Consider the following 72,089-nt stretch of genomic DNA (forward strand, 5'->3'; position numbering starts at 1 on the left):
TACAGATTCTAGGAATTCCATTTTCAAATGAACATGCTTTGTAAGCTGCTATGCATAGGACTCTATTCCCTAGACAAATAAACGGAATTAAATATGACCTTGTTCTCATTCTGTTTACACTACAGTTTATTGTATTTGAACTAGCACAGCCTGGTTGTCAAAAAACCTAAACAGGAGAGTGCTCGGGATAGCATCAACCTCCCTTCTGTCAGTGAATTTTTTGTCCCCGATATTTAAAGAGCGTTTTCCAGGGCATCAGTGAACCCTTTGGTGTCTGGGAAGGAGTCATTTATTACCTGGAAATCCAGATTTATTTACCTCCCACAGATGATGGTTTTGCATTTAGGAAGTAGTGTAGGTCGTTCATCAAAAGATCTGACCAACATTACTTTCATTTTGCTTAAAAGATTTCTCATGATTATGTAAAACATCAACTTTGACACATTGATTAATCTGTAAGAAAGAGTCCTCTGTTGCCAGAGGGGAGGTGGGGAGGTGGATGGGTGAAATAGATAAAGGGGATTAAAAGGTACAAACTTACAGTTATAAAATAAATAAGTCACAGAGATTAAAAGTATAGCATAGGGTTCACATTATGCATGTATCTAATATCACTGAACTATACCAAGAATTATTTAAAATTATAAATTTTGTCATATATATTTTATTAAAATAAAAAAATTTAGTTCTGTAAAAAAAAAGTATAGCATAGGGAATATAGCAAATAATATTGTAAAAATAACACTGTATGGTGAGAGATGGTGACCACACTTATGATGGTGAGCACTGAGTAATGTATAGAACTGTCAAATCGCTATGTTGTACACCTGAAAGTAATATAACATTTGTATGTCAATTATATTTCAATAATAAAAGAAAAAAAAAAAAAGACAGAGTCCTCTGTAACTGCTAAGCTTCTATGGACTTCCCCAACTTCCAAATTGAAAAATTTATCATTATGTCTTAATTCACATACTACCTTATTCCCAAATAAATGTTTAAAAGATTACTAAATACGGTGAGTGAGCAATGAGAACAAGGCCATATGGAAAGCCATCCCCCAGCCCCCGAGGAAAACAAATGTATCTAATAAAATCCCATATATTTGTTAGAAATAAAATAGAAATGGAAAAGAAGGAAACATAATCAGTGACATAGTTCATTTTGTCTGTTTGATAAAAATGCACTAGCTGTTTAGAAGAAGCACTCTTCTTAGAACTGAGGCTAGAGAGAAATTCTTTGGGGGATCTTTTAAAAGACAGCACTGTGTAAGTGAACCATATTCTTGAAACATGCCCTCATGAAAGGCTTGGACTTCTTGGACTATGACAGAGTAACTTGCACCAGATCAAACTTCCTACCGAGAACTTTTATAAAATGGATGAAATGCAAAAACATCTGCTTGTTGGCATCAAAAGCAATTGGAGTGGCCACAGCAGGATCTTGGACAAAAAAAGATGTGTAAGGAAAGAAGCCAACATTTTGCCACATTCCCCCTAAAATGTTTGCTGATTTCTAAATTTCTCATGATGGGAAGCCAAGCATATGGCAGTATTTAAATCAGACTCAAATGTAGGTAAGCTTGGGCAAATACAAATCTTCAGGGCCAACCCCCTGAGTACGGCTCCTCTCAGCCTGACTGATGATGACCTGTGAACTAAAGGCACAAATTATCTGCTCCCACCCCCTCCACATACAATGTAGTACCAAGGTACTATAACTACAGTAGACACTGACATTCAAAAGTGACAGCCAGAGGCTCGGGGTGAGAGACACCCGGGGACAAGAGTACACAGCAGCCGCTGGTCCAAAGCAATTCTGAAATCCATTTGGGCGTATGTTGCCAGTGCCTCGATTACAGCTCAGTTGTGGGAGTTGTTTTCCAAGGCTCTTGGTTCCACCCTCTGGAATTTTGTCTCCTCCCTCATGGGTATTGATTCAAAACTTCCTTTTCCACAAGAAATGGCCCCTACCTACAGCTAAGTAACTGCCTTGGTCTGCTTCCTACCTATATAAGGTTAAAGACCCAAAGGTTCTTTTCATCTTGAACTACCTCCATCCTTTTTAGTCCAAGCTCACGATGCTCTATCAACACAATTCTCATTGGGCTTCCTATGAACAGTAGTGGGATTCACTCCACTAGACAAAAAGCCCACTCTCAGGTCTTTCTGATATAGACCCCAGTCTGTCTTGTGCTGAAAGTCAGGGTGCTGAAGAACAACACCCTTAAGATTCTCAGACAATTTTTGTCCGGTTCTAACAGTCACCCTTGTCCAGTTCTAACACACACCCTTGAGTCTTTGTGAAATCTTAACAATGTGTCTTACAGCTGCACCCTTGAGATAATCCTTATCCTGAGATCAGGTCTTGTATTAAGAGCCTTTGCAATAAGGGGAAGCTGGGAATAAGATATGGCTTTATTTTTACACTTAGTAAGCCCTGAATCCTTTATATTTTCTCTAATTTCTGCTTGAAACTAGAAAAGTTCCTCCTTAGCATCTCTTTCTCTTTCTTTCTCTTGTATAAAACTTTATCATACATGCCTAAAAATAACCAATTAGCACTTTCTTTTTTTCCAATTAGCACTTTTGACATTCTTTCTGGAAATCTCCTTATACCGGTTCACTATTTCATTAAGTACATTTTCTGGTGTCCACGTTACCTCAGGCAACAGTTTCCTATATTTTCTGCCACATTACACGGGTTGCCTTTCCTCTAGCCTCTTGTAATAGCCTCCTCACTGTCCTTCCCAGTCCATCGACAATTCCCGCGAGGATCTTCTAGTGTCCTCCTACATCCTGGTCCCAAGGCCAATGCCACACACTTTAAGGTTTTGTTTCAACCATACCCTACTTCAAGGTATTTCTTTCTTTTGCATGTATTTACAACCTAAAATGATTTATTCTCAGCACTCAGCCGTCCTAGTTCAGTGGATTGACTAATTCAGCTACACAGTTCTTGCTTGGGGTCTCCTACGGTTACAGTCAGACAGTGGTAGAGCTGCAGTCATCTGACAGCTTGACTGGCTAGATTTCCAATGGCTTATTCACTCTTATATCTGCATCCCACAGAGTCTCTTTCTCTCATTCTCGCCCTCTCTCCGATGGAAACTCACCTTCCAGCACCGTTTAGGGCCCTCCATGTGGCTCAACTGTCTTAGCGTGGTGGTCTCAGAGTACTTGCAAGATTCTCACAGGGAGCATCCCAAGAGTGAGTGTTCCAAGAGGCCAAGGGAACGGCAAGACTTATGATTCAGCTTCAGAAGCCAAATAGTGTCAGGCATGATCTATCTATCGGTCCGAAGTGAGTCACAGGGCTATCCTAGATTAAAGGGGAGGGACTGACACAAGGGCAAAATACCAGAGGCACGATTCATTAGAAGGACATCTTTGGAGACTAACTCATGGAGTAAAACCATTGAAAAACAAAGAGAAAACTGAGAAAAGCAGTCAAATAAAATATGACATATTACCTTCAAAGGAGCAACAATACAACTGACGCTGACTTTTCAAAAATGAAATGATGGCATCCAGAAGATAATGGGATTGCATTTATAAGGGCTGGAAGAAAATAACTGCCAGCCTGGAGTTGTATTTCTAACAAAAATGTCTTACAAAAATGAAAAACGTAAAAAGATATATTTTACAATAGCATCAAAGAACATCAGATTCCTGGAATTAAATCTAAAGAAATATGCGCAAGACTTCAACACTCAATAAGAGACATTCGAAAAGACTTACAGATTCAGAGCAATCAAACTGAAAATTCAAGTCAATACTTGATAAAATTCACTGATTCTTTTTATGGAAATGAAAAGAGCCAAAAATACACAGAGTAATCTAAAGAATACAGCTGGGGCCTTATTCAACTATGTATCAACTCCTATTATAAGTTCAGGGTGGTAATGATGCAGGAATACACAAACTGACCTATGGAACTTAAGAGAGACGTCAGAAACAGACCTGCACACACATGGTCACCTGGTTAATAACAATCGCAAAAATGCAAATTCAGTAGAAAAAAAATATTTATTTTTTCAATAAATGGTGCCAGATCCATTGGATGTCTATATGGGGAAAAATAATATGACTTGAGCCGTGTTGTTGACTGGATTGCTTTCCCCCAAATTTCTATATTGAAGTCCTAATCCCCAATGTGACTGTATTTGGAAACAGGGCCTTTAAGGAGATAATTAAGGTTAAATGAGGTGACAAGGGTGGGACCCTCATCCAATGGGATTAGTGTCTTTAGAAGAAGAGGAAGAGACACCAGGAGTGCACGTGCACAGAGAGAAGGCCCTGTGAGGACACAGCGAGGGATGCAGCCATCTGTAAGCCAGGGAGAGAGACCTCAGGAGAAAGCCAAGACTGGCTTGATCTCAGACTTGCAGCCTCCAGAACTGTGAAGGAATACATTTCTGTTGTTTAAGCCACCCGGTCTGTGGCATTTGTAATGGCAGCCCTGGCAGACTAATATGGATCTTGGTGCCACGTATCGGGGTGCTACTGAAACAAATACCGAAATATGTAGAAGCAGCTTTGGGAGTGGGTACTGGGTAGAGGCTGGAAAAGTTTTGAGGCATGACTTAGGAGAACCCTGGCGACTGTTGGTAGGAATGTGGACATTCACGGTAGTTCTGGCGAGGCCCCAGAGAGAAATGAGGGATATGTCACTGGACAATGGAGAAAAGGTGATCCCTGTCACAAAGTGGCAAAGGACTTGGCTGGGTCATGTTCTAGTGTCTTGTGTAAACTTAAGAGGATGGCATTGGATATTTAGCTGAGGAGTTTTCTAAGCCAAGTGCTGCAGGTGTGGCCTGGCATCCCCTTACTGCTTATGGTAAAATGTGACAGGACAGAGGGCCATTTAAGTAGATGGAAGGAATTGCTCACCAAAATGGAACAGTAAGTGAAGATTTGGGAAATTCTCATGCTATCCACATTTCAAAAAAGGAGAAAGCACATTCTGAAGAGGCCACCGAGGCTATGGCGGGACAAGTACCCTATCAGGAGCTTATCCACAGAGCTGAGCAGCCATTTCAGTAGAAGCCAGGACCAGAGAGGGGGTTATACCAGGAGAAACACTGCCGGCTTGTACTAAAGGGGACAGATTTCACAGAAAATGAAGGAATGTTTTCAGCCTCCTGGGATTTTACCGGATGGGACAATAGAGCAATTTGGCTGTAAACATGCATTATCCTTCAAGAAAACGGATGAATGGGCCCCAGGGGTGATTCAGAGGTGGGCAGACCTGCCACTGTCATCACAGGCTCAGAGGGCACCAAGCCAAGGGGACAAGGCTGTCTTCTCCTTGGCTTTGGAGGCCCAGGGTGCTGCACTTAGTGCCTCAGAGAGGAGCCTGCTACCCAGAACCTTGGAGGCCTGTGAGGGGGATGCTGCTGCCCCAGGGGACGCAGAGGGCAGAGCATCAAACCAAAGACGATTGTTGTCGAGCCCTAAGGTCTAATGGAATTTGCCTTGCTAGGTTTTGGACTTAATTTAGGACCCATTATCCCCTTCTTCTTATTAATTTCTCCCTTTTGGAATGGAAATGTGTCTACCTCATGCTTATCCCACCATTTATTTTGGAAGCACATAACTTGCCTGGTTTCACAGGTCCACAGCTATACAGGAATTTTGTCCCGGGATGAATCCTATCTCAAGACTCACCCACCCCTGATGTAGATGATATTTAGATGACACTTTGGACTTGGAGTGGATGCTGGAATGGGTTAAGACTTTTGGAGCTGTTGGGATGGAGTGAACGTATTCTGCATGTGAGAGGGACGTGAATTCAGTGTTAAATAAAATATTCATAGCTGCACTGTATGTAATCAACCAAAATTGGCAACTACCCAAATGTCTATCAATAGTAAAATGGGTAAATGAATGTTGGTATCTCCACACAACACAATACTATGCAGGATAGCATCCACTGTCTATAACTCCATGCAACGACACGTCACAAATGTAGCTGAGTAAAAGAAGTCAATCACAAAATAGCACATAACACAATTCCGTATACAGAAAATACAAAAATAGTCAAATGTAACCTATGATGTTAGGGGTCAGGAGAGTGGACAGCCTTTGATGAGACAGGAGGGGCTCCTGGAAGGTTGGTCACCTTCTGTTTCTTGGGCTGGGCACCGGTTACACAGGTGTAGTCCATTTATAAAAATTCACTGTGCTGTATTCTTATTATGTATGCACTTTTCTGTAAGTATTTAATACTTTGATAAACTTCTTAATCAAGAAGAAAAAATATGTTTTCAGATAAATTAAATACAGAGGATTCATGACCAGCAGATAAGAGTAAAAAAAAAAACATTATTATTATGAGCTCTTCAGGCAGAAGAAAATGGTCCCAGGTGAAAGTATAGAAATAAAAGAAAGTTTGAAGAATAACAGAAGATAAACAGGAATGTCAAGCAAAATAAGCATCAACTATATAAAACAATAAGAATATTATCTCATGAAGTATACAGTATATGCAGAATTAATATATGTAACAATAACACAAAAGATAACAAGGCAAACTGTTCTATATTCTTCCATTTCCCAGGAAATGATAAAAAGTATTAATTTATAATAGATTCAGTGTATATGTTGTAATCCCTAAGGCAAACACTAAAAGAACAATAAAATAACATAACCAAAGGCAAATAAATAAAAGGAGGAAAATGGAATAGTAATAAACTAAAAACTTGATTAGTTCAAAAGAAGGCATGAAAGAAGAAAAAGGAACAAAGGAAAGAAATAGTAAAATAATAGGACATAAGTACATGAAATAGCAATTTCATCAATATAAATGAACTAAATCATCTAAGACTAAAATTTTCAGACTAGATTTTAAGAAAACAAAACTACGCTGCTTATAACAGACATACTTGTAATGTATGGACACAAAAATATTGAAAGTAAAAAAAAGGAAAACAGATATGCTATACACACGCTCACCAAAAGAAATCTGTGTGCTCTACTAACGTCAAAGTAGAAAACGTTTTAAGAAAGAGCATAACACTACTGCACTGTACACTTAAAAATGGTTATGATGGTGGGGCGCCTTGGTGGCTCAGTCAGTTAAGCCCCTGCCTTCAGCTCAGGTCCTGATCCCAGAGTCCTGGGATCGAACCCCACATCGGGCTCCCAGCTCAGCGGGAGGCCTGCTTCTCCCTCTGCCCCTCCCCCTCCTCATGCTTTCACTCTCCCTCTCTCTCTCTGAAATAAATAAATAAAATATTTTTTTAAATGGTTATGATGGTAAATTTTGTGTTACGGGTTTTTTTTTTTTTACCCACAGTTAAAATTTGTAAAAATTTTAAACAGAGAAAGCAGCATTGCCAGAGATAAATCAGGATTTTGTGATAAATGGGTCAATCGACAGGAAAATAAAGTAATCCTAAATTTGCATTTACATAGCATAGCCTCAAAATACACAACTCAGAAACTGAAAGAATTAACAGGAGAAATAGACAAAAGCACCCTCAGGATAAACACAACTGAATTTCCTAACTCTGCCTCTTATAATGTTCTCCCCATGTGGCCTCTGGAATAAACCCAAAGCCTAGTTCTGTAAAAGCAAGTACATGGGAGGACAGTAATTAATTTCAGATATGCAGATCAATAGTGGCTTGGCTTGGTTTATAGATACTTTTTAGGGTATCTAGAAGAATGAACAGCCTGCATATCCATCAGATAACCAAAATCCTCTAAAAGGAGAGAAGTAAATCTTAAAATGAATCACATCCAGCTTGCCAGGAGCCTACTGACATAGAAGCCTTCTTTTTTGTTGCTGGGGGTTTTTTTGTTTTTTTATACCTGACCATTTGAAACACAACTGGCCATGATCCAAGAAGAGACCCTTAGTCACTGGGGGCATACTGCGTTTAGTAATATTTATGTGAGAAACTGTGGTTAGCAGCTCACAGTTGATGTGTAACTGTGTTCAATGATATATGTGTGAAGCACTTTGTTTAATGGTGCATGGTACATTCGCTACTGTGTTTATTGATGTATGTCGGAAACACTACCAGATCCAAAGAGTGTGACTATTGGCTTTATCAAAAAGGCAGAAAGGTGGGGCGCCTGGGTGGCTCAGTCGTTAAGCGTCTGCCTTCGGCTCGGGTCATGATCCCAGGGTCGTGGGATCGAGCCCCGCATCAGGCTCCCTGCTCGGCGGGGAGCCTGCTTCTCCCTCTCCCGCTCCCCCTGCTTGTGTTCCCTCTCTCGCTGTGTCTGTCAAATAAATAAATAAAATCTTTTAAAAAAAAAAAGGCAGAAAGGTGTAGTGAAAAACATTTGGGCTCCAATCAAACATACATGGATTAAAATCCCAATCTGACAATTTTATAACTTGGGGTAAATCACTTAACTTCACTAAGTATGTTTCCTGTCTTAAAACGGGGTAATAATGTCTCCTTTCAGGTATCTTCAAGGATTAGAGATAAGGAACATATAGCATCAAGTCTGAGCCTGGTGCACACACCCGTTCACCGCCCAAAGTCACTTCTCCTTGTGCAAGATCTCAATGTTTCCAAGTCAAGTTCATCCCATCCAAATTCAAGCACATCTGATTGACTCCTAACACAAACTCTGTAGGCCTTCAGAACAAGGTCTTCTCCACAGAAGTGAATTTATGTCTAAGTTTTTGCAACACCAACAATGGTCTTCAAACACACTGGTATTCAGAGAGGGGCTTAACTATAGAAGATGTTTATATTTTCCTTTATCCTTTGCTGAAGAAACAGAAAAGCTTGACTCTTCCTTTTACCCAGAATTAAAAGGAAAGAATGTAAACATTCCGCATGCTCCTATTGCTTTGAAGATAAAATATAGATATAACAGTGTGTTAACTCTACTTAAGTAGAATTTTCATTTATGTAACACTTTTCTCTGATAAGTCCTCTCATTATGTAATGAGCATTTCCTGAAAGTCTACTGGTGTCAAACAAGATGCTCCCTAAGGCCCTCTGTAGGGGAGGAAGGGAAAAGTTGCTCTGCCTTCATTTTAGGTTGGCTGCATAAATACCAGGCTTTTGATATTTCACCAGATCTTAAATATTAAAAGAAAAAGGTGAGGGAAGTATGAGTAAAATAGGATCATAGTACGTATTTTCTATTTCCCAAATCACCTAGCCCAGGACCCTACAAAACTAAGGATGAGAAACTATCTCAACCATAAGGGACTATCATGCCCAGGATCAGTGACAGTGGGAAATTCATCATCTTTCCAGGCCACTGTGCACTCGGGTGTTTCAAAGAGAGCTCACCAAACATAGAGCAGATGGCTCCAGAAGAGAACCCTTCTGACAGACAACGGGGCCCCAACTGTCCCCACGCTCAGTGGTCTCATTCCCCTCAGGGCAGAGCAGATGCTCAGCAAGAAGGAAAGTTTTATGAAGTGGGTTCCCAAGTTCAAACCAATGTGGACAAGCTTCAGGCCTGGCCCAATAGGCATTTTATGACTTTTTCTCATAAAGTAATCTTAGTAACTAAAATTACTAACCCCCAGTCTATGAAACTTTTTTTTTTCCATTAAATTCCTTCTTTGCTTTGCTTTAGAAAGCATGAGTTCTAGCTAAGGTAACTGTTTAAAAGAACAACAACAAAAACTAGATTCTTTTAGTTTTCCACATATTTATGGTTAAGTGAAGTCTATAAATGTGACTCTTGTAGTCAATAATCTTGAAGCTTTTTTAGCACACAAACTTGGATATCTAGCTCATTCATTTTCAAAGTTTTATCTTAGTCTTTCTGAGGAAATGTGGACAACTGGTGGTATAACATTATAACTATGACAGTGTGGGATCCCAGAAAATAAAAAAGAGTGGCCTTATGGAAGCAAGTCATATTAGGAGCAGAAAGGTAATACTTACATATACTCTCTATTCCAATTTACTCCCAGTCTCCAATATATATATATATATATATATATGTATATATATATATATATATATATATAAAAATTATTGGGAATATATATATATAATTGGGAACTACAGCTCCAAGCTTTGTACTGGTTGTTCAATTTTCTGGACCACTTGTCCAAAACACTGGTTTGGTCAAATCACAAAATAAGTCTGATTTATGTTTGACTTTCCTCACTCTCTTATCCTTGTTCCAACACCAGAAAAGTCTTAATGAGGAGAAACAAGTGAACCATATTCATGTGGCAGAGAAAGGGCATTGGGGGTGAGGAAGAGATTCAGACAATCCACAAAACTGAAATAAGTCCCAGAATATGAGTGAATGTAAATTATATATATACATTGAGCTAGGTGAAGACTGGGGCAATAAGATATAGATAGATATGGATAGATAGATAGATAGATAGATAGATAGATAGATAGATAGATATGGACACAGTATCACTGGAAGCATTATAAAGCTGCTCAGGTATATAACACACTATCTTGACATAAGTTATTGTGCGCTGAGCATTTTCAAAATACATTTTCATAGTTTCTTTGCTTCTAGAAGGTTTTGTTACCTTTAGGGAACATTATAAAAATAAGTCAGATGGCACTGTTATCACCAGAGGGAGGAGGGCAAAGGAATGCTGAGTACTTTAGGTGCTTTATATTTTTAAGACTTCTAATGTAAAATTAGAAAGCTAGTTGCCCTGACAAATAACTGAACTCTACATCTGAAACTAATGAATGTTGGCTAATTGAATTAAAATAAAATAAAATTTTAAAAAAGAAAGCTAGTTGCCCGAAGAGGAGAATACGTTAAAAAAGGGTTAAAGTTACCTTTAAGAATCACTAAACTACAAGCACAACCCCTGACCAGGCCACTAACTGTTTTTTAGAGTTTTATGTAAAACTCAAAATTGAATTTGCCAACAGACGTGGAAAATTAAATTCTCCTGAGAAAGTTGCAAGAGCCTACATTTTGCTACAGGAGAAATAGAACATTAATGAAAGTTGCACAATATCTATCTTTTTAAATCAAAATCTCAACAGGGCCCTGAACAGTAGCATGCCTCAAAGGAAGCACCACTGAGAGTAGAAGAAAAGCTCCCCTTTGTGCAAGACCTGCCACGTCTAGTAGGAACATGCATGATGGATGAGGGACGCTCAGCCAGAGAACAGAGCACATCTTTGAGTGGTTGGACATGCATTTAGATTGTTCATATGCTCCTGGTGACTTGAGCAAAGAAATTACCAAATGGGTTTTTAAGTACTTTGATTTCTAGACCTGTAGACCCAATAAAACGAAGAACTAATAAGCTAAAGGAAGGGCATTAAGGCAGGGAGTAACATGCATTGAACAGCCTGGCACTGAAGCTTCATCGCCAACTATTCTGTGACTTATGTAAGTAATTTAACCTTGACCTTCTTATGTGTAGAAGAAAGATAATAATGTTACCTGCTTTGCAGGATTGCAGTGTCACTGTACCCATGAAGAGCTAGGCTGACATTAGTTATCACTACACCATCATGCCTGATGCCAACACTTAATGAGGAAATGCTCTGGCATGTCCAGTGCAGGAATTGTGGTGTCATGTTGCCTGGGGAGGGACTAGAAGGCTGTCCCTTAGGAGGCCTCAGGAACTTGTGTTCATTGTCTTTGTGAATTTATTATAATACAGGGGCCAGTCCTCAGATAGGCAGACTCAGATCCCTGATTTTTTAGCACCATGAAAATAGATCTTTTCCTGAATAGCAGAATCATTTCAACCAACTTCATGGTACCTATGTATAAATCCAAAATCCCTCTCTTCAACAAATGGTGTTGGAAAAACTGGACAGCCACATACGAAAGAATGAAATTGGACCACTCTCTTTCACCATACACAAAACTAAACTGAAAATGGGTTAAAGACCTAAATAAAAATCCTAAAAGAGGGTACAGGCAGTAAGGTCTCTGACATCACCCATAGCAACATTTTTCTAGATATGTCTCCTGAGGCAAGGGAAATATGAAAGTAAAAATAAAGTATCGGGACTGCATCAAAATAAAGTTTCTGTGCAGCGAAGGAAACAATCAACAAATCTAAAAGGCAATGTACTGAATGGGAGAAGATATTTGCAAATGACTTCCAATAAAGGGTTAGTATCCAAAATATATAAAGAACTGATACAACTCAACACCCAAAAAATGAATTATCCAACTAAAAAATGGGCAGAAGACATAAACAGAGATTTCTCCAAAGAAGACATGGTCAACAGATGACCAACAGACACAGATGGCCAACAGAAACATGAAAAGGTGCTCAACATCACTGATGATCAGGGAAATGCAAATCAAAACCACAATGAGATATCACCTCACACATATCAGAAGGGCTAAAATCAAAAATACAAGAAACAACAAGTGTTGGTGCAGATGTAGAGAAAAAGGGACTCTTGTGCACTGTTGGTGGGAATGCAAACTGGTGCAGCCACTCTGGAAAACAGCATGGAGGTTCCTCAAAAAATTAACAATAGAACTACTATACAATCCAGTAATTCCACTACTGGGTATTTACCTAAAGAAATAGAGCTACCCTACGACCCAGCAATTGCATTACTAGGTATACAAAGATACAAATGTAGTGATCTGAAGGGGCACGTGCACCCCAATGTTTATAGCAGCAATGCCCACAATAGCCAAACTATGGAAAGAGCCTAGATGTCCATCAGCAGATGAATGGATAAAGAAGTGTGGTTATACACACACACACACACACACACACACACACAATGGAATATTATGCAGCCATCATAAAAATGAAATCTTGCCATTTGCAACAACATGGATGGAACTAGAGGGTATTATGCTAAGCGAAGTAAGTCAATCAGAGAAAGACAAGTATCATATGACCTCACTGATATGAGGAATTTGAGAAACAAGACAGAGGATCATGGGGGAAGGGAGGGAAAAATGAAACAAGACGAAACCAGAGAGGGAGACAAACCATAAGAGACTCTTAATCTCAGGAAACAAACTGAGGGCTGCTGGAGTGGTGGGGGGTGGGAGGGATGGGGTGGCTGGGTGATGGACACTGGGGAGGGTATGTGCTATGGTGAGCGCCGTGAGTTGTGTAAGACTGATGAATCACAGACCTGTACCCCTGAAACAAATAATACATTATTTGTTAATTAAAAAAATAAAAATACATTTTTAAAAAAGAACACGAAAACACTAATTCAAAAAGGTAGATGCACCCCTATGTTTATTGTAGCATTATTAACAACAGTTAAATTATGGAAGCTGCCCAAGTGTCCATCGATAGACGAATGGCTAAAGAAGATGTGATACACACATACACACACACACACACTGGAATATTACTCAGTCATAAAAAGAATAAAATTTGCCATTTGCAACAACATGGATAGAGCTAGAGAGTGAAATAAGTCAGGCAGAGAAAGACAAATACCATATGATCTCACTCATATGTGGAATTTAAGAAACAAAACAAATGAACAAAGGAAAAAAAGAGAGAGAGAGAGACAAACCAAGAAACATACTCTTAACTATAGAGAACAAACTGATGGTCACCAGAGGGGAGGTGGATGGGGGATGGGGGAAATAGGGGTTGGGGATTAAAGAGCACAGTTATCATGATTTAAAAAAAAAAATCCCAATTTAAGTAATTTACAGTGAAAATTCTAATTTGCACAGGAACAGAATGCATGCTTCTATTCTGTCCAGCCCATTTTCTCCCTGAAAACAGATCTACATGGAAAACCAAGTCATAGGCAGAAGGAGGAAGGTTGCTTATGGATAAGGACTCGGGTGAGTAGGTATTTGGCACATTTTAGGGGTCCCTCTCTCTAAAGGCCCTCAGGTGCATTCTGGCCTCAGGGCTATCTGAGAGGTAGGCTGGCCTGAGATCAGGGCTTGGGCTTATAGTCTCTGTGGATGTCCCTTCTCCATTTTAAGGAGTCAGACCATTGACACTGGGGTAGGGAATGCAGGAAGAAAGGTGGCAGGAGATAGAACTGAAAAGTAAGCCTGCATTAGAGCATATGCCTTTTATTTAAAACATCTACCAAACTACCTATGAATGTGAATGCCTTCTGGTCCTTAAGTGGGAGAAGTCCTATTGGATTTTCTGGCTTCAGGCTGGAAAGAAAATACCTTTCAGGTTGTGTCCTTTCAGGCTCTCTCCCATTATTTAGAAATGCCTCACTATCAATCATCTCCCCAGCTACAGTGGCCTGAGCTAAAAGCTGATCAATTACCATTTTATTACTTCACGCCACTTGTGGGATATTACAACAGCAGCATGGGCTGATAGTAACACACCAGGAGCAGCACAGGTGGTCTACAGGCTCGATTAAGTGGTGTATTAACATTCACCAAAGCAGGTAGAAGTGGGATACCAAGTTTTTGTGAGTTTTCCCAAGGATTCTTGAACTAAAGAACCAGTGCACTTACTATTAATGGACTCCCACATTTCCATTTAAATATCCTCACGTAAGTTCACTGCCGGCTTGAAATGTAGCCATAAGACAAAATGACCAACCAGTCAAACTTTACAAGAACTACTGTAAAAAGTGTTTTTACAGAAGGGTCTTCTTTTTTAAATCAGAGGCTCATACCATTGTCAAAAACACTGTAATCCCTAGGGGACTTTATTATTGTTCGCCTATTTGAAAAGTTAGTTTAAAAAATAATGGCCAACCAAAAGAGATGGAGAAAAAAAATACTGATCACACCAAACAGAAAGACAGAAAGAGGAACATTTAGGAATATTTGTAACAACAAACTACATCACTTTAAACAAGGCACAGGGAAATAAGAAATGTTTCTGTTGGTAATAAAAAATATATTTATTAAGTGATTTCTCTGTGCAAGGCATTGCTCTAAGCATTTTATATGTACTATCTCATTTAGCTATCCCCAAATTCCTATGAAGTAGGTACTAATAACCCCACCATAGGTGAGGAAACCAAAAACAAAGAGATTATGGTATTTCCTTTGAAAAAGAAGACATTATTTTGGCTGTTACGTCAGGCCATGCTTTAAATGAACAGCTGGATTCAAGTCCAGTGCAAGATTACTCATCCTGCTCTATGCCAGGTCAGAAGGCATCACAACTTGTCAAATTGTATATGAATCCTGTGCAACCACGGCAGCATGGGTTACTCTTTTGAAAAACCAAACACCGTGGAAGGCTATTCTATAACACATGGGCCAAGTCATTCCCCTAAAATGTGATGCTGCACTGTCAAGAGTTCAAGAAAGCTTGAGAGAATTCAGTTAGCCTGTGAAGTCAGTTTTCACCCGATCTTCCAGCACCCTATTACAAAAGGGCTCCTCTGCACCACATCCAACAATGAGGATCAATGGACATTAAATTAAGATAAGTGAGCGTCTGAAAGAGTGAGAGAACAAGCAGCTGGCTGAGGTTTTTTCTTCCACTATGGCTAAATATTTCATCTTCCTCCTGCAAGCGAAATGACTAGCCCACACCTAGTTAAACTGCACAGCGATTATACTGTGCTACCTTTAAAGAAGGACAGACATAGGGCCTCACCAGTCGTAAGCCACAGAAATCAATAGCAGACATCTACTCGATGAAATACAAATTGAGATTAGCTAGCTTCACTTTTTATTCAGCAAATTCAAGTCTGCAATCAATTCCCACGCACGTGTAGACTATGGAAATTGGTTTTAAATTGATTTGTTTCTTCCTTAGCTAATTATAGTATACAAGCAAATGAACAATCAATCGCTAACTCTACTCCTACCGTATACGTTTCAATGAGCAAAACAAGTCTGTCAAAGATAGATATTATTATGGTCTTTTCAAAGAGAACCTAAGCATTCCACATACACAGTAATACATCAGCTATTTAGTAATAATTTAAAAGACCGTCTTATTTGTTGAGCAAATATAAAACTTCCCCTGCTGTTATTAGTTAAGCTTATAGAAAGCTCTCAATTGATCAAGAGGCTGCTTAGAAAAATAGAGCTTATCAGAGTATCCAGCACATAGAGAGTTCTCGGTCAATGTCAGCTGTTAATGAGGTAGTGGGTATTGCACAATGGGGACCACTAGACTCAGAAAACCCAAGGTTCAAATCCTAGGTCCATCACCCTTTGACCCAGCAATCTGACTCCTTGTTATAAGGCCTTATTTCTGTTGAAATAAGTGTTTATGTGTACCAAAAATGTGTAAATTAATTTACCATTCACAAAAGCTAAAAACTTGGAATCACCCTAATGTCCCTCAACTGTAGAATGGATAAATAAACTGTGGCAAGTTCATAAATGAAATACCATACAGCAGTGAGAAGGAACCAACTACTGGTCCATGCAGTGTGGCTGTGTGTAATGGAAGCTCACAGACATAATGCTGAGTCAGGCAGCAACGAGGATATATGGTATGATTTTATTTATATGAAGTTCAAGGACAAGAAAAAGGAATAGATGGTCAAAGATGCTTCAGTAGTGGTTACTTTGAGAAGAGTTACTGCCTGGGAAGGTACACAAAGGAGTCTTCTGGGGACCTGGAAATGTTCTAGACTTTGATCTGGGTGGTGGTCACATGAGCATATGCATACACAATTTCATCCAGCTGTCAACCTAAAATTCAGGTACTTTAATGTTATATCACAATTCCTTCACTTACTATAGGACCTCAGACAAATTATCCTCTCTAAACCTCCATTTCCTCATCTATGAAATGGGGATGATAACATAACTACTTCCTAGGATGGTTACAAGGTATAAATACAGTAACTCACAAAAAGCATTTACCAAGGAGCCTTGTTTGCAATTAGTGTTTGATAAATGTAGCCAGTTATTATTTCTCCCTGAGAATGCAGTCATAAACAGGCAGGATTCCAGAGTTATAAATTGCTTGAGGAATCATAATTAAGGTAGAAGCAACCGTTACAAAAACATGTGAACCTGGTTTTAAGAAAAACAAATACATCTTATACTATGTTTATAAACTTGAGGGAAAGTTCTAGATTCTTGGCTTCTATAAACATTTCCCACAGAATTCACTTATAAAACAAATCACTCTAATGAAGTTGAAATATTATTCAACATAACCCAAAGGGTAGGTGTATATTTTATTTTTAAGGCACGTCTCATGTAAAACTGGGTACATTCTTGTTTGCTGCAGTCTCTCTGGGGGCTAGACCACCCATTCTGGAAAGTTGATGCTTAGAAAAGCATTCTGACTCTGAAGACACCAATGGACCTGGAAATCAATTTCCACAGCAGTGATTTTCTATGGGAGGCCAGTGACCAAAGGAGTTTAAAGTACTTACGAGCTTCTTGCCTGAGCATAGCTAAAGAATGAATTACTGGTCTTAAAAACTGCTGCATTATTTCGTGGGAGAGCTCAGGAGTATGAGTGGGTTGGTTTTATCACGAATATTGCTGCAAAACCTCTAAGGTTATAGGACTGAATATGAGGGCTATAAATTTGAGGTGCTAGCTAGAATAGCAGAAGAGCCTTCAGAAATTCCCCAGGCATGCAGAAAAGCTTGTACTATTGGGAATTCTTGTCTTGAGATATTTTTCAAGTATTTTATAATAAATAATACAATGTGTCAATCCATTTTGAAATACTTACATGAACCAATAAGAGACTTACTGTCTTTGACCTGGAAATGTAGAGTGTGGAGAAAAGAGAACACACAGTCCCCCTTATATGTGCTGAGCAAGGAGGGTAGGTCACTGGCTGCCCTCACCAGCCCCAGCCCATGGAGGTTGTCCTCTGGCCTGTCCCTTCTTCCAGATCAGTACTGTTCACTAGAATGGTGATGATGGAATGTTTTATAACTGCTCCGTCCAACACTGTAGCCACTAGCCATGTGTGGCTATTGAGCAACTGAGATGTGGCTAATGTGACCAAGGAACTGAATTTTTCATTGTATTGACTATTAATTCATTTAAATTTAAACACTTAAACATCCACATGTGGCTGGTGGCTATTGTGTTGGGAAGACAGTTCTTGCCCATTGGATCTTGATAAGCCAAGACGCTTCTCTTTGGGAAGACATTAGTGTCCTGCACTTGCAGACTCAATTCTTCCCGTAGTCTGAACTAATTTTAGAGAGAAGAAGACACAGTCCAGCTGCCGCCATCCCGTCACCCAGCTTGGCTGGCCCCAGGCGAGACCCAGCTGCTCACACAGCCTGTGTGAGCCACTGCAATCTGGGTCCAATCCCTTCTTTTGCCCCTGGTCTTCTATGCCAATTGCTACCTAGCCTCCTGTTCAGGGCTGGAGCAGAGTTCTGCTGGGAACACTAGTCCAGGGGGCTAAGGCCTTAAGACTCTCTCTAGCTCTTCCCACCGCTCCTCCTCTCACCTCCACCTCTGAATGAGCTACTCTTATGAATGGGTTGAGGGTGCCTGGGTGGCTTCGTCAGCTAAGCCTCTGCCTTCAGCCCAGGTCATGATCCCAGGGTCCTGGGCCCCTCCCTCCTGCTCATACTCTCTCTCTCTCAAATAAACAAATAATCTTAAAAAAAAAAAAATGAATGGGTTGTGTGATCAGGAGCGCAACATGACCAGCCACCTCCATTTGATTTTCACTCATTATCAGAACCTACCACCGCTCTACCCGTGAAACACCCAGCAACCCCGTCAGATGTCAGGCTAGAGAAATGATTCTGGGATCATTTCACCCCAGTGCTGCCTGAACTTTCTCCTTCACCCAATGCTCTTTCCTCTTTCTCCCCATTGGGCCTATGGTTACAGTTGGAGTCCAGATTCTTTTTTCTTTTTAGGATTTATTTATTTGACCGAGAAAGAGTGTGTGGGAGGGGGAGGGGCAGAGGAAGAAGGAGACAAGCAGACTCCCCACTGAGCACAGAGCCTCATGTGGGGCTCGATCCCATGACCCTGAGATCATGCCCCGAGCCAAAATCAAGAGTTGGATGCTTAACCGACTGAACCACCCAGGCGCCCCCCATTGGGGTCCGGATTCTTAATGCAGCCTAAAGTTATTCAAAGTTAAATTGTGTTCCCAGTAGAATTGCAAACACCCAAACATCAATGTGCAGCTAGATCAAATATTTTATTTAAATTCACAAGTGATCCTAGAATATAAAATAGATGTTCATTTATTATTCTTGTGGCAAAAATGGCTACATCTAAGACTTTTTGGTAAAATATCCTGGATTATATAAAATCATCACGTGCTCTGACATTGACTGTTGACATAATTTAGGGAAATGTCTATCAAAACCAGGAGGCTCATGTATGCAACTTGGTATAAATACTTGACAGAAACATAAATGTGTATATTCCCAAAATATAACTGTCCATATGAGTTGCAGCATTTCAGAATGAAGTGGCTCTTTCTGAATTATGTGAAGGTGATCCATCCACTGAAGGATGATTTAATTCATCATTCTGTCTGAGAAGGGGGGGAGGTGACATTGCTGGCCTGTAGTTCTGAACTCTGTCATATACACTTGGCAGCCCTTCACTTTGGGATTCACAGACTTGAAAATAACATCCTTTGAGTTCTGAGTGTACCAGTTGGAAATTCATATTTCTCAGCTGGGAAATGTGAGGGTAAAGGATACTTGAAGAAAGTGCAATCCTGTGCCTATTTTCATGAAGCGATGAAAGAGTCTTGCTGTTTGAGATTCCTCGATTAATCTTCCAGGATTCTTAAGTGTTTTTCATTCTGAATGATCTGAAGCAACTTGGAAATAAAATGGAAGAGTGTAAAATATTTAAAAAGTCAGAATGCTATGTGGCAATATACTTAAAAATGCAAACAACATTCAGTTGTTCAGGGACTAGCTTTTTAGCTGTTTATTTTTTTTTCCTTCCTTTGGATTTTCTGCCAATGACTTGTACCTCCACCTGCTGGTGCATTGATGAAATGAAATGGAAATAAAATTCAAGCAACAAAATTAAATAATTTGCTGGAATCTCTGATATAGCTTTGGTGAGAGAAATGGTAAAATTACAGTCTAAAATGAAATTTCTCAACAGATATTGGTAAGGATGCAGAGAAAGGGGAACCCTCTTGCACTGCTGGTGGGAATGCACACTGGTGCAGCCACTCGAGAACAGTATGGAGGTCGCTCAAAAAGTTCAAAATAGAACTACCCTACTATCCAGCAATTGTACTACTAGGTATTTACCCAAAGGATACAAACATACTGATTCAAGGGAATACATGCACCCCCAATGTTTATCGCAGCATTATCAACAATAGCCAAATTATGGAAACAGCCCAAATGTCCATCGACTAATGAATGGATAAAGATGGTGGTGTACATATACAATGGAATATTACTCAGCCAATAAAAAAGAATGAAATCTTGCCATTTGCATGAAATGGATGGAGCTAGAGAGTATTATGCTAAACAAAATAAGTTACTCAGAGAAAGACAAATGCCATATGATTTCACTCATATGTAGAATTTAAGAAACAAAACAGATAAACACGGGGAAAAGAGAGAGAGAGAGAGCAAACCATAAAGCAGACTCTTGACTAGAGAGAACAAACTGAGGGTTCCTGGAGGGGAGGTGGGCAGGGGGATAGGTTAAATGGGTGATGGGCATTAAGGAGGGCACTTGTGATGAGCACTGGGTGTTGTATGTAAGTGATGGATCACTAAATCCTACGTGTGAAACTAATATTATACTGTATGTTAAGTAACTGGAATTTACATAAAAACGGGGAAGAAAAGTAAATACATAAATAAAATGAAGGTTCAGAAGAATATCAGTGTGTTTATTAATCCATTTATTCTCTGTGTTAACTATTAAAAGTGAGATGAAAAAATGATAAAAATAATTTCACTAAACTTCTTAATTCCAGCTATCAACATCTAATTCAATTATCTTGCCATCACCCATGTGTCATCCTTTCAATAATCCCACAAAAAGTTTTACAAGAAAATGCAGCAGAGAACTGGAGCATAAACCAAACCATAAATCAGAACATCTCATTTAAAGTCAAAGACAGAAACATCCTCAGGAATGTAAATCGGTCCTAAACCTTTAGAAGACCCATAAAATAAGCGTTTAAAAACCCACTGAAAATGCACTACAGCAGAACATTAAAAGCATGAACTCTGGAGCCAGACTTCTGGAACTGAAAACCCACCTCAGCCCCTACAGCTGGGTGGTCTTGATCAAAACCCTCTTAACAACTCTTGCTTCAGTTTCCCCTTCTGTGAGATGTGATTAAATGATAGTACCTACTTAATAACATTATTGTAAGGATTAAGTGAGCTAATATCTGTGGAGCACCTAGCGCAGTTCTTGGTACATAGTAAGTGCTGTGTAAATACTTAATAAATAAAAAAATAAAATGTTGCCATTGAATATAGGTAAGAGGAAATGTTGTGATTATTATTACCACCTAACTATATCCCCCCAGATTGAATGCATCCCCTTGATCACCCTACTGTTTGCCATAGCAGCCCCCTGAGCTACCAACCGATTCAGAGAGCCTGCCCTATTATTATGAAGTTGAAACTGAGTTAAGACAAGAATAAGCTGGTCATTCTCTAAACAGAGACTAAACAGTAGGAGTCCCAGGAATTTGATCTCTTTTAGAAAAGGATAATTTAACATTAAATGATCTGAAAAGATAAACTTACTGCAAAATCTTCAAGTTTTGAGATGACACTAAAATCTTCTAGAAAGTAATGCAGCACAATGGAACTTCTAAAAAACACCAGCACAATTTTACCCTAATCTAAAATGCAATATGATAAGAAATAGTCATACACTTGTGATGTATAAGCTGGCTGGGGACTACACCTTTCATCATTCATTTATTCAGTCATTCATTTTTTTAGTACATATTTGATGCTTGATGATTGAACAGGGAACAAATGATAAATACATAAAGTAATGTCAGACAGTGATAAATGATATGAAGGAAAATAAAGCTGGAGGAAACAGCTTGAGGTATGGAAGGTATGGAAGGTATGGAAGATCTCTTTGAGAGGATAGACATTTGAACAAAGTCGTAAATGAAGGCAGAAGCAGACAATATGGATATCTCAAAAAAAAGCATACCAAGCAGAGAGAACAATAAGACCCTGAGGTCTGAGATGAAATATGTTTGGTTTATTTAAGAAACAGCAAGAGAGCCAATACAGTAATCTAAATTATCAAGGGGAAGAGTAATAAGAAATCATCTGGGAGAAGCAACCAGGGGCTTGCTTCTGGTTATATAGGTATATAGGTTATATAGATAATATAGGACTTTATGGGCCATGTGTGGCTTATTTACAAACATGGCCCCAAAAGTCTCTAGTAATTTTTCAATGTAGAGGAGGGGTCTTTCGTCCCCTCCCTTTGAATCTGGGTAGGCTTAAGACTGCTCGGACCAGTAGAACTTGAATGACTGTACCATTTCTGAGTCTGGTTCATAAAAGAGGATATGCCTTCTGTCTTATTTAGTGGAACATTCATGCTTGCAACCCTGAGCCCCCACGTGACTTTCCTAAGGCTGCCATGCCTAAAAGGGCACATGTAGCCCCCACTTCCCACCCCTTAGTGAGCAATCCTAGACTTCGAATAATCCTAATTCACAAGCCAGACATGCATCTAACTAAGCCTTCCAGATGATTCCAGCCCCCAACCATTACATCTTCTCAGCTAAGGCTTCAAACACTTTGGAGCAGAAACAAGGCATCCCTGCTATGTCCTGTCCAAAATGACCCATGGAATCCATGGGCATAATAAAGTAGTTGTCTTAAACTGCTGCATTGTGAGTCACATTTTGTCACAAAAGGCAGTAGTAACTGGGACACCATGATGAGGATTTTTTTGGGATTTCATTTTAAGCGAGAACTCTTTAGAGAGTTGAATTATGTGACCTGATTTGGAAAACAGACTGCAAGAGGGCAAGTATGGAAGCCGAGAGTCCCGTTTGGAGTTATCTAGGCAAGAGATGATAGTGTCTGGAGTAGGACAGCCGCAAAGAAGGTAGTGAGAAGAGCACTGATTGGGAACATATTTTCAAAGTAAATCCAATCAGATTTGCTGATGGATTGGAAGTTGAGTGTGGAAAGACACAAATCAAGAATGACCCAGGGATTTGGCCATGGCAGCAACTGAGTGAATAAAGTTGTCATTTACTGAGGTACAAACATTAGAGAAAGAATAGGTTTGTAGAATAGAAATCAAGAGTTCAGTTTTGAACATGTAGCATGTCTATTAGATACCCAAATGGAGATGTTGAGTAGGCAACTGGAAATATTAATTTGGAACTCAGGAGATAGGCCAGTTCTGCAGTGCTGTATCCAACTGTAAGGGTCTAATTTTAGGAAAGATATTTACAAACTAGAGGATATTCAGAAAGGGACCAGGATGCAGATGCTTCTAGAAGTCATCTTGTTTAAAAAAAAAAATGTTGAAGGAACTAAACACAGATTGGACAAAAATATCCATAAAGTGAAGAGATATTTGAATTACTAGGACATACCATCAGGACTCATCTTTGAGAGTAAGGTATCTTCTTTGAGGGACCAAAGATCTAGTGCCCACTTTCATGGAAACTAACACAAAGCTCCCATAATTGATTTTCCCCACAGAACTAGACACCATTACCGAGATTTCGACCTAAAACAAAACTCCCAAACATTATAGGAGGCTAGGTTGAATAGCGTGATGTTGTGTGGGTGCAAGATTCTCGAAACAAAGCACAGCCAAACAAAACCACATATTCATATGCTCCCAGCAAATGACATCCTAGTCTATAAAAAATTTACCTATTCATATGCTATCCACTTCTGAAATCCCCACGAATGGGAAGTTCTCCTTAGTGCTTGCAGTACAAAATTATTTTTGTATTACCAACCACAACATTCTGATTTTTTAGTGTTTTAATCTTTTTTGCATTAATAGAGGCAGCTTAATAGGTGATTAAGAAGAGGAAATCTATAGCTGGAATTACTGGGCTAAGATCTTAACTCCGATACTTGGGCAAGTTATTTAAACTCTGTGCCTTGGTCTCCTACCTCCTTGGATTTCTTACAGGGAATAAATAAGTCAGTAAGTGTACCGTATTTAAAATATGTAGGACCAGCTAAATAAGAAGTGGTCCAAAAAAACTGTTAGCTCTGTTCAGCAGCACTCAGCATACTCCCCTCTATGAATGCCCATTTGAAATCACTTGTTTAGTTTTTTAAAATTCAGTCAGCCATACAGAATTATGATGACTTTGTGAGGAAGAGCTTCAAAGTCGCAGGTCTGAACTTACCCTCTCGCTTTGTAATCACTGGGAAAGATGCTTTCTTGAAGCCCCCGCTCTACTGATGTCAGAACTGGTATCATTCAATTCACTGTCTCCTCTTCTGTTATCTTCACACTAAATTCATCTGGATTTGAATGTGTCCTAGAAGTGAAAAGGACAGACTCACTTTGTCATCCATAAAAATGTACAAAACATCAAACACATTGCTTAGAGAGAACGATTCATACTCTGAAATTACCTTGAACTCGCAGATTTATCCTCTCCACACAGGGATGGGGAATGGAGGGGACCTAGCCTGAATCCTATTTAAAAAGAGGGGTGAGAGTAGCAGTTAATATTTCACACTCAGATATCAAAACTGACGGAACAGGCACAATATCCCTCATGGGGAGTGCTTCATGAAGACAGCATTTAAACCCTGAGGGATGGAGATGTTCCAACTGGACCCACAAGGAAGTTACCAGGGGCAAAACCAGCCAAAACAGACCTGGGCCGCCATGAACACATGACAATCATGCCTCCTTCTGCCTTCATCTGGGAAGAAATTTTCCTCTCAAATAAAAAATAAATAAGTCCTGAAAAATTAGTCCTTTGAAGTCCCAAACCTGAGCAGGCGCTGAATTTTCATAACGCTCTCGGCACGAAAATCTACTAAAAGTTAATGAGGACACTAAGACTGCCAGGGTGGTCTACCTGGGCCGGCAGGATCCCGCTCCTCTCCCCAAGCAAGGAGCACAAGAACACCCCACTATCCCCGGACTGGGAAATCTCCGCAGCCTCACCCTCCTGGGCCTCTGCCTAAAAGGAAAGGGGCAGTGCCTTCGGGAAGAACCTCAGCTGGAAGCCCTCGGAGGCAGCCCCCACCGCTCTGCGACTTGGGCCAGCCTGGCCACTTGTCGCGTGGGACCAGCTCGGGCTATGCTCACAAAGCGTCTTCCTTCGAGTCCTAGCCCCGCCTTGGCTGGAACTTGGCAATGGCCACCAGCAGAAGGCCGCAGCCACTGGCCAAAACCCCCAACAACACGACCGGGAAGCCAGGCTGCCGCCCTGCTCCCTGCACTGTGCGCCGCCAGGAGGGTCCCCCTCTGCTCCCTCCTTTGGCAGCGACCGAGGCGGCGGCGGCAACAGCACCAGCACCAGCACCACTTTTCCGCCAGGTGGCGCCGAGTCCGTCGGCGCTAGGAGCAAAGCGGTGGTACAGGACAGGGCCGGCTGGCCTCCGTCCAGCACCACGACGACCGCCGTCAGCTGGCCGGTGAGCTGTGGGGACAGGTGGCGCTGAAGAGACAGCTCACCCGTCGGCGAAGTCGCTGCGGAGAAGTGTGTAAGTTAGCTCGGCGTTGGGGCCTTCGTCCGCAGTCGGATCACCATGCAGCCCAGGGGCGCGCCCTGGGGCAGAGGCAGCTGGGCTGAGCCACTGAAGAGTGGCAGTACGACCAGCCGAGGTACGTGGTCGTTCTGGTCCTCCACATGCTGCCACACCACGTCCCGGCGCCCGGGCGGCGGAGAGCCGCCGTCGAGTGCTTCCTGCCCCAGCGGCAGCTCGGCCAGTTCACCGCCGTCAAAGCACCGTTGTGCGCTCAGCTCCCCAGTGGTGGGGTCCACCGAGACGTAGGGCGCGACCCACTTCAGCCTCCAGCAGCCGGCAGGTGACCTGGCCGTTGCGGCCCGGGTCGGGGTCCCGGGCGGCCACCGTGGCCAAGTAGGCGCCGGGCGGGTTGTTCTCACGCACGGACACCTCGTAGACCGGCCGTGTGAAGACTGGCGCGTTGTCGTTCTCGTCACTCACGCGCGTAGCGGGGGCGCGCCGCGGTCCTCAGCCACCAGCGTCAGGTTGTACTCGGCGATGAGCTCGCGGTCCAGCGACGCCGCGGTCACCACCAGGTAGCTGCCCGCGTAGGCCGGCTGCAGCCGGAAGTGCTCCTGCGCGTAGAGGGCGCAGCGCACCTGCCCGTTGGCGCCCGAGTCTCTGTCCGAGGTGCTGACCAGCGCCACCAGGCTCTCGCGAGCCGCCACCTCTGGCACCAGAGACACGGCGCCGGCCTCTGGCGTCCCGGACCGGGTTGGAGGTCGCGTGTGCACCCGCGAAAGCGGTGGCGGCGAAGGGAGAGGCGGCAGGTGCGCCCGGGGCGGCCAGCGGGGTGATGGTGATGTCCGGAGCGTTGTCATTGACGTCGCGGATGCGCACGATGACCTTGCAGGTGGAGGCCCGGGGCCCTGGACCGCGGTCCTGGGCCCGCACGTCCAGCTCATAGGTGTCCTGGCGCTCGTAGTCCACCGGTCCTGCCAGGGTGAGGCGGCCCGAGCGCGGGTCCAGGCGGAAGAGGCGGCGCGCCTCGGGCGGGGTGCGGACCCCGAAGGCGAACACCACGTCGCCGTTGGGGCCCTCGTCGGGGTCGGCCGCGTCCAGGTCGAGCAGCAGCGAGCCCACGGGAGCGTCCTCCGCCAGCTCCACTTCGGCCACGGCGCCCTGCGGGAAGGCCGGGCTGTGGTCGTTGGCGTCCAGCACTCGCACGCTGAGGGCGGCCGTGGCGGAGCGCGGCGGGCGGCCGCCGTCCTGGGCCACCAGCTCCAGGCTGTAGGCGGCCTGGCTCTCGCGGTCCAGCTCCTGTAGCAGCACCAGGTCCGCGCACTGGGCGCCGTCCGCGCGCGTCTGCAGTTCCACGCGGAAGGGGCTGTGAGGCTCGGCCAGGCGCACGCTCTGCAGCCCGCTGGCCCCCACGTCCTCGTCCACAGGCGCCTCCAGCAGGATGCACGTGCCCACAGCTGCGCCCTCAGACACATCCACGGGGATCTAGGCCCGGGGGAAGCATTGCGCATGGTCGTTGATGTCCCTCACCTCCACCTCCACGTGCACCAGCCGGAACTGCTCCTGCGAGAAGCTGACCACGTCGAAGACCAGCACACACTGTGGTGCCTGGCCGTGCAGCTACTCGTGGTCCAAGCCCGCGTCCCTAACGGTCAGCTGCCCGTCGCCCTCGCACACCCCGAACAGTGAGCTATTGAACTTCATCAGGCAGAACTGGCGTGCTACCTCGAACTGGTAATCACACAGGACACAGCCAGACAGAACACCGATATCGGTGCCGTGGGCTTCCTCTCATAGGTGTGGAAATTGACAGTTTGGGTGCAAAACCCTGACACCAGCTGCAGCCACAGAACTTGCAAGAATTCCAGTCTGGCCCAGCATAACGTGTCAGCGGGAAATCTGAGCCTCCAGCAAGACATCTTTGTTCCTCAAAGAGAAAAAAGCCAATCAGAGGCTCTGCGCCCAGACTTCCAGCCTCTCATGCTCTCCTGAGTAGGCAATCAGGAGACACTTGCCCTCTAAATACATCTGATCACTAAACCCTCTCTGCTGTGTGATGGCTTTTCTGTGCTCCAGGCCTAAGCTTGCTTTTTCTGAACCCTATCGAAGAGGTTACACAGAGAAAAATGTGCAAATAAGCATCCATCCGGGCCAGTCTGCAGAGTCTCTGGGTCTTGGGTCTCGTTGTTCCCCTAAAAAGTTCACGGAAGACCCTGGAGAGATGAACAAGAGCCAGAGCAGTGCAGGGGGTCATTAAGATCCCTATAGATCTTACAAGAATGCATCCCCCCTTGCTTTTCCACTGTGCTTGATTTCCACTTTGATGGTAGGAGCAGGGAATCTGCAGCCTCTGTGTCCCTTCCTAAACACATTTACATATTCCTCAGAGAGAGAGATACAATTACTCTTCTCTGCCATTTTTAAACCAATGCTTATATGCATCTTTTGCCACCCACAGTTATCCATCTATGTTGGGGTATCATTTACTGTATTGAAAGATTCTGGGGGAACAGCTTCCCCAGAGTCAGGCAGTGTCTAATCAGGGAAGAACTGTTTTCCAAAGTAATCATTTCTAAATAGCTCTTCTGTAGCAAAGAAACCATTAATGATGAAATTTCAGCCCCTTCATCTCCTTTTATGTCAGTAATTACTTATATGTGAGTAATTAGTGTCAGGGAGGTTTGTCTACTGCAAACCACTGTAAGGGATAGTTAAGTGTAGGAAAAAGATTTAGGGAAATATGTATGCTGCAGTCAGTCTTGCTAGAAAATTGCTATACACCATTTATTTTTAAAAAGCCCTTGGCTGAAGAAAACCATGGGTGGCCTGATAGGCTGAAGGCTAAAGAAACATTAAACCATCTGTCTAAAGCACAAGAAATAGTCTTGTGTTAAGTTCTCTTTATGTGTGAAATGTTCTAAATGCTAAATGGTCCACATGTTAATGATGACATTGTTCCTCATGTCATGGAGTCATCATCAGTGCAGGGTTCTTTAACTAGTCATCTTGAATAAAATCAGTGAGCAGACTGAGTTATTAATATGCCCCAGCTATTCTTGGCTCCTCCATGATCTGTAATGTTATTGATTCCTGCAGGGACATGTCAGTAAATGACTATTTTTGCTTTCACTCTTAGGAGGGAGTTGCATCTATTTTAGCACCAGGATCTATGAATCCAGTTCTGAAACTGAGCCACCTTTGATGAGATAATTAATTTGCAGGGTTTTAATTCAGTGGAGCATTCAGCAATGACTCTAATTATAAGTACCAATAACTCAATGTCAGAGAAGTTTGCAGTAGGAAGCATGAATTGATTTGGGTTGGGTACTCTGAGATCCTAAAAGGAGAAAGTGCTTTATATTGTTTACTTTAGATTTGTCATTTTGCCTGATGAGGCATCAGTCTAAGGGAGGGAACAACTCTACTACAGTTTAGCTGGACCAGATTCCTTTGAAGCCTGTATCCTCACTGGCATAAAAGACAGTTAGCTTTCTTCCTGTGAAGTGGCTATCCTAAAGAAGGACCTGGTTATTCAGCCTCTGGATCTCAAGGAAAACAAGAGGATCTGACCCTTCCAACTTCTTAATTCCTAGTTGCCCCTTGACTGAAGCATGAAAACTGATTCAGCTGATGCCTTTTAAAAGGCACATGCTTCCATACACATTAGCCAGGAGAGGGACCCATTTAACCATAGTCTGAGTTTCATTTCTTCCTCTTCTCCCATATCTGGAGCAATCCTGGCCAGGCTTGGCTTCTGCCAGTCTTCAGCATTATTGTTGCTATTCATGACGAACAAAACTGCTCAGCATCCTGAAAATGAAGAATAGTCATGACTCTCTACAGAACATCAAAAGATCCAGATAAAATATGAAAAAGGCAAGCAATCAAACACATTACCTCTACAATGCTAAACATCTGGACGCTTATGTTTGGAAACATCCAGCTATGATGTTTAAATGCTTGATTGCATTTTTCCTCCAGCTATTTGGCAGCAAGTAGACCATCTACGATAAGGAATATGCTATATTGCTAGTGATTCATTATTAACATTAGCATTGTTTTCCTAGTAAACAACCACCTTATTAAACGCTGCTTTATGAATGAAAGACAGCTGGAGTTTCAGGAAAGAGACATTTTCTGAGGCAAAAATCAGTTCTGTGCCAGTAGAATGACAAGCTGAATAATATAGAAACTGTATGATCTGTCCCCCTGGGGACATGTCATCAGGAAACTGTGTTTGCAGCCCTGAGCTGCTGGTGCTCTCATGTTCCATTCTGTTGGCTCTGTTAGATAAAAATCTGTCTCAATATTAAAAGCATTGTGGCAGAAATTTGGTTTATGTTGCTTGTTTTCCCATTTGCCAGCATATTGCCAAACTAGAAGTCCATAAAGTGTAGTTTTAGTCTCTGTTGGTGTCCAACATAAAGCAAAACAAACAATGGGAGCAGAGGACTACCACCACCACAGGAAGGCCAAATTGTGAATAAAACAGCAATTTGGTCCTCTTGCTCAGTTTGGTTTTAAAAGGGGTGAGGTGGCAGGATTTGGTAAACTCCCTACAGTTGACTTTGTTTCTAATGAAAGCACCAGATACACTAGCATTCTCCCCACAATGCCAGGACACCAGATCTATAAAATAGTATTTGCTTTCGAAAAGATTTTCTGTTTTGTTGAGCACGCAACACCAGTGTGTCCCTTTACACACTAAAGCACACTGTACAGAAACATCATAAACACCAGGAAAAAAATTGGTCCTGTAATTCAGAATGGTGTCTGTGCCTTTGCATATTTCCTCTTTCCTATTACACAAAACTAATAATGTATGTGGGCGGGGGGGGGGGGCAGATGAAGGCACAGGAAATTCCCTAATGTGCAGATTTCACTAGACCATGGTGTCCATGCATCAGAGTAAGCATCAACTCTCACAGGATGTTGAACTAACACTGTCCTGGCCCAGAAACAGTTTTTGTGCCATTTAGAACAAATCACTCTATGTAATATACTGAGACCCATTTTCATTTCTCAACCGAACAAACATCCTATAGAGGAATGAGCAAAATATTATCAAGTGCAATGTTGCTGTCTTCAAGGAGTTAAGTTCCAAAAATTGAAGCTATTAAGACTGTTTGAAAGAAAACAAATCAATCTAACAGCTCTTTTTTTGCTTTTTAAATATCATTCCTTAAAAAAACTAAAATTAAACTTCGGCAGTATGAGCCCCCAAAACAGGGTAATTGTTTTAAGTTATCACATAAGAAGTACCATTATCTCATTCCTGTTACTCCATTGTGTAATCAATGTGTTATTATGCCTTGACCTTACAGTCATTGCTAAGAAACTTATCAGCAAATTGCTGGTCCTTTTTATGAAATGATTTCAGGAAAAATAATTCAGCCCTGAAGTCAACCAAAATACTGTCTACAAGCACAGAATAGGAACAAGATGATATTTTATCAACTATTTAAGTGCTTTAACCTAGAGAAAATCAGAGGGAACCACAATAGTGTATCAACACTAATCAAATTCCCCTTAACATAAAACAAGGATTTAAATGATATAATCTTTTCTTAGAAAAAAGTTTCCCATAGGATCATTACGTTAATAAAGATATCATCAAAACTATATAATCTTAAGATACTACATAAAACTCGTTTTTAAACTGCTGATTTTATTAGTCTAGCAGTATGAAGGACATTAAATCAATGAATAATGAAAAATAGCTTACATTTTTTGTCTCAGGGACGCCTCAAACCCCAAGTGAGCCAGTGAAATGGACTTTGGTACCTGACTTCAGTCATTGGCCCAAGGATCATACTTTGTATTTTTGCCACCGGATAGAGAGGAAACCTGCTCCCCGACCAGAGATTGTAGCAAAGCAAGAGAAGGATAAAAGAATAAAGCCTGAGAAGCAACTTTTTAATCTGTGCCTTATTCTATCTTCATCTTTCTTCCTCTTAGCTGATCCTCTCTATTCCTACTCTACACAGAAGCTCATGTCCCCCAGTAGTCAGAGTGTTTTCAGGGCCTTGATCAACAAATATTTGATCAAGTATTGGTGATATAATAAAGCTCACAGCCCTGTAGAAGAAACTGTTTAAATGTTAAAAAAAAAAAAAAATCAGGGACACCTGGGTGGCTCAGTCGACTAAGCGTCTGCCTTCGGCTTGGGTCATGGTCCCAGGGTCCTGGAATCAAGTTCTGCATCGGGCTCCCTGCTTAGCTGGGAGTTTGCTTCTCCCTCTCCCACTCCCCCTGCTTGTGTGCTCTCTCTGTCTCTCTCTCTGACAAATAAATAAATAAAATCTAAAAAAAAAAATGAGAGTTCAGAGGTCACAAGTGCCAAACGACTTGCAGAAAGTTGTATCAAGTGCAAACAAGAAGTGATCTCAGAGTCTCCAGGTAAAATCACAGGCAGCCAGAACTGCCAAGGACAGATAAAGCCTGGGAATGACCTGAACAAGCTGTGAAGGAGGACAGTCCCAGAGCCTTTTACAGAGACCTAGTAGAGTTGGTTAGAGTAGGTGATTTGAGGACACTACAGGGATGAGTTTGAATGGGTGGCATAGTTGAAGACCTTGTTGCTAAGCTAGAGTTCAGTATTTTTTTGGAAGGGGTAAAAATTATTGTTTTTATTAAACCTCAACTCTTGAATACATTTTTAAGTATAACTAACATACAGTGTCTATTAGTTTTAGGTATACAATGTAATGATTCAATAATTCTATACATTACTCAGTGCTCATCATGATTCGTGAACTTTTAATTTCCTTTATCAATTTCACCCAACCTCCCACCAACCTCCCCTCTGATAACCACTCGTTTGTTCTCTGTATTTAAGAATCTGATTTTTTCTTTCTTTCTTTCTCTTTCTTTCTTTCTTTCTTTCTTTCTTTCTTTCTTTCTTTCTGCCAGTTTCTTGTTTTTCTCTGTTCATTTGCTTTGTTTCTTAAATTCCCCATATGAGTGAAATCATGGTATTTGTCTTTCTCTGACTGACTTATTTCACTTAGCATTAGAACCCCTAGGTCCACACATGTTGTTGCAAATGTAAGATCTCATTCTTTTCTATGGCTGAGTAATATTCCATTGTATATATACCACTTCTTTATCCATTCATCTATCAGTGGATATTTGGGTTGCTTCTATATCTTGGATATTGTATCCAATGCTGCAATAAATGCTGCAATAAATATTGGGGTGCATATATCTTTTCAAATTAGTGTTTTCATTTTCTTTGGATAAATACCTAGTAGTGGAATTACTGAATCATATGGTAATTCTATTTTGAATTTTTTGAGGAACTTCCATACTGTTTTTCACAGTGGCTGCATCAGTTTATATTCCCACCAACAATGCACGAGGGTTCCTTTTCCTCCACATCTTCACCAACACTTATTTCTTGTATTTTTTATTTTAGCCATTCTGACAGGCGTGACATCTCACTGTGGTTTTGATTTGCATTTCCCTGATGATCAGTGATATCAAGCATCTTGTCATGTGTCTATTGGCCATTTTTATGTCTTCTTTGGAAAAATCTCTATACTCGGGTCCTCTGCTCACTTTTAATCAGATTATTTGGGTTTTTGGGGGGGTGCTGAATTATATAAGTTCTTTATATATTTTGGATATTAGCCCCTTATCAGATGTATCACTTGAAAATATCTTCTCCCATTCAGTAGGTTGCTTTGTCATTTTGTTAATGGTTTCCTTCACTGTGCAAAAGCTTTTTATTTTGGTGTAGTCCCACTAGTCTAATTTTGCTTTTGTTTTCCTTGCCTGAGGAGACATGAGAGTTTAAACACTTTTAAGGCAGCAGTAAGAAAGCATTGAGGGTTTGTGGAGCAAGGAGTTGGTGATGTGTATTCCATTATGACAAATAAGGGAGATGATTGCCTTCCCTCAACATTAGTAAAATCCTCAAAAAGGATTGTGTTTTAATTGAAGATTTAAACCATGATCCCACATGATGACTTACTTATCATAAATATTTGCCAAATAAACGACTGAGGCAGTATGGTTTACAACCTCCGCCCACCTAAAAACCCACCTGTAGCATAATGAATTAAAGGGAGACTAGAAGCAAGGAGAAGACCAGTCACAGGGCCCCTGCAATCCAGGTACAAGATGTTAAAGACCTGAACAATGAGTTGGAAGGGGCATAGGGTGAAAAACTGATAAACATTGCAAAGGAAGAATTGGTAGGACTTCCTGACAGATAAGCTCTAAAGGATGGAGAAGATGGAAAAAAAATAAATGATTCTAAAGTTATTGGATGGCTTAAAGAATGATTCTGCTTTCCCAGTATTCCCAAATACAGAAGTATAGTGTTCCCAAATAGGATTTCCCCAAGGCTCCTGCTACTTGCCAGCTGAATGGACCAATCACAGAAAACTTTCTCTCTATAAATCTCAATATTTTTAGGGAATAATGCCTACCTTGAGGGGTTGCTTTGAGGTTTAAGTGAGAAAATGTGGGAGAGCAAAAAGCCCAGTGCCTACCACTTTGTGGGTATTAAAAGACAACTGTATCCTTTGTTATATGCATTTGCCTATCATGTGATTTATTTGTTCAAAGGTATACTTCCTACCCCCATTATGAGCCTTTCCACCTATTAACCATGTCTTTATCAAATGTGAATCCCACTGTCCAGTACATTGCTTACCACATGAAAGGAGTTCATTAATATTTGTGGAATATTTGTGAGGGTCTCACCACCATATGCCACTTCTGCATAATTCTTAACCCTATTACATCATCTGAATTCTAAACTAGAAAACTTGCTAAAGCTTAGTATATGGAACTTGATATTATGTGAGACTTCTGCAATGAGACTCATTGAGTAATATGCAAGACTTGGTGCAGGCACATGTAACAAAACTGGTTTCCTGAGTCCATTTCAAAACTGACCTATCAGGGCATATATTTGTTGTTTTGCCTGCTCAGCAGCCAATTTTCTTTTGAGAAACCACCTCTTCACCAAATCGATCCATGTGAGAAACATATGATAGATGCCTCCACCCCTGGTGCTAGGATGGCCGCATGACCCAGGCTTAGCCAAAGTAAAATATTTCATCCTCCCAGTGATTTCTCCAGGTAGGTACATTTTTCCCAACCCAGGCCAACCAGGGCCGTTGGGCATCAGGTCCAGGATTATTTCTGCAATCACTTAGAAGGGGATATTTCTTTTTTTCTGTTAGAGTTGCTGAGCTAAAAATATATAAGCTGGGATGTGAACCACCAGGTTGGGAGTGCTTGCCTGAATATAAAGCCAACATTTTTCAAAGAAACGCTGAGATGGCACTGAGCACCTAGATGCAACCATGCCTGATCTCCCACTAAACTTTTCATTTAAGTGTAACAGCAAATCCCCCTTTTACGTTCAGGACAATTAGCAGCTGGATTTCTGTTACTTGTTCCATAAACAATCATAACAGATTCCAAAATTGAGAAAGGAATTGTTATTAATAGACTCTAAAAGTGTAATTAGCTGAGGTCTGTGGAGACCTACCATACTAAGAGGTTGACCTATGTTCTTGTTATGTATTTGCATAGCCACTGGTAAACTATTACTCATATTTTGGGATTCAGATGTGTCTATTAAAGCTAGAGAATAGGGTGTCAGGGATTGGAAGGGCTTGGCTACATTTATAAGAAAAGGATAGTCTCCGACTAAATATAGTCCCTCTGAGAGCAGAAAGAGAAGAAAATATAATGTCACTAAATAGTCTCTTTCTAACTGAGGTCAGTAATCTAAGAGGGCTGAAAGTTGGCAATCTTGGCAAGTTTTAAGGGTAGAGAAAACAAATTTGTCTCTACCAAACTAAAGTTAGTGCAAAAAAGAAAATAAGATTAAAAAACCATGGGCAAAAAGTAATGAGGAAGATAACGCCGAGGTCTCACAGAGCCTTGAGCCCTCCGATACCTCTCAGACTCCCTCTAAGTCTGGAATATCTAAGTTAAGAAAAATGACAGTCTCCCCACAATGAAAAGCCATTTAGAAGATGCAACCTGGGAATACAGGGGCCTACATTAGCTATGACTCTCACCCCAAGAAATTGTTTTGAATGGCCTTATAGAGGCCCAGGTGGAAGTCGTTCAAGCTGAGGGGTAAGGGCATGAACAGAGTATCTAGAGCAGTTGCCAGGAGATGGAGATCCCTAAACTGTGAGTAAATTTGAGCACTGTCTCCAGCTTTGATTGTGGAATTGATCAGATGCAAATAAACACTAAACTATTGCCCGGCACACAAGGGACTGAAATTCCTGAACCCCCAGTAAAAAAAAAAATGGCATGTGACCTTTGAAAAGCCCCTGGAATATATTCCCAATACCCAGCTCAGATCACAAAGGACAAAGGATGGGGAGGCCATCTTGGCAGATCTGGGAACCCACACCTCAGTGAGGCATCTTCTGGCCAACAGGATACGCTTACATGCTATGGGCAATGACCCCTGTGTGTGGTTTTCCCTTTTCCAGATGGGGTTTTTCAATTGCAATTCTTTGTCATGAGATGTGTTGGGGGATGTCAAGTGTATCAGATAGGTTGTCAGATCATGAGCAGTTACACCCAATACTGACTGGGAGCAATGCAAATCTTTCCAAGATTCTATATCAGTCTTTAAGCATCCCTAAGGGAACTGATTAAGTCACCAACTGGTGGGAACAAAGGATGTCCTAGTTAACAGGAGCCAACGTACAAGAGCAGAAAGCCTGATTTTATTTATCTTTCACCTTTTCCCTCCAGCTCACTCACCCTGATAAATGCAGCCATCCCAATATGAAACGTCCTGCGTCCCGCTGCACCTATCCCTCCCTTGACCTTTGTCTCTCAGCGAGCCACTGGATGTCTTTGTTGACTCATTTTGTCTCTGTAACACTGCTGGAATACTGCAGCTGAAGATTCTATCGGTTGACTCACCCCCACCCTTCCAAAATCTTCCTCCCCTCTCCTTTTAATCCAAGGCAGACAAGGCTCCCCCTCATTCCTGAGAATTCACCTCTTATCTGTTTCTCCTGTTCCTGGCTGTTTTATCTCTTTCCCTTATTCAGGACAGCTGACAGCTTTACAAAATAGCTTCTGTCTCTCCCAGAAACCTCATCAAAGGAGCCCAGGGGAAGGGATTTGAGGTCCCTTCTCAGACTGAGAGCAGAGAGCCTGACCAAGGCAAAATACAGTGGGACAATACTTCATCTGCTTGCCCCATCTATTCCTGAGGACAACGTGGGGTAGACTTTTAAATCTCCCAAGTCAATTTACCCATCCGACCCTTCGCAGCGGATGGGTGACGGCTATAGAATTCTCAAGTGTTCCTGCTTGCCTTCAGGATTTACTCCATTGTCTTTTAATAACATCCTTAAACGTATACCTATTAATAACACATTTGTTTAGTAGTGTGAAGATGAAAGGACATATATGAAAGAATTACCTATTACACAAAGGTTCGGTTCTAAATTTATCACAAAACTTAAATACTCTATAAAATTAAAGAGGCTATTAAATAAAAATTATCATTTCCTGATCAAAAATATTTCATTATCCCCACTACCTCTAGAACAAGATAGAACTCTTAGACCCTCTGTGAATTCAGCCCTATCTTTCTCCTACTCAATATCTTGCACTCCACTGTTTATGCTAGAGCTCAACTAGGTATGAGATTTCTCTGGAACTGCTTCATTTATTCCTACTGCCGCGCCTTTGCTCACGCTGTTCCCTGTGTCTACAGGGTGGTTCCTTCTGTCTGTGTTGTTACAAGGCTATACATTCTTTAAAGCAGTTTTTTCATACATTAATGTGGCTGCGAATCACCTGAGGATCCTGTAAAATGCAGATTTGGATTCTGTAGGTCTAGGGTAGGGTCAGAGATTCTGTACTTGCAACAAGCCATCAATGCACCTCCGGGCTGCTCTTTGAGAAGTCACCTGGAGAGCTTATTCAAAGGTTAGCTCTCGGGGGATAAGCCCCTTCTTACTGCTTCAGCTGTGATGCATCTCTCCCACTGCATGCCTCCCAACACCGTAATTAGACTTTCCCCACTTCCACCATTCTGCCTTACCATAGAGCTAGACTCCAAATCAAGTTATGATATGGCACAGTTTTTTTGTAAGCCTGGTTGTATACTTCCATGTCATAAGAAGGGCCCATCATACTTTTATAAATAGCAACAGTATCATGTTCGGAGTGGTTGTTGTTAATAAGTGTAGCTGATTAGGAGTAGACTGGATAAGCTAGCATTGCTGCAGTGTCTCCCTTAAAGGGAATATTTATAATAGACCCAAACCACGTATCGTGGACAATCCCCTGAACACTGCATAGAGTGGGGGTAAGTGTGTGGACAGATGACTTGGATGCGAATCCTGGCACCACTGCATCCTAACCATGTGGCTTTGAACAACTCATTTAAACTCTCTAAGTTTCAGTTTTGTATTCTGTTATAAAATAACGATGATAATACCACTTTGCTGGACCCTTCTAAGGTTTAAGTCAGGGACCAGATGTATATGAGATGATGTTTATAAAGCACTAAGCACTGTGCTTGTAATGCATTGTAAGTGTTGTATAATAATCATGAAATTTTATTATTACCAGGAGTGACAGTTCTTTAAAGTTGCCATGAAAATTCTAAGATAGGCTTTGGATTCCTTTAATCATTTTAGGGCTGTTCTTCAATACCTCTACTGTGACTTCACTGCTCTCTTTAAAGCTGAATAGCAATCACAAATACAGTCTGTGAGGGTTAATAACCACCAACTGCTGTCTCCTTTCTGCACGTTAAAGCTAAGAATATGCCAATTCCAACTCTAGAAATTGACATAAAAGATCGCTAAAATGTAGCCCATAAGGTTACCACAGCAACTGCTAGATGTCATCTTTAGAATGTCCCTCTGCTTCACATCCTATTTGAGTAGGAGCTATAATGTATATACATGCACCCATCTACTAAATAATTGGTTCACATACAGCTTTAAAAAGCAATCATAACCATTCATGCATCAATATAACAAGATCTGCAACAGGAGCTCATATTTTAAAATGCACACTATAACAATACAAGACTTCCTCAATATTTAATTTCCATTTCTTTTATTTATTTTATTTTTTTTAAGATTTTTTTTTATTTATTTATTTGAGAGAGAGAGAATGAGAGACAGAGAGCATGAGAGGGAGGAGGGTCAGAGGGAGAAGCAGACTCCCTGCTGAGCAGGGAGCCCAATGCGGGACTCGATCCTGGGACTCCAGGATCATGACCTGAGCTGAAGGCAGTCGCCCAACCAACTGAGCCACCCAGGCGCCCCACTGTACCAATTTCTACACTCATCAGCAATGTAGGTTGGGGAGAGAAAAATGCTTTATAAGATTCAATTTAATTTGACTATTCAAAGATTCCATACCTCCTGTGAGAAAGATAAAGATCCCTGCATCTCTAGAAACGTAGTGATTAGGAAGCTTTCTGGAAAGAAAAAAAAAAACTCAGTGCCAAGTGAAAAAGTCTTTTTCTATCTAATAACATCAAAGGAAATGCAACTTAAGGCCTAGCAATGGAAAAGATATTATTAGCTTTGGTTATTGAATGTATTTTAAAAGGGATGTATAAGAAGACAAACAACATAGTATAGTGGAAAGACCATTGAATTTAGTGCCAAAAGACCTGAGTTTGAATGCCAGTTTCTACTTTACTATGACTCTAGGTGAGCCATTTAACCTCTCTTAGCTCATTTTCTCTATTATAAAAATGGGGCAATTAATGCCTCTCTCACCTTTGTAAAGTTTAAATTAACAAATGTGAAAAGATCATAGTTGTATTTGAATCAAAATTTACACTCTCCTTAAATTTTATGACACTACAATTCAATATTTTATATCCTCCACAGCTGAATGGAGATGAATAATAAATTATTTTTCTTCAATAAAAAGAAAATTGAATAAGATATTCCTCAAGGCTTTTTATTGTTTTTGCTATTGTTTTTTGTTATTTTTATCACTAGAGGATTTCAATTTTTTAAATTAATTTTATTAAAGCATCATTTAGATACAGTAAAATGCACTCATTTTAAGTGTCCAGCTCAATGAGTTTTGACAAGTATATACACTATGAAATCACTGTAGAATATTTCCACCAGCCCCAGAAATTTCCCTCAGTGTTACTCTGCAGTCAGTTACAATCCAGGCAACCCCTGATCTGAATTGTATCCACTGTTAGTTGTACCTATTTTTAAATGTCATATAAAAGGAATCATACAATGTGTACTCATTTATGTCTGTCTTCCTTCACTCAGTGTATTTTTGAGATGCATCCATGTTGTTCCACATATTTCTTTTTGTTTGTTTTATTGTGGTAGTACATCTACCACAGTAGTAGAATATACTACTCTTTATTATCAGTCACCTGTGGGGACATTTGAGTTTTTTACAATTTGGGGCTATTGTGAATAATGCTACTGTTAACATCAATATACAAGTCTTTGGTGGACATGGTTTTATTTTGAAAGAACGGGGGACAAATACGTACAAGTGCATTTGCTAGGGTATATAGTAAGTGCATGTCTAATTTTATATGAAACTGACAAACCATTTTCTATAATGGTTGTGCCACTTTGCATTTCACCAGCAGTGTGAGAGATTTCCTGTTGTTCCACATACTCACCTACATTTGATATCCAGTCTTTTTAAATTTTTGCATTCAGGTATATGTGAAGTGGTATCTCACTGTGGTTTTAATTTGCATTTCCCTGATGAATAATGATGTTGAGCATCTTCCGATATCCTTATTGGTATTTTCCATATGTTTTTGGTGCAGTGTTTGTTCAGGTCTTTTTCCTGTTTTAACGGATTGTCTTCCTTATTATTAAGGTGTATATGTTCTTTCTATGTTTCATTTTGGAGAGTGTTAAGTCTTTTTCCCATTTTTAATGGGTTATTTGCATTCTTATTATTAAATTTTAAGAGTTTTTTGTACATTCTGATTATAAGTTCTTTGCCAGATATATGTATATGCATGAATATTTTTCCAGCCAATAGACTGGCTTTTCATTTTCTTAATGGTATATCCTGAAGAAGTTTTTAATTTTGATGAAGTTCAAATTACCATTTTTAAGTTTGAGGATTAGTGCTTTTTGTGTCCTATCTAGGAAATGTTTGCTTATCCTAAGATTATGCATATTTGTCCACCTTATCGCCTAGAAGTTTTATAGTTGATCTGTGATATTTAGATGTGTGATTTGTTTTGAATTAATTTCTCTGTATGTTATGTACCCTGAGCCAAGGTTTATTTTCTCTAATATGAATATCCAGTTGTTACCCTACCATTTGTTGAAAAGCCTATCTCTTTCTCATTGAATTACCTTGTCACTTTTGTCAAAATGAATTGATCACATACATGTGGATCTATTTCTGAATTCTCTCTTTTGTTCCATTGAGTGTGTCTACCCTTTGACTATTCCATATTGTCTTGATTGCTGTAGCAATTATAGAAGGTCATGAAACCAGGTAGTATAATTTCTCCAATTTTGTTTGTTTTTTCAAAATTGTTTTTACTATCCTTGTTGTTTTACTATGCTTGTTTCTGTGTAAATGTTAGAATCAGCTTCTCAATTTAAAAAAAAAAATGACTTCTGCAATTTTGGTTGGCATTACACTGAATTTATATTTCAATTTGGGGAAAATTAACATCTTAACAATATTGAGTCTGCCAATCCATAAACAGGGTATATCTCTTTATTTAGAATTTTTAAATTTTCTCTCAGGAATGTTTATTGTTTTCCTACACAAATCTTTTGTGTCTTTTGTTACATTTATTTAAAAGTATTTTGTTTTTGATACTATCCTAAATGTTTTTTTAGTATTTATTTTATAGGTGTTTGTTGCTAATATAGAGAATACAGTTGATTTTTCTTAACTTGGATGCATCCTAAAACATTACTAAATTCATCCATTAATTTGAATTGTTTCCTTGTTTATTTATTTGTTTTTTATAGACTCAAGTTTTTCTGTCATGTTATTTGTGATTAAAAACAGTCTTCCTGAATCTTTGTTCCTTTTATTCTTTTTTTCCTTTATATCACTAGCTAGGACCTCCAGTACAATATTGAATAGAGGTGGTGGGAGCAAATATTTTTGCCATATTCTCAGTCTTAGAGAAGAACATCATTCAGTGTTGCATCAGTAACTATGGTATTTGTTACAGATATAGTTAATATGTTCATTATCAATGTTGGAAACTTTCCTTCTATTCCTAATCTGCTGAGAGATTTTATATGTGGTTGTTAAGAATTTCGTCAAATGTTTTTTCTGTATTTACTGAGATTATTTATTTCTCCTTTATTTTGCTGGGCTGATGGATTACATGTACTGGTTTTCAAATGTTAAACCATTTCTAGGATCAACCCTACATGGTTATGAGGTGTTACCCTTTTTTCTAGCTATTGCTGGATTTGATTTGCTAAAATTTTTATTTTTACATCCATGTTAATGAGGGACATTAGTTTATAAATTTTTTTCTTGTAATGTCTTTGACAGGCAAATTAATTATTGGCTAGTAAACTGAACTTGTTAGCCTAGGTTTCAGGCTATGGAAAGCTCTGATTGTTCCTTATAACTTAGTGGACTCAATTTCCAAGCTCTGTGTCTCTTGAAGATTTTGGCAAAGCTTGGATTTTTAGGCTTTAATAGGGTGGGTCTAGAATAGGCCTTACTATAAGACATGGTCCTTGCTTCTAGAGTTGGACCTTTCTGGTGTCTCAGATAAATGCTTGTGGTGCTAACAAGAATTCTCTCCTTAGGCTGGGTCAGAACTCCAACATCTTCCAGTAGTGTTCACTCTCAGACCATAGTAAGCTTTGTGTGATCTTGCCCCCAGAAGATGTGCCCCAGTCCTCAGTGAAGAATTCATGAGAACTCCTATGTAGATTTTTCACTCCCTCTCTTACCATCCAGCACACCAGCATAGCTCCCTCCTCCCAAGTGCCCTGATGTGCAGTTTCCATCCACTTGAGTAGCCCTGAACTTGTTTATCTGCCTCTTTAGGTCATCTGGACCATCACTCTCTGCCATGGACTCCAGCTTTCTGTACCACAGTTGGAAACGTGGGCAGAGATCTGGATGGACATAGGGAGAGTTTCCCTTCTTTGGGGGATTGTGCCGCTTGTTGTTCAATACCTGAAAATAGTTGCCTTTATGTATTTGTCGAATTTTAGAGTCATTTATGACAAAAAGCGGAAGTCCTCAGGGCTTTGTTTCATATCAACTCTTTGACTCAATGCTGCCAGAGGGAAGATATCAGAAACAGGACAAAGATAAAATGGATTTTTTTTTATTGTTTCAAAGATGTGCTGAAGGCAAGATGGTTGCAGGCTATATATAGACATTTGGAAAATATCCTATTTCCCAGGCATTTTAAAAGCTTATCTTCTCACCTCCTTCCCAAGAACCCTGTCATTCTCATAATATTCCATGAAATTTCTTGATAATAGCCACCCACTGAGTCAACAAGAAAAGGCCAGGCCAACTGATCCTTGTTGCATTCTGAAAGGGAAAAATTGCGACTGGGGAAAGTACAAGAGGGAAAAACCTACCTGTGTGCTTCACTAAGAGGGAAAGGGATAAACTACCTATGTTTTTCCTGAAACCAAGTGTGCTTGACCAGATAGACAGGTAGGAAGGAGCTTCTTGGCCCATCTAGGAAGAAAGGATCTGTTTATAGGAACTAGACACAAATCCTTGATCCCAACTTCAAGGAAGAAAATAATGAAGGAGACCTCACCTCTCTTTCCTTTCCACCCATGGCCCTCCCCTCCACCTACTTGGAGATTCCTTTCTTGTTTTATCAAATACCTATTGCTGTATATTGAACCAATCCAATACTTAGTGGCCTAAATGACCGCCATTTTATTTGCTCTGATTCCATGGTCAGCAGATGTGGTGGAGTTCAGTTGGGTGGTTCCTTTTCTGATCTCCCCTGGGGTTGCTCATATTTCTATCGTCATCTGTCAGCTCATAGGGGGCTCTTTAGTCCAAGCCTCACTCATATATCCAGGGGTGAATGGTGCCAGCTGTCAGCTGTACCATGGGTCACCAGCAGGCCAGAAGACTTCTTCACACAGCGGCTATGTCCCAAAAGCAGCAAGAGATGGGGCAAGCCCTAATGAGAAAGCATTTGTTATGTCTCTGCTTGGGTTGCATTTGTTAATGCCCTGTTGCCAAAGCAAGCCAAGGCCAGAGTCAGTGTGGGAAAAGACTAATAGAGGGTGTGGGTACAGGGAGGTACGATTCACCAGTGCCATTATGCCAACAATCCACCACCTAATTGAGATCTCCAATCATGTGCCTGTGTCCTGGGGCACGTGTGTCATCTTTCTGCAGCGATTCTTCATTATCAAGGTGTGCTTCTTCTAACAGAAGATGCAACAACCTAGAAAGACAGGAACAGGGACTGGTGATTCCTAAGGCTTTTTTGGCTTAGCAATTTGACATAAATAGCCAGGGCTTCATTCCCATAAGTGTAGTTGTAGCTAGCTTGCACAGGTACAGTGCTACTGGTTGTTTATACCAAACCTCCATTTTAACCGGTGAGTCCTTATGCTGGGGCTGGTAAATATTTAGAATAACAACCCTACCATATATGTCAATTACTTGCTACACACTAATCCAAGTCTGATAAGTACCCTAGGCACAATTCACAGGCTCATGGGCCCCTTAGCATTTGCCCAAACCATTCAGGTTATACTTGGAGAAACTGAGGCCCAGAAAAATCAAAGGGACTTGTTCTAATAAGGTCACACAAGAAGTAGATAGGAGAACTAAGCTTGGAATCCAAGCCTTTCCATTGTTTCACCAATTTGCTCTTCGTTAAGCAGTATCATGTCTGATTTTCATGTGATTTAGTCCTGCCTTCGTGGACCACAGTCTCTTAAACTGCTGCCTTAGTTTATGTGTTTAAGATCTGTATTCCAGTCACAGATTTTAAATGTAAACTTTCTTAATTGATAAAGAGAAGACAGAAAACATTTGGAATTTCCTACTTTGTGTTCTTTATAGAGTTTAATAGGAACACATTTCATCACTGCAATTCCATCTCATGGTTTTAGGGGAGGATGGGAATGAGGAAGGAATGTTATTATAAGTACAGATGCAAAACCCTCTTTCTGAATTCTCTCACCCATTATTTCAGCAAAAGCAGCCCTAAGCCCTGACACTAAGACATTTCAGCATCTCTGTTACTGCTTTAACACGGCAACTGTCCTCAGAAATACCTCCATTCTGATTTAGTCACCTATTTATACATGCCCCAAAACTATTTCAGTCTCAGCACTTGAGGATCCGGGATGTTCTTCCCCGAAAAGTAATCATTTAAAGCAGATTTGAACTGTCTTCAGAAAGAGGAGTCAAATTGTACTCCACAATAGACAAAAGGGCAAGACACTGGAAATAGATCTTTTGCATCTTATAAAATCTAAGTGAGTCTTTCTGGACAAACGAAGGGGCATAGAACAGGAAAAGATTAAACAACAAGAACAACAAACAACCCGGGGCCATTTGGGGCTACTCAGACTTCCAGGACCTTATGATTTTATGCAGTCTAGCATAACCACAAATTTTACAGTTACCGAGGCATGAGCACTGGATTCAACTACAAATCACTAATAAGACTGTACAAGAAGACATTGAAAATTCAAATTCATCTTTAGCAAGTGAAGGGTGTGCTAACAGGAGAAAATATAAACAGTGCACGGAGAGAGATACATAAGAAAGGTACAAACACACCAATTCAAACTCTTGTCAGACATCTCTTCAGCGCTCCTGTCAGCAGGAAGCCAATTACTGGGGAAAGAATGAAGTTTGTTTTATGAGCACAATATTACAAACGCAGCCCCTTCATCCTAACAACAAGGAAGAATTTTGCATTTCTGACAGAAGCCCACAGTGTTCTGCAGCTGATGGGCTGGTGGTTTGGAGGTGAAAACTACGGGAGGGCTAGGAGAGAACCAACAAGCTCCTTAACCCCCTAAATCTAGCTCCAGTGATTAATCTGTGACATTTAATTTGTGATAACCTGCAATGGAAGACTAAGGCCCTCAGAGTGCAGGAACTAACTTTAGCATAACTTAGCACAACTTTCGGCCTCATAGGCTTTTAAAAGTCCCTAATGTGACAAGCCCTGAATACTTACGGCACTGGAAGCCTATGATCTTTATCAGAGGGATAGAAAGAGCAATGTATGACATCATCTTCCATTTCTTAACTTATGGATATAATTATTATTATTTAATAATGTAATCTTCCCTAAGAAGCAGCAACCTTTTGAAAGTTTGCACATAAAAACAATATTAAAGGGCCATCTTTGGCCTTAGTCTGAACACAAAAATATCTAATTTGTCTCATTTGTTTATAGATCCCTTCCTTTCATATTTGAGCAAACAGATACCAGGAATCTTAATTACTTCTCACAGTATGCTTGGTTAAATAATGGTGTGAAGTGCTTCACTGTGCTCCCAAACATCTGCCAGATTTTTCCCAGGGAAGAGAAACATTTTACACAAGTAAGAAAAAGAAAGGAGTCAGGTCATCTGACAGATCTTTTGGATGATAGAAATATCACTTCTATGCCTGGGCACAGTGTTCAGTATTTCTAATATTATTATCATGATTATCCCAGAAAGCCACTATAAGTTGACCATATTACCTATAAGATGAATACTGTGAACTATAGAATAAGCACCGAAAAAACCCTACCATGGCATTTCCATGTCACATATACAAAATTCCTTGAAAACTTTACAGAAAGAAAATGAGAAAGAAAGATTCTGTTCGGGATCCTTGGGCTAGCTCCTTGACAGCTGCAGTTAGGATTTTAGTTCAATGATACCAGTTCTCTTTCTAAAGCCTAAATAAGTTCTAATTTCCATTGTGATTTCTTCTTTGACCCATAGTTTATTTAGAAGCACATCGCTTAATTTTCAAATATTTAGGGATTTTTCTAATTATCTTTTCATGACTGATTTTTGGCTTTATTCCACTATGATCAGAGAACATCCTCTGTATGAATTTAATACTTGGAAGTTGGCTGAGATTCATTTTAGATCACACTGCAGTTGTCGGATGCAGTGTTCCAGTTTGTTAATTGGGTCAGGTGTGTTAAACATGGTCAGCTTTTCGAGATCCCTCCTAATTATTTTCCTCTGCTTATCCTATCAGTCACTGACAGGTATGTCAGAATTACCTAAAACTATTGTGGATTTGCCTTTGACTCAGTTCGGTTCTATCAGTGTTTGCTTTATGAACTTTGAGGTTTTCGTATTATATCCACGCAGATTTGTCAGTGTTGCTTCCTGGCAAATTAACCATTTTATCATTGTGAAATATCCCTCTAGTAGTTCTTGCCTTAATGCCTACTTGGCCTGTTATTCATTTAGCAAAACAGCTTTCTTTTGGTTAATGCTCATAAGGAATATCTTTGTCATCTTTCACTATCTACCTTTCTGCACCTTTATTTTTAAGTTGTTCACTATAGGCAGCATAAAGGGTTTTTTAATCCAATTTGACAGTATCTGTCTTTTAATTGGAGTATTTAGCCTTTCATTTAATGCACTTACCGATATATATGGATTTAAATCTACTCTCTTGCTATACAATTTTTCTTTCCCTCATATGTTCCATGCTCCTTTTGCTCTCATTTCTTGCTTTATTTTGTTTTCTAATTAAATATTTTTATTATTCCATTCTCCCCTTTTATTATCTTGTTTATTATAATTGTACTATTCCATTAAGGGTTACCCTAGATTAAAACATGCATCCTTGACTTTGACCACAACATAAAGCAAGGATCATAGACCAATATAGTTCTGTTTATCCATTTTCCAGCCTTTTGTTCTATTTTCGTCATGTGTCCACCCCCTAGGTATTTAAATTTTACTTATTATTATGTTGTTGTTGTTGTTATTATTGTGTTATGCTTTCAAAATTCATCTAGATCTACCCATATATTTACCCTTCACATTGCTTTTCATTCTCTCTTTTCTCTCCATGCTCCTGCCTGGAATCATCTTTCAGAAGTACTCACTTCAGTATTTACTATAACACAGGTCAGCTAGTGATAAAACTATCTGACTTTTGGGGGGGGGGAGCGTGGGTGAGTCTAAAATTATGTCTTTTGATTTAATTTTTTTAAAGGGGCATTTTTTACTGGGATAGAATTCTAGGTCAGTTTATTTTTTGACAATTTTGAGTAAATAATTCAAATCAATTTTTCAAAACTTTGAATAGATAATTTCATTGTTAGCTAACCTCTATTGTTTCTTTGGGGATGATATGACTTCTTATTTTGGTTTTTGTCTGCTTTTAAGACTCTCTCTTCTTTTGTTTGCAGTAGTTTTACTATGATATGCCTAGTATGGTATTTTTTATGTTATCCTACTGGGCATTTGTAGTGCTCCTTGACTCTTGGTATCTTTCATTATTTTTGAAGAATTCCTGGCCATCATCCCTTCAAGTATGGCTTCTATTCCAAAGTCTTTCTTTTTTCACTGAAGGGTTCTAAACATACCCCTCAATGAAAAATATGTTCAAAATATGTTTGACCTATTTAACTAGGTCCCACATTTCTCTTATGTTGAGATTTTTTTCTGGTTTATCTTCCAATTCACTAATTCTCTCTTAAGAGTTTTTTTACCTGCTATTAAACATATCTATTTATTGATTTCAGTTGTTATTTTTAACTTCTAAACTTTCCATTTGATTATTTTTAAAAATTATTATCTGTTTAAATTCTCCATCTTACCCTTTATTTTCATCATGTTCATTAAGTTTCTGTCAGATAACTTCAGTATCTGGATCTCTTCCAAGTCTGTTTCTGTTGTGCTTTTTCTCCCGGTTTTCAGAAACATAAGCTTATCTCCCGGAATTGCCAGTAAGTTTTTATTGAATTCTAGCTATCAAAATTTGAAGAAATAGTTTGAGACTGTAGATAATTTTACCTTGTTCAAGATAGCATTTACTTTTGCTTCTGACAGAATAGAGAAAGATCATCTTAATCTGATCAGAGAATAGTCTGCTTTGTGGGGCTGGTCTATTTCTGGTCCATCCTCATTCCTAGGGTATAGGCTGTCCAGGGGCCTAATTAAGACTCTGGAAGGTTTGTCAAGGTCTTCCTCCTTGAGTTGGCCCTGAATTCCAGTTTTTGTCCCCTAGCGCATGAGACCACCAAAAGCTCAGTTGGGCTTCTCAACCTTCCAGCAGCTATCAATATCTGCTCAATTTCTCAGCCCCTCTGCTGCTTCTTTAGAACTGGCCAGTCCCTTGAAGAGAAAAGTGTCCCTGGTCATCAAATTTACCTCTCTGCACTTTTCTCTCTAAGACATTGGCCCCTCAAGTTGTAGTTGCTTTGGTAGTTCTTCGATGCTTCCAACAGACTTTTTGTAAGACACTTTTTTTTCTAGATTTTTTAGTTCACTATTACCAGGAATAGATATCTCCCTCCAACCCCCCAAAAATACTTCTAATATTTTTAACATCCAATCCTAGCAGCAGCAGAAATTTGACCATTCCTATAAAATACTAGTTGTTTTAGGTTTAGCTAAGGGGAGATTCATGAGCTTCCAGGGTGAGGTGGCTCCTGTTTGGCCAAGGGCAAGTCTCAGCAGCACAGAACTGCTGTGAGCTATTAGCAGCCAACATCCACAGGGGCTGGCAGACTGATGCATCAGGCAGAAAGGAGACCTCGGAGGGCATCAATAGCATTGAGTACAATAGATATCCTGATCACTCCAATAATGCAAATTTTTTTTTTTTACTTTTTCAGTTTTTATCAAGGTCTTTCCTATTCTTCTACCTGCCTCATTACTAACATTTTTTCTGTCCCCTCAACAATTGAGGTGGTAGAGAGGGAGAATGGAATTAGGGGAAAAGAACCCACCCCAGAACACACACACACAAACAAGCACACAGTACATCCAACACCATTCCTAGAGCACTCACTGCCGCCCCAGCGGTATACCCCACTCAGCCTCTTTATTGGGAACACCTTGTCCTAATAAGCAGACCTCTTAGGCAGAGTCCTTTTAAGATTCCCCTGAACTTGCTACTTCACCAAGTATCCAATGAACCCATGAGAAAGCTTGCCTCTCTGTCTTTCCAAAATCTAGATGTATAGGACACTCTTCCTATAGCCCTATAGCCTTCTTCCATTGGTCTAATCTTCAGGGGCATCTCCACATAGCCTCTTATCTTTAGGATTTTCCAAGCCAGAGTCAGGGCCCAATTTCTGGCTCCAGACTCCAGAGGACACACATTAACCTCCCCCTAGAACTCTCTCTGCACTCAGCTGTGTTCCCATGGTGACACGGGGATGGACGGGTTTCTTTCCACAGTTCAGCCACCAGTCATTTAGGATGAGATGTCAGGCTCTCTTTCTGGCAAACACCACTTTCTCTTAAGTCCGTCTTACATGGCATAGAGTAGAGGGAGGTATTCCCTCACCCTTAACCTATGAGGAGAGGAAGGGAAACAAAATTCTGATTCATTTGAAAAGTATGGAACTCAACTACAATGACTAAAAAGATGTTTGGTAGGTGAAGGACTAAAGACCACTCTCTAATTCCTTTTCGAGAAGTCCATATTTTGAAAGCATTTCTGTCTTAAATGCAGTGAGCAAAGTATGGGTATGCTTGTCCTTTTGTGCTTCTACCAGAATTCATGAAGCCTCAGAAATTTTGTGCTTGTATCTAACACAATTTGCCACAAGATACTATGAATTATTAATTACTTGATTCTAAAACATTATTTTTAAAACCTAAATGTTTAACTTAATAGAATTTTTTCTCTGGAGAGGAGGATTGTCAAGTTTAGAAAGAACATATAGAAAATAGGCTATGACTTACACAGTTGGCATCTCCTCCCCACTGAGTGACATAGAATCGGCATTAAGATCTGACTTTTAAAATAATTTCATTTTAGCAGACCACATTAGACAGAGCTTTCTTTCCTCTGCACTTTCAGGGGCCATGAAATTAGAATATTTCAAGCCACTGTCACTACATCTGAATTTCAGGAAGCCAGGTATAGCATATATTCTTTGAAGAGTCCTAATTACTCCTCTTAATTGATTCCTGAGCATTTACCGAGGATTCGACTCTGCCCTCAGTGCTGAATCACAAAACCAAGTATGAAATGGTCACTTCCCTCAAGTACTTGCAGACAAATGAGGGAACCAGAAAAAAATAAACAGATCATTAATATATGGCTGAGCAATGATGGAGATATGTGCAGGATGCTGTGGGATCCCAAAAGAGAGCAACCAGCCAGTCTTGGATAGTCAAGAGGGGCTTCTAGAAGCAAGTGCTATTTGAGTTATCTTAAAAGACAAGTAAAAATTAGCCAAATGATTCTCATTTTTTTAATGCTGGGTGACTGAATGTTGGGGACATCAATGAAGATGAAAAATATGTAGGCATGATTTAGAATGAAAGATCATGTGTTTAATCTTGGAATTGGTGGGTTTGCGCTATTGGCCCAAAGAAGCAAAGATAAATAGTAAACATTTGGACATATAAGAATAAAACCTGGGACGCCTGGGTGGCTCAGTCGTTAAGCATCTGCCTTCGGCTCAGGTCATGATCCTAGGGTCCTGGGTTCGAGCCCCGCATCGGGCTCCCTGCTCCACTGGAAGCCTGCTTCTCCCTCTCCCACTCCCCCGGCTTGTGTTCCCTCTCTCACTGTGTCTCTCTCTGTCAAATAAATAAATAAAATCTTTAAAAAAAAAAAAAAAGAATAGGGGCGCCTGGGTGGCTTAGTCATTAAGCGTCTGCCTTCAGCTCAGGTCATGATCCCAGGGTACTGGGATCGAGCCCCACATCAGGCTCCCTGCTTGGCAGGAAGCCTGCTTCTCCCTCTCCCACTCCCCCTGCTTGTGTTCCTGCTCTTGCTATCTCTCTCTCTCTCAAATAAATAAATAAGTAAATAAAATCTTTTAAAAAAAATAAAAATAAATCTAAAAAATAAAAAAAAATTTAAAAAAGAATAAAACTCAAGGGATATTTAGGCTAGAAACATAGATTTTAGAGTCATCAGCATTTAGTTGGCATTGAAATATTGACAGTAGATAAAATTATGAATAGAAAACATACAGTAGTTTGACATTATCTGGCTTATGTCCCCTTTTAAGAATCTGATGAAAACAACGGACTCTGTTCCAAGAAAAATGTCCATAAAGAAATTTTTACATACACTTACAGTGAGACATAGATTCCCTGAAGCTCATTCATGACTAAGAAAAAATAATGTGTAAAAAGAAGAGAATTGGTGATCGAAACTTCCTGAACCACAACAAAAAGTATTGATGTTCAAGACAGCATGGAAGATAAAGCTGCCCAGACAAAGGAGACTTGGAAAAGTTGGGTTTCTAAAACTAAATACTTTGAATTTTATAGCTATTTAACTATGTACTACCTGCCTTTGAAACCAGTTCAGTCTATAAAATACATTGCCACAAAAATCCAAAACCAGAGGCAATTCTGAAATATATATGTGAAATGGAGTTGGATCTATTCATATCACAGCTCCAGAGAATATATCAAGCTAGAAGTAATGAGTTCCAGTTTGTTAGGATTTTTACAGCTCAAGAGAAATTGGCTTTTCTAAAGCTTTCGCCTTTCCTAGGTTGCCAGAACACAGTGCTTATGCTTCTACTATAAAACTCATTTCATTCCTTCTTGTTCACAGGTCAACCTTCCCCCCTCAAACTTTTAGGGTCTTTGTAGAAAAGGACTAATTCTTATTTATCTTTGCCCATGATACTCTTCCCCCACCCCTCCAGCTCCCCTCCAACACATACCTAATACAAAGTCTTGCACATTCATTTAATAACTATTTGTGGAACTAACGAGCATTGTCAACCCAATCACAGAATTTTCTAACACTAGCAAAGCAGAAATCAGATATATGGAAGATAATGAAACCAGAGGCTCCAACTACCTCTTTCTAGGTAAGGTCTGATGCCTCTCATTTCTGCAGCAACTGACCGGAAGTATCACAGTAAATAATATTAATCAGCCCAGAGCCTCCACATCACATTTGCACACCATACAGTGTGCAATTAGAGAAAATGGGGGGTGGGGGCTGGGGGATGTAAGTTCCCAGAGGCAAAAGATAGAATTCTCTCCTCATACCATATAAAAATGATCTCCTAGACAAAGAGAGACTATCATTTATGCAAAGCAAAGGAGAAAACAGGTGTTAGTACAAGAATAGATAATCTCAGGGGTCATAAACGGAATCCTTAGCTCCATATAAATCAAGAGAGAAATCAAGAACACATGTGCAAGAATTAAATCACAATTTAGCCTTGTTTTCTGTGTAACACTGTAACTAAGATCGGTGGAAACCGATGTCTTTAAACATTTCATATAAGCCTGAAGGGAAGCCATTTTTTTACTTTGCAGATTTACTGTCTTACCTACTATGAAATGGAGCAGAATGTCATTGATGTTTTCCAAAGAATATTTGCTCTAGCCCCTTGTTGATGCCTTCATTACCTTACTCCAACAAATCTTCACTTTATGTTTACACACAGAGCACTTTTGTCATCCATTCCTACACACAAAAGGTCTAAGTTTATTGCAATATTAGACAAGGTGCCGTTTTGCTTCCTGGTTTGTTTTTGGGTTTTGTTTTAGTTTGGTTTTATAGATTTGTCCATCTTGAACTATCTGAAGGGCACTCGAGCCCCACAAGCCTCACAATTCAAAAACATTAAATAAAATAAAAACAGAGGGAGGCCAGTCTCCAACTAGCTTTTACTTCATGTGAGCCTCTTGAAGTAATACATAGCCTAGAAGAAGCGCTGGCTAGAACGATGGGTTGTCTATACTATTTGTTCTATGGGAATGCAGGCTTTGTTCCTTTTCTAGGATTATTGCATAGAGGCTGAGGTAGCTCTGGAGAATACAAAGTGTTGTTTTTGTCTCCAACCGAAGAAAAAAAAATTTCCAAACCAAGTAATCGGTTTGTCCCAGACAGAGAAAGCAGCATAATGAACAGCACAGAATAGAGTTACTCTTTGTTAGGCTGGGTGTCTTGTATGTTTATACTGGGCGAAGTGCTTGATTCAGTGGACTCTGGAAGAAAATCAGGTGCAAGACAGGGGGGAAAATGGCAAAACTAAAATAGTCAGGGGGAAGGGAAAAAAAAAAAAAAAAAAAAGATAAACAGGTCTCTAGTTGTGACAACTTCCTCTGAGGATGGAAATTCAACAGCTGGGTTTATTTTTTATAAATTCAGACCCTTGCCTAGAACGTTTCCCCACTACTCCCACTATAGGGTACCACATGATAAATTCATGCCCATTATTCAAGCCTCAGCTCATACATCATTTCTTCTGTAGAGCTCCCGTAATACCGCAAAAAGAATTCTTTTCTCTCCTTTGCCCTCCCATCTCACTTAATCAGTCCCTTTTTTAGAGAATGTCTCCCCTTCCACTTTGAGAGCACCTTGCAGGCCTGGATTAGTCATCATTTTCTCCCCGGGGCTTATCATTACAGGTGATGCAAAAATTTGCTTAATAAATACATGTTGAATAAATCCAAATAGCTAACATTTAAAAAGTCAAGCCCCCAGATACTGAAATTAGACAGACAATTAATAGAGCTCCTCTCACCGTATGTCAGGAAGACCTAGCTTGAAATAAGGGAAGTGTACCAGAACACACTACTTATGAAATCAGCCTTGGATAAGGTTAGGTAAAATAGAGGCAATGCAGAGAAGAATTTTTATAAGAAAAGCTAACACAAAATAATTTTCTATTATTCTTGGTTCATTTTCTAAGAGAATGGTAGCAAATAGGCACATTTTTTTAATCAGAAAAAAATGAAATAAAAGTATTTACCCTGAACTATCCCCATGCGCTACATAATCATATCCTGGACATAAATGTTACACCCACATCAGTGTTACAGATCACATGGGTTAGGATTGGAAGGCTCTTCTCCCACTCAGAAATTGCTCAGTCCTGTTTATGAGCAGCCACTTAATGCTATACTTAAAAGGACCAATTTAAAATGCACGCTGCATGGACCACTGCACAGATTACCATGGACACTGTCCAAATGTTGTCTCATAGCGTGATAGGAACCCAAAGCTTATTGAAAAAAAAGGTCTACTTCTTTTCAATATGCTTCTATGTAAAAGTATATTTAGGTATGTATTGACTTTCTCGAATTACTCAACTGCTATATAATTTAAATAAATAACTTTTTCCAAAAGACTCTCATAAATTCTCTGCAGGGAATAAAGAAATCTATATGATGAATGCACACATTTGCACATGCAGACACACACTCAAACATATGTACATTCACACTCATGTGTGCAAGCACATTCACACACATGTTCACCTGTATACCCGCACACTCATTTCTCTCCCCTCCACTCCCCCTCACACCCTCACACTCTCAATTAAACAAGGGAAGTGGCTCAGTGAATAGATTATTTTCAGAACAGCTATTACCCAAAGGGGATACCTCTTCAGTTTCAGCTGGGTTACCAGTTGGACTTTATAGTAGCTATCAGCAGCAATCCACATCCCCAAAATTTAAGTCTTATTATTAGCACATACTACCACATACATACAAATGTCTTCTAAATATTAAGGACAGTTGGTGGGTCTTGACAGTATCAGAAATAATCTTGATATTTTCAAGTCTCAGAAAAGTAAGTTGCAATCACAGAATTAGGGCTAATAAAAACAGCATTTCTTAGGCCTTAAAGTATCTTGGTGTGCCTTCTCTAACTCCAGGTAATAAGCAAACTCCCCCTGTTTTTCCCACTCGATTGACCTTAGCTGTACTCAAAACCCCATAGGGCCAGGTCCCTGTGTGTCCTGCTTACCAGTGAGTGTTAATGGTTAGCACATAGTGAAGGAAGGATGACCGGATGGGTGTGGCAAAACGCTCCCGCTAACACTAACTTTAGCTAATATGTGGACATCTGCCGTGACATATTAGGGTCCTCTTCTCTAGAGAAACCCTGGGGTGGAGGGAGAATTAGAAGCATGTTCACAAAGACTCGGCCTTCCCCGGGTGTTTCCACAGCTCAGATCTGCATTTCTCAGCACGCATCTTCCCCAGGTGCTTGGCTTCAGGATGGAAGCTTCCTTTGTTTAGAGCAGAGACTAAAATCATGCACATAATTTCATATAAATTATTCTTGTCCCTTTCCATAGCAGTGACTCAGCCTGTACCTATGAACAGAGGGAAGAGCTGAGCAATTGTCCAAAGAGAAAATATGCATTATTCAGAGCCCGAAGCCTACCTTTTCCTTCAGTTTGAAATGTTTTGACCAGAACTTCAGATAATTATTTCAGATTTACACCTCATTTGTCTTATGTAAGCATCACTTCACTTATACTAAAGATAAGAGAATTAACCTAAAGGTTTTTTTTTCCAACCATTTGTACCAAATAAATGAAGTCCTAGAGTCCCAACAAAAGTATTAAGGAATATATGCATGATTGTTACAGGGAGGTGCTACGTGGTACATGTACATGATACCTCTTAACTATTTCAGTCTCTCTCTCATATATGTATTTATATTTATGTTTCTATTCAGATCTACATATAATTGTTTTACACAGATGAAAATATACATACAAATCTATTATACAGAATTATCCCACCCCAATCATGCTTCCTGCATTTTTGGTAATTGTAGCATCTGCAAAGCTACAGATTAAAAGAAAACAAAAATACTCTAATGGGTCTTTGAAAACTGTGCCAAAGTGGAGCCCTTTTAGCTTAAACTAAGTCACAGTGTTCAATTTGTCTCTGCCCCAGACGAAACAGTATCCATTTGGAATGCTGCATGAAGATGTTTTGCTTTTGTGGAGATAACTGGCACTAAAGAGTCATAGTAATTAGCAGCATCAGGTAGCTCAGGCAGCATTTGGTCACCCATTGCCTATTTATTTGTGAGCAAATGGGAGGGTGTAGCGGTGACAGGAACAGATGGGGAAAAGATACAAGCACTTCATTGGCACCTTGCATGGATGCCTCATGCTGTCTTTCTCCCTCCCGCACCATCATTAGTGCCTCTGGCTTCTGAGCCAAGTCTGAAGAGCCCGTGGGCAAGGCAGATGCCACCAGCTGTTCCGGCTGCCCTTCCCCACAGCCTATTCCTTGCCCTCCACTCATCTGGCATGACAAAGGCCTTTCTGTGCTGCTACCTTCAATCTCTACACACTTTGGTTTCACAGTTGAGGATTTTTTTGTTTTGTCTTGGGTTTTTTGTTTTTTGGTTTTTTTTGTTGTTTTTTTTTTTTTGGTTTTTGCAACAGTAACAAGCCAGTAGGGTGTAGTTACAGGTTAATTGGGCATAAAGGCAAAATATGCAAAGACCCAGGTGTTCCTCTCAGGGAGGATTCCAGAGGGGTTTTGTAACTGATTGCTACATTTCAACAAGAACTCTCTAGTCTTGATGGCAGTACCAGGAACCAAGTTATGACCAAAGTTATGGGGAAGAAATGCAAGCAGAGATGCCTATTTAAAAGAGGTCCATGAAAGGGCACCTGGTGACTCAGTCGGTTAAGTGTCCGCCTCTTGATTTCAGCTCATGTCATGATCTCAGGGTCATGAGTTCAAGCCCCATGTCAAGCTCTACAGTGAGCGTGGAGCCTGCTTAAGATTCTCTCTTTCCCTCTCTCTAAAAAAAAAATTAATTATTTAATTAATAATAAAAAGCCCATGAGAGGGGGCAAGTACAGAAAAAGAAATACAAAGAGCCATAGTGGAGATTTGGGGATAAAAACAGAATAACTAATGCTTATTGAGCAATTACTATCGGCCAGGCACCATAGTAAGCAACTTACATAGACACAACACTGAGCTTGCTATTAGTATTACCCCCATTCTACAAATGAGAAAACAGGCTTAAAATAAGGGTTTTAAAAGTGGTTGAATGCCACTCAGTCTATAAGTACCAAATTACCATCTGTGATTCAGACCCCAGAAGTCCCTTCCCGAGGCTCCCCCGGGAGTCCAGGAGAATGGATTCCGCTTCTGAGCCAGCTTCCGTGTAGCAGAGTAACTTGCAGCATGTCCCTGAACTTCAAGATCTATCTCTACAGACAAGAGTGGCAAGTCCAAGGATGGCTGACAACCTCCTGCATCGGAATCATCTGATGAGTTCATTTAAAATGTAGATTTCTGAGTCTCTTCTTAAATCTAATAAATCAGACTCTATAGCAAGGTGCTCAAAATTGCATTATTAATAATTCCCCTGAGGATTTTTAGGTTCAATAAAGCTTAAGGAATGCTGGACTAGCCCATCTCTAAGGTTCCCTCTAAATCGAAAATTATATAGCTCTGATGGCTCATATGGCACCCAAGGAAATTGTTGCATTATTTATACACAAATGTTGCTTATTTAAAAGAAAATTCAAAGTAGCTTTATTCAGTATAAGTTATTCTACTCACTAGAGATGATTTTGAATGACTTTCTGTTATTTCCAAAATTCAAGGTCATTTCCAAAGGGTAAAGATTGCTTTCTAAACATCAAGGAAATGAAAACCCTCAGGTTTAGGGCTAGTCTAAAACTGCCCTGAGCCATGGCTGCATTTTTGGAATTAGACCTCTATTAGGATGATTTTAAAGGAGTCAACACTCTTTTGGATGTACGAACTTTTTTTTTCTTTTTTCAAATAAAATTTGTGCCTTATAATCAACCATACCTCTCAAACAGTAAACTGTATTAGGCTGAGCATGTGGAATCACTTTTTACTTGCAAAAACAATGAGTTCATATGGTTCGACCTAGTGAGCGTGTGTGCGTGTATATGTGTGTGTGTCTGTCAGTCTGTCTGTATGAGCTGGGCACAGTCCCTCTGACTAGATATTTAAGTACCAACTTACTTGGTCCTCATAATGCAGTGTTGCTCTCAGAGCATTCCCAGTAGATGTTAGGTGATGATATTGATGATGAAATTCCCCATTCAAGTTCCCAGACTTTGTCCTAAATCCTTAGATCTTAATAAAAAGGTAAATATTCACAGCTACAGTAGACCAGTTAGTGACCAAACTAAAAATCTAATAACTTCTTTTTTTCATCCATTCCCAAACGTAATGTAACATACAAATATGTGTAACTGACCCATACAAGCTGCAGCGCTTTCCCCAAGTACTCTGTGTATGTGAGTTTACTGAGACTTGTAAAAGATGGCTTCACAGTCTGACAGATTTTATCAGCGGTGTACTTTTTCCTACTCTTCAAGCCATTTTCCTTAAACTGAGTATTCAGTCGTTGTCACTAAAAACACATCAACAGGAGAAAGAAATCTAAAAGTTAAAAATTAGGTGAAATGACATGGATTGGCATGGATTGAATGCTTGGAGAAGAAATAAAAGCGACTGGGCTCACTGGGCCACATGAAATATTTGTGCCTTTTTCCTCCTGTGTCTTCCTCCTCTGCGCCCACCTCTGAGTGCCAGCAGAATTATTTGGCAGCAGTGAGCTCTAACTAAAGCTTCTAGAAGCTCTCATTCAGCAGTGAAATTGTTGTCTTCCTCTGATCCTCAGATTATGGAGATGAGGGAATGAATGTACAGCACTAAGATTTCCTACCGAGATAGCTTTTCACTCTTTTCAGTATGAAAAAGATCAAAAGGAAACCGGCTAATTAGCATACCAAAGGAGACAAAAACCCCTAGAGCTTTATCGTTATTGCAATCCAATAATAAACACCCGAATACAAAAAAGATTATTTGATAATGACACACAGAATTGAAAGCCTTTCAAATAGCAGCTTCTAGAAAAAAAAAATTTTTTTGGAAAGAAAATATCCATAATTATACAGAATAATGCTCCCACGTTGGGGAGCGGTTCTTCTTTCCTATGAGAGCTACTTGCAGAACTATTTTGCCTAAGACGGGCGATGTGGATTGCCTTTATCTGAAAAATTCAAAAAGCCTACAAAAGGTTTCAAATCCCTTCTCAAGTAAACATTCAGCTCTTTCATATTCCTAAAAATTAAACACAGAATTCTTGTCTTAAAAAATAAGTGTCCCTTTTCCCAGACCAGTGCCCAGCCAAAGACTGGGGCTCCAAACTAAAGAAATTTGCAATTCTTTGAGGCTTATTATTCTTCTCCATAGCCTTTTCTGGTTTAGAAACTCTGGTAGTCTCTGCAAATATGGACTTTTTTCAAGGGAGGAGAACAAAGCAATTGTTTCATTATAAACAAGTTACTCTGGGACATAAGCATAGGAATCTACCAGGCCTATGGAGAGAGACATCCTTAAAAGAAAATCGGACCCTCCACCCCTTGGATTGATATTAATATTGTGATGCTTTTCCTCAGGCATCGAGAGGACAATAATCAACAGAATGGATTTTTCAGTAGTCACAGTGGGTTTGACTCAGCTGTGAGCTTATTGGCCTCTTCCTCCAACACGCAAGGATACTGCATTGGTCAACCTTGGGTGAGTGGTCAAGCCTGGCCTCCCCATGAGAAGCTGACCCACATCCAAATCAACTCCAGGACCTCACTAGGACAGGAGCTGGTAGGACTCATTGTCCTAGTGAGGGACAATGAATTTGGGGGGCAGATGCTAATAGAGATTTTCTGCACAAAGGAATTGAGGTTGCCAGGCCCTAATTCCCTTAAAATGCCTACTGGCCACAGAGAAGTTATTATTTTGCCTGGAGATCACCCAGATAATTATAATGGACTCGCCAGAGACCACTGGCTCTAAGCCATTTGAATTAAAAGCCCAGAGGCCTGAGTTATTAATACTTTATCCTGTTTCTAAGCAAAGAATCATCGTTAATGAGTCAAACGGTAGTGACTCTCTTTACAAGTCTGAGTTTAAGTGAGTAATGCCTCTCCTATTTTATAGATTTATTATTATTATTATTATTTTACCTATAAATGGATGTGAAATATGCCTTTGACTGGCCATTGCGTAGCCTCCCTTTTTCTCTGGGACACCAAGTTGTCCAATTTGATGAGATCGCTTAAGGATCTTATTTGTTAGCTTCATACAGAATTTTGGTTTCTTTTTAGAAACTGTTCATTTCCAATGAAACAAGCCCCAAATCAGAATTTTACTTAGAAAATGTGTCTAGAGGAGTAAAATAAATGCCATTTACCCATCACTCCAAAGTATTAATTAGACTTAGCTGTTTGCCAGCTAAGTACCAGAGGAGCCCACAGTGATTAGCTGCACTAATTGGAATTTCAAGTGGCGCTGGTAACCACACAAAGATAATAGGATTATACCTTCCCTCCCCAAAAAGAGAAGTAGCTTTGTCATAACTGTTTAGATGATGGTTTTAAGCTGTTTCACACCTAACTACCCCCAGAGAAAGGGAACATTTTAGATTCTATTTTATTCCTATGAGAAAAAGAGAAACAAAATCTTCCAGGTGGCAACAAAAGTACAAAAGAATGTCCCTCTTGGTCTCTGCATCTCAACTTGCTCTCCAAGAAGCACAGAAAAGTAACTTTACTTGACTACCAACTGCAACTCAAGCTGAGTCAGAAAGTCAGCTAGACCTGACCCTCCCTGCAGTAATATATTTTTAGTTTGGGTTTGCAGAAACTCTTTCAGAAATTTATGAACACCTCCATTCCCAGGATTGCCAAAACTATAAATATAACTTATATTTGGGGAGGCTGAGCAGATGTTATTATCTGCATTTTATACATTGAGAAACTATCATTTGAAGAGGGTAAGTGAGTCTTTCCCATTATTCTCTTCACTTTAGAGCATTCAGTGTTTATAGAAATGAAGCATTTTCCAAGCCTGACAGATCCCACGGGTATCAGGAGGCAGGGCAAGACCCCAGCAATTTCTGTCCTCTATCTCCCTCCTGGGAGCCAGGCTCTGGACCAACTTCCCTAGCTAAATTGCCTTTGTGGGGTTCAGATACCTCTACTTGATCCTTGTCGATAAAAATCCCAAACTGGCTGAGGAACTAAAAACCCTGCGAGTGGGTCACGTTCACTGTCTTATCATCCCTTCTGATATCCAGGCCAGCTGTTGCAGCTTATGACATAACCAATCATAAAAGAAAACTGCACTAGGGAAAAAAAGAGGGTGGGGTTGGAAATCTTCTTTCTAGGTATTAAATATTAATATTCAGAAGAGATAAGTTAACATATGTTTCTTTTAAGCAAAATGAAAAGTACATGCTAGTCACAAAGTTACTTGCACTTATAGTCAAAGTTCGATGGCCATGAGGTATAGATTTTACTACTGGACTGACTGGGGTCTTTCAGCAGCTCAAGAGGTCATAAGGTGTTTTCCAGAGTAAAGGTCTGAAGCCAGACCTACATTACAAACCCCTCTGTTTTGGAGGGAAAAAAAAAAGGATACATTTAATTGTACAGCTACAGGTTCCACCCACACCTGAAAGCATGCCTTCTCTAGCACGTGGCCTGGCTCCAATAGAGAATCTCAGGAGGTACAAAAGCCATGTGGAGTTGCCATAGCAACTTAAGGAGGCCTGAAAAGCCAACGTATCCCTACATATCTCCATCACAAGCCCAGGGCATAATTTTAGACATTCTTTGAATTGGGGTATGACATCTCCAGAAACTCTCTATCTAAATGTTGCTCTTTTATCAGGGAAAGCAATGATGACTCAAGATCACATTCCTGAAACTGAGTTTGGAAAACTGTAGTCAGAAGAAAGGCCCCAGGGGAATCACAGAGATCCATGCATTAGTGTAAAGAAAGGTAGGAAAACTATGGATGGATCCTGAGGCCCTTTCTGGGGGAAACCAAACAGAGCACAAGGCTTCCTGGGAAAAACGTAAGAACGGTAGACTCCAGGGTCAGGATTTCTCAAGTTGTAGAGGAGTTCACCAACAGGTGAAGAGAAGTGAATCAAAGACAAACTTCTTTCACTTTGAAATTTTCACTTGGGTTATCCAATAACTGGAAGGGGATTTTTGGTTCATTTGAATTTTAGGCTAACTGAGAAATAAGTTCCTCACTAGAATATAAGCTTCAATGCAAGCAAATGAAGTGTTTTATTGATTTCCCTACCCTAAGGCTCATAGGAAGTACTTATTAAATGTTGAATGAAGAAACAAAAGAGGGAAGGAAGGAAGGAAGGAAGGAAGGAAGGAAGGAAGGAAGGAAGGAAGGAAGGAAATGGTCAATTGCAAATTTTTCTAAGTCTAAGAAAACTGACTCTTCGGCAATTGAGAAATTTTAATAACTGCAATTATGGCTATTCAGTGCTATAACAGCCACTTGAGAAGATATAAGGGATCAAATTAAATGTGTACTTATTGCCCTAAGGAGATAACTTGGAAGAGATTTTTGTTTGTGTTTCTGTGTTAACAGAGAACATGGAAGGGCAGTGAAGGAAGAGCTATTGGAAGCTAAAGAAAAGGGGACCTGAGTTATGTACTGGTGGAACAATTAGTCAAACAGCCACTTGAGGTAACTCAAAAATTAGACATGAGTACCTAGAAGTGGAGAGCAGCTACAGAAAACCCTAAACAGGCAGCGTCTGGAATTGTAGAGTGGGCAGAGAGCTGACAAACCTCGAGATGGTGCTTAGGGATAGTTAGAAGGGCAGAGAGAAAATTGCTTTTGGAAGCCGGAGAAAAGAAACCATAAGTTATATATGAGTGGATTAATTAGCAAAACCATCACCTACAGTAACATGGAAAATAAAAAGGATACCTAATTAGCTTGTGGATCCAGCTAAGGCTCCATGCAGAATGTGGGAAGGAGCACCTGGCATTTTGTAGTTGTTTGAGATGAGTTATAGGAGGAGTAAGATGAGCTAACAAATGATGGTTTTCATCAAAATTTGGAGAAAATATAAAGGACTTGGGGGTTCAAAAGTAAAACTAATTCTCATCCCCAGTGTATCTTAGAAAAATATTCTCAAAGTAAGAAATTTCCTCAGGAAAAATATCACAACCAAGGCACTACCAGTAAAACGGGGTCTCAAAGTAAAGATCAAATCAAGGGTATTGTTTATGAGAACACAGAAAGATTTAGGCCACTGCCTCATAAACTCTCAGCTAGACAAAAGGGCTTCTAATAATCCTCAGAACTCATAGACTCTCAGTGAGGCAGGTAAAAAAAAAGGCCTTCTAAAAATATTAAGATCATTGTCCCATAGCAGTCCGACTTGCAGGCAAAATTAGAGAGGGGTCCATTTTGAAGAATGTTATGAGCACATTAGAGCTAATGTCTAATAAAGTGAACCCATAATAAGATTTATAAGCAACCCACAAAGCCTTTAAGAGAATTATACTCCATTAAACATTGCCAGACTGAACTGAAAGAGACAGAAACATTTCAAAATGAAATTTGATATTCAAAATGAAAAGACTCCTCTGTGGTCTCAAGCTTCTGTGAGCAGGATGAAGACTGAAAAAATGGCTAAGCTATAATCATGGGCCATAAAGAATCACCCCCAGATATCAGACCTAGCCCTTAGCCAAGAGACTGGCAACATGTACTCAACTGGATTTCAGATTTACTAAAGACTAGTGACTGTTATATTTCTCCCACTTCTCCTTTTGTGAATGGGTGTTTTTTATTGCAGTTTTTCTGTCTATTGTTCACGATAGTGATGATGGGTAGAAGAGGGAAAGAGAACTTATCTATTTACTATACAGGTATTTAGATTGAAAGCAGCTACACCTATGAGTCTTTATTCTCCCTGGACCTGATTTAGATGATGAGGTTCCAGACTTCAAACCTGAGCCTGATGCTATCATAGAATGAGACTTTAGGAGTCTCAGAGACAGACTGTATAAGAAGAATGTATAGGAGGAATGAGAATTATTAGAGTCCAGTGAATTGGCAGTGATAGACAAATAATGTGTTAGCTGCCAGCGAATCATGTGTTTATATAGTATCCTCCCTGACTGACTCTGGGTTTGACCATGGGACAAGCTTTGGTTAATGGGACCTTAACAAGTGCATTGCAAGGAACGGCTTGATAAGCACCCACATATTGGGCTTATACTTTTGGAATGCTCCATATTGAAAGCCAGCTACCATACTGCGAGGAAGCTCAGGCTGGCCACATGGAGAGGTCACAAAGAGATAGAGCTATCTGAGCAAATTCAGCCATTACAGTCATCCAACTAAGTCATTAACAGAGAATGAAGAAGATATCTTGGCCATTTCAACCCAAGAGACATGGAGCACAGATGAGATTTCCCCCTCAAGTCTTGCCCAGATTGAAAAATCATGAGTCAATATAAGTTTTGAGGTGGCCTATTATACAGCAATAGATAACTGAAACTGTGTGCATTTCCATTTTTTAAAAAATTATTCTTTTCTTTTTATAAATATTCTACATGACTTAATTTTCTCAATACTTGATTTTAATACCCAAAAGCGTGTTGGAGGGTTCCAAATTCCAACAATTTGAGGGTTCTGTTCAATTGGGTTTCAGTTAATATAATATAGTATAAGAATAACTACATAACATTTTGTTATGTTAGTATTTATTTTCTCATATAATAAGACTAAGATTCTTTGAACATACTGGTGCTGGGATCTTAGGCAAGTCAGTTTCCATCATATTTTCCTGTTCTATTTTCTCTATAGCATTTGTCACTGTATGAAGATGTCTCATTTACTTATTTGGTCACTCTGTTGTTATCCTTGCCCTATGCTGGAATATAACCTTTAGTCTATCTTTTTCTATTGGACCACCAGCATTCAGATCATTCCCTGGTATGTAGTAAGGGCTCAAAAAATACAGTATAAAACATAATGCTAATATAAGATACACTTTTTGGAGGGAGGGAAGTGGGTGAGGTAGAAATTACTAGTGTTCAGCAACATTTCACATCCTCCTCCCCTTCCTGACACATGGCAGATAATGTTTCTTAGCCCCCCTGCAGTTGGACTAAAGGTCATAAAACTAGTTCAGGCCAACAGGCTGGGAGCAGAGTGATGTGCGTCACTCTTCAGCTGAAGCATTTAAGATCTAGTGCTGCCTTCTCCATGATCTCTTCCCCTGCCATGGGAATCCTGAAGCTTCATGCTGAGTTGCCAGGGATACTTTGCTCCCACATTGAACATGACCACCTTGGAGAATGGCCTGGAACTGCCATTTTGCGATTTTGCCTGAGCAAGAAATAAACTTTGTTGTGTTGAATCACTGAATCAGGAGTTGTTTGCTCCAGAAGCACAACCTAACCTATCCTGACTGATACAGTACTTGACAATGAGCATGTATAATTTAAGAACTCTATAACTCTAAAACCTAGATGGTCATTCATAGATTCAGTGACAATTTATTGGCTGTTATGTACAAAGCACTATGCTAGGTCAAGGAATATTTTAAAACTTTGAATTAGATACTGCTTTCAAGGAGTTTATCATTTCATAGGAGAAATAAATTGTGTACACAAGGAATTGTAGTACAAAGCAGAAAATTGTGAGTGTCATAGATAGGTATAGGTAAAGTGCCATGGAAGTCTATCTGAGATGCATGTGATAAAGATTCATGGCCGATCAAGCCCCACATCGGGCTCCCTGCTCAGCGGGGAGCCTGCTTCTCCCTCTCCCACTCCCCCTGCTTGTGTTCCCTCTCTCGCTGTATCTCTCTCTGTCAAATAAATAAAAATATTAAAAAAAAAAGGGGGCGCCTGGGTGGCTCAGTTGGTTAGGCGACTGCCTTCGCTCAGGTCATGATCCTGGAGTCCCGGGATCGAGTCCCGCATCGGGCTCCCTGCTCGGCAGGGAGCCTGCTTCTGCCTCTGACCCTCCCCCCTCTCATGTGCTCTCTCTCTCTCTCATTCTCTCTGTCTCAAATAAATAAATAAAATCTTAAAAAAAAAAAAAAGATTCATGGCCTAGGTCCTTATGGGTATGGCAATTTATGAAAGTGAGAGGAATTGTTGTTCATATGTGTCATAGTGCAAAAACTCAAGCCATAGGGCTACTATTTCCCCACATTCTCATTTCTCTGTACACTCCCCCTCTAGACTTGTGATGGGTTGAATTGTGTGCCCCCCCCCCAAACTTATATGTTAAAGTCCTAACCTCAGAATGTGATCTTATTTAGAAATAGGGTCTCATAGGGCGCCTGGGTGGCTCAGTTGGTTAAGCGACTGCCTTCGGCTCAGGTCATGATCCTGGAGTCCTGGGATCGAGTCCCACATCGGGCTCCCTGCTCGGCAGGGAGTCTGCTTCTCCCTCTGACCCTCCTCCCTCTCATGCTTTCTCTCATTCTCTCTCTCACAAATAAATAAAAAATCTTTAAAAAATTAAAAAAAAAAAGAAATAGGGTCTCATAGAGGTAATCAAGTTAAAATTAGGTTATTAGCATGGACTTGAATCCAACATGACCAGTAAATTATGAAAGGGGAAGTTGTGAAGACAGGCATGCATGCAGGAAGAATGCTGAGTGAACATTATGGTGGAGATCAGGGTGATGTATCTACAAGCCAAGGAATGCCAAAGATTGTCAGAAAACCTCCAGAAGCTGGGAGAAAGGCATGGGACAGAGTCTTCTTCCCAGCCCTCAATAGGAATCAACACCGTTGACACCCTGATCATGGACTTCCAGCCTCCAGAACTGAGAAACGATACATTTCTGCTGTGTAAGCCACCCAGGCTGTGGCGTTTTGTTACAGAAGCCTGAGCAAAACAGTATAAGCCTTAAATAGATGCATGAGACAGGGAAAGGAATAAAAGCCCATGACTATTCAGCCAAGCCCATGTCCCAGCTGCCCATTATCCGTTTCTCTTTCCTCCTCTTTACTGGCAACAAATCAGGTTGATGAGAAAAAGGTGGAACGTAACCAAAAATTTCTGGCTATCCTTGCCAGTGATGGAAGAAAGAAGACCGAAACATGTGTGGGGTGGGGGGTAGGCTTTTCGGAGTATATGATCAAGCTACTGGAAAACGAAAGGAGAGGGGTAAAAGGGGTGTGTGTGTGTGTGTGTGTGTGTGTGTGTGTGTGTGTGTGTGTGTTGTCATTTTGTTTGCCTTCTTTCCTTCTTCAGTGAATATCTTTTAAGCATAGTTTTTATTTTTTCCCCCAAACAACCTAATAACACGCTCTAAAAACTTTCAATGTTTGTGTTTGAAATTTTCTCAAGCTCTACCGGGTGTATAGCATCAGGATGGTTTGTTTCCTATTATTGCAGTGGGTTTCTAACTCATTAACTATCTGGGCCTTCCACACACAATACAGAGAGGTTCCTTTGAGCAGGTTTCCCACTCTTGGTCTCTCACGCTCTTTTCATATCGAAGAGGAAACATGAAGTAATGACACTAGCTCTTAATATGGTTTGTAAAAGTGCTTCTGAAAGCAATTCCAAATGAGGAGAACCAAAATATTTGGAGTAATGTCAGCATCTCTGGTAGAGTAGACTCTACAGTCTCCCCTGGTGACCACTTTAAAATGCAAATCTCTTTAGTTACCTAAGTTCTGATTGGGTTTTTCTTTTTTTCAACCTCACTAGCTTGTAGTCACTGTTTGTAGGATTCCAAACATACATTTTGCCCCTCTTACAGGTTTTGCCACGCATTGCCAAGGTACTGTCAGAGTGACAAAATATACACTGCATTCCTAGACGCCTTACAAAATGCACAAATGACATGATCTCTGCCCTCTAGGGAGGATAAAAAGAATAATGGAAGAAAGGGTATTTCCATAAATGCATATATTAATATTTGACTTGATAAAAAATGCTCATCTAAAGAAAAATAATTTCCCTTGAGGTTAAGAAGTTTTATGATAGATCTTAACAGTAAAGGGAAAAGGAAAAAGGTCGTAAGGCTAATAATAATAATTAGCACTTACGTTGGCACTTTCTATCTTCAAAGCATTTTTTGAAATATTAACTTGTTAATCTTCCCAACGTTCTTGTCAAGCTTATAAATCTTTAGACTGTTCTGATGTTCTCTCCAGTATAATCCCATATAATACGTGAACATTCATTTGATTTTTGCACACAAACATCCCTGGAGTTCTGATTAGCCCGGATGGCATCTGATACCCAGTCGGCTCCCAAAACTTTGGTGTAAAGAAGAGATGGTACTTCCCGGCTTGTTAGTCCAGAGACTCACTCCAAATTGAAGGGTCTGCCTAAGAAAAAGGATCATCAGTTTAAACACCCATCCATATTTTATCAAAAGGGCTCTTTCACTGGTTTTCTCCATTTACATCATGAGCTCCTCAAGGAAATGGACTGCGTATTTTTCATGTTGGCTCCAAGGATCACCTAAGCCCGTGTTGACTCAGAGTGATGATTAATAAACATTCACTGACAATAAAAATGAAGTCTTTATTGAGAACCTATTATTAAAATGTGAAGAATAAATAACATGTGGTACCTTTCCTGTCCTCTAGGAACTTAGCGCAGAAAAGGAAGCAGAACTTACGTACAAGAAGCAACTAGATACAGAACACAACTAAGTGCCATGATGTGTACCATAAGAAATGAATGCGGGGGTGGGGGGTTATATACATGTGTCTTCCCAGCCCATTAACCTCACCTCCTTCCTTTGAATTTATGCATGTTTATCTAACTAACTTTTAACCTGCAATAAATTGTTATGATAGTAAAATACTAATATTCCTAGACTACTTAATATAGAGACTTCACTCATTTAGAAATTACATACATATAAGAGAGTTCTTCTTGTGCAAAACAACAACAAAAACATTAAGAAACAAACACACACATACACACACATGCAACTTCAATTCTGACCCTTAATCTAAAGGAAAGCTTCAGGATGTTTTGAAGAAAAGGTAATACAGCTCCAAGCTTTAACTGACTTTTATGAATTTGAGGAAAGCTGATTTCCAAAAGAGAATTTTATTGAAACTCTTCTTAAGGTGGAAATTTGTTTTTCATTCCCTTCCTTTGCATTTGAGTTTTGTAGCAATTGTGGAAATCCTTACCTCCAGTACACGTTTGAATCCACTGGGCTTTTTCCAGGATATTCTTTTTTTTTTTTTTTTTTAAAGATTTTATTTATTTATTTGACAGAGAGATAGACAGAAGAGCACAAGCAGAGGAAGTGGCAGAGGGAGAGGGAGAAGCAGGCTCTGCACTGAGCAGGGAACCCGATGCGGGACTCGATCCCGGGACTCCAGGATCATGACCTGAGCCGAAGGCAGACGCTTAACCATCTGAGCCACCCAGGCGCCCCTTTCCAGGATATTCTGAATCTTGTCAGGATATTCTACAGGTGCCATAAACTGTCATGTCCAAAACAGGATTCATTCTCTTCCCCTCAAACTCAAACCCATTCTTTTTCCCAGCTATGAAGGCCACCAAACCTGGTGGCACCCATGAGGCTTCCCTCTCGCATATCCCACCTCATCAGCCATGGAGGCCTACCTCTTCAGTCTCATCAGTACCAATTCTAATACTCCTCCCTGCCATCCCCAGTGTCTCAAGTTCTGCTTCAGGATCAAGGTCAGGGCATCAGTCTGTCCATTCCCATCCTTCTTTCCCCCACCACCCCACCCCACCCACTCTAGCCTCCAGTCTCTCCTCTTTTCAAGCCCACCTTTCCTTCACTACCCATACATCTACGGACTTATTGTCTCTAAGCTCCAAGTATACCCTTCCCTGCTCTTCTTTGAGATACTGGAGCTGAACCCAGGTAGCCATTTCTCTTTTGCGATGAGACACAGAGTCAGGCCTTATGAGTAGAAGAAGCTGGAGGGGGACTGCAAGAGGAAAGGGCTTGTCTTCTTGGTTCCAGAGCTTTTCTTCCTAGAAGCATTGTGCGTAGCTTCCCCCCTGCCTACCCACTGCTCCCTTGCAAGTGGTGCGGGGGAGATGCAGTGACGCAAACCCTCCCATGGGTTCCGCCCGCACTCCAGCAGGTGGCTTCTGCTAGCCAGCCCAGGCTGCGTCACCTCAGTGAACCTACCTCTCTGCCTTCTCCTGGACCACCCTAGATGAATCACAGCCTTGGCAGTAGAGAGGGATGACTGTTCCAAGTTCGTCCTTTGCTTGCATGCTCTCTGAGCCTTGTAAGAAATGGCTGCTCCCTACATCTTATTCCTGTATTCTTGAGAGTTCACTTTATACTTCTTTGTAGGTAATACCCTTTAACTAGCTAATAATTTGCAGGCAGTATTAAATTTTCCCTGCTCAAATCGCTCTTGTGCTTTTAGTCTCCTGGCTGAATCCTAACTGGTTCACTTCTTCTGTTCTAAATATAAATCAAATCATATCAACTCCTGCTAAAAATCTGCCTGACTTCTCATCGTGTATAACATTAAATCTAAATTATCTCTGGGTCCAAAACAAAAGTCTAATTGGGAAATATAACCACACAGTTTGACTGTCTCCACGGATCAGATGAACCCAGTCAAGATTACCTGGCTGCTTTTGTGCTCCGTGGACATGGCATTTGACCACGTGACACCAGGGGTCACTCAGACAGCCCCCACTCCCCCAGTTTGCCGCGGGCCACCTCCAGCCAGAGCTGTCGGACCACAAGCCGGAAGCACCCGTTCACTGCCCACTAAGCTCCAGGGTACCCCCAGATAAATCGGACCCAGCCCCAACAGCACTGTTCTCCCCACCCCCCGCATCATTCCAGCTCAGCCCACAGGCCTTCAACACCCTCTCTGAAATGACAGATAACAGGCCACTGAAAGAATTTGAGGCATGTTACAGACAAATTTTTCTCCTTGTTTAAGTCTTCTCAGAAAAGGGCGGGCTCTGTTTCATTTCAAAAGGCCTGCGGCCACCCGACCAAAAAATCATGTCCGGGGCTGCCTTATCTCTCCCCCTTTCCCACAGACATCCCCAGGAGCCCAATTCATCACACCCTTAACGGCCCCCTTCCGGTTTATCCGCCAGGGCAAAGGACCCAGATTAAAAATGAAACAACCGTTTCACTTGCTTGACAAGGGGAGACCGGGTCTGCCAAATTTCCATCCCTATCACCAGGGAACAGGACTTTAGGGAATAAATAATAAATGCTTCCAGACCTAGGGCCACCTAGCCTGGAATACTTAGGGGCTTCTTATCTTGGTGCAACCATTATTCCAGTTAATAGGTTAAGGGATATATATATCCCTTTCATATAAAAGATTACTGGTAATCCTTCCACACTGTTGTTCAGTACTTATTTGAGATGCAGGGCACACGTATTTAAGAATTAGCACCCCTCTCTCCTCACTTACACCCTTAGAGTGATCCCACTTCCTGCTATCTTCTCTTGCAGAATAGACACAAAGACTAGTTATACTAGGGGAGTTATTACAATCAGGCTCTTTTATATCTTTAAGGCAATTACAGGCAAAGACAAGAGGGCCTAATGCACAGCATTTTCAGAATTCGTAATTTCGGCATCTCGTCTTGCCAAGCCATGATAGCATCCAGATGTTGCCCTATTGAAAGGTGTTAAATAGAATAAACCTTGAGCCAAGAGTGCTTCCATGTTGTATTTTGGGGGCTTCCAAAATGTAAAGCATAGATTTTTTTTTTTTCTTTAAACCATCAGACTTCAGTAGTTTAAGAAATAATGTCCTGGCCCGCATGACATCTTTAGTGTCTGGTAATAACAGTGGTAGCTGTACTGTTTTATTTCTTTAATGAACACTTCTATAGTGCTTACTGTGTGCTTTTCAAATATTTAGTTCCCTCTGTGCCCTATGCTGGTACAACAACCTTCACCACAAATTTCC

General features: G+C 40.4%; 1 pseudogene; it reads right to left on the minus strand.

Moving 5' to 3' along the window:
• Positions 1 to 24,218: 24,218 nt before the first annotated feature.
• Positions 24,219 to 29,720, minus strand: LOC110587634 (annotated as a pseudogene).
• Between the last annotated feature and the right edge of the window lie 42,369 nt (positions 29,721 to 72,089).

The sequence above is a fragment of the Neomonachus schauinslandi genome, chromosome 3 (assembly GCF_002201575.2).
Source record: "Neomonachus schauinslandi chromosome 3, ASM220157v2, whole genome shotgun sequence".
NCBI classification, from domain to species: Eukaryota; Metazoa; Chordata; class Mammalia; order Carnivora; family Phocidae; genus Neomonachus; species Neomonachus schauinslandi.